The sequence below is a fragment of the Primulina huaijiensis genome, chromosome 2 (genome assembly GCF_012295235.1).
Source record: "Primulina huaijiensis isolate GDHJ02 chromosome 2, ASM1229523v2, whole genome shotgun sequence".
Lineage (NCBI taxonomy): Eukaryota > Viridiplantae > Streptophyta > Magnoliopsida > Lamiales > Gesneriaceae > Primulina > Primulina huaijiensis.
The window spans coordinates 4,658,532-4,718,975 of NC_133307.1; the positions used below are offsets into that span (position 1 = coordinate 4,658,532).

Sequence of the window (60,444 nt, forward strand, 5' to 3'; positions counted from 1 at the left end):
TACGCCGAAAACATATATGAGGTATCCTCTCCTCATTTCGCTAAAGTTCGATGTGCCTTTACAACAGACACTATTGGAATTGGAGTTCGAGCTCCCTCACCGTAGAAGAACCAATTATCGTCTCCTTCTGTATGAAACTGAACGAGACATTGTTAACAATCTATGGTTGTTATATACTTAGTCAATAGGTTGATTATCATTATACAATCGAAATTTTTCATGGTCAATATCATCAAATTGACATACGAGTATTTCTGAAACGACCTCGACATTTTTTTTTCTAACCATAAATCATAAACTCGAAAATACTAAATAAAATAACTTAACATTTTCATAAATCATAATTAATAAACCTTTGAAATCTCAAGTGCGTAAAATAAATATCTAAATTATTGACTAGCCAAAAATCATACGTCAACCTTTTAAAAAGATCAACTAACATAAAATTAAAGCATAAAAATATCTCTGATAAAACCATTAACATTAATCTTTAAATCTTTTATCTATCAAGCTAGTGCAAAAACATAAAAGTCCCTCAGGAGTGTACTGCTGCACTCGATCCACTCAATCGTCAGCGCCTCCCATCAAATCATCAAATCCTGAATCATACAAACCTAGTGAGTCTAATGACTCAGCACGTTCTAAACATTAGTAGCAAATAATACAAATACATTCACATGCATTTAAAAATCATATTTTTATTTTAAAATAGCTTTTAAACATAAATAAACCACTTAAAGTCACTTAAAAATCATTTAAGCATAATTAAATCATTTAAAAAGTTTTAAAGCAAAAATCATATATCATAAATCATTTTAATCGTAAAGCTTTCAATTTTATATCATTTGGGCGAAGTTTGATCCTTGAAAGTAATTAGCTTTTATCCTTTGGTTGACTGATCAATCTTCAGCTCCACATGATCCATGGGGGTGGGCACTAGACTTTACCTTGGAAATACGATCTTCGGGGCTCCCTCGGGAGCCTTCTCCCACAGACGGGCTCTCTCTGAGGTCTTTTCCCGTAAATGGGCTCCCTCTTGGGCCTTTTCTCCTCACGACATCCCCACAAAATCATATATCATTTGTCACAGTCAATTCACATCCCTCAAAATATTTTTCATTTTCTTTTAAAAACATAAAATATTATAACTTTCCAAAAATATCATTTTAGACAGTATAAATTGCACAGATTTACCATAAATCATAAAATATCATAATTTCATTAAAATCATCATTTTAAATCATAAATTATCATTTAACATGCGTAATGATTCTTCGGAACACTGCCAAACTTTTACGTATTTTGCTAAGTGTAAAATTACCGTTTTGCTCCTAGACGTAAAAATTCTCGATTTTATCTTTTTCTTATTTTTAATGACATGGGTTTATCCCAAATAATTAATTAAGCTTAAATATAATTTTTCATAATTTTATTTGGCTTAATTCGAGGCTTTTCGATTAATTCTTTAATTAATTACGCGAGAGGCGATTAAATCCCGGATAAATTTAAAACTCATTATTTTTATATCAAATTTTAAACATAACCCTTTTATTACCTAAACTACCCTTGTGATCCATGAACCACACCCGTGGACCCATGGTTCTAATTTTTCTTATTAAATTCGAAATAATGACCCTTCAAGGAACCCACCGAGCCATCTCTTTATTTACTCGAGCCACCTCGATCCAAACCCAAGCCAACCCACCTAGGCACCCTACTGATAAGTCCTAGCCCAGATAACCAGCCCTGGCCTGCTCGAAACCCTTCTGCCCCTCAACCCGATTGCATGCATGTGTGTATCCTAGTTGCACTAGGACTCCTAGTTAGCCTAGGAATATTCCAGCCGAGCCACCACTGATCCAACCTGACCCTAACCAACCCTGGACCATGCCCAGACCCGACCAAGCCCAGCCCAGACCCTTGGACCCCTGCAGCGAGCCACTAGTTCGAGAAACCAGCAGCTGCGTACACACCATGCTTCCTCACGTTTCCCACGAGCCCACAACACACCCACCTGCACCAACCCCTGCCCATCTCCCTTGGACCCTGATGTACCAGCCTGCCTCGCCCCCAGGTCAGCAGCACGTCTCTCTTTTCCCGAGCCACTCCCTTGACCCCTAGCTGCCCTAAGACCCAACCCAGCCCTAGACCAAGACTAACCCTGACCCTGACCCAGCCCTGGCCGAGCCCCAATAGCTCATGCACAACCGAGCCACCTAGTTCAAGCCAACAAGGAAGTTGCCCTTAGAAAACCCCTCGGTGCTCTCCTTGTCTCTCCTCGGTTTTCCAGCTTATTTTTCATTTAAAATTTTTCATGTTTTGTTCAAAAATCAACCTTAGTTGGCAGCGTGTCCGTTGGGTTCATAACGTTTTTCATATAAACGTAAGATCGTCGTATTTCCGTTAAATCGTAAAATTAATCAAAAACTCATATTTTTTCATGCATAAACAATTAAATCATTCATATTATGATTTGTATGATATTTAAAAGGGTTTAAAAAAACGTGTCTTTGCGTTTATAACGCTCGAATAGACGATCGTTGGCGAGGGTGAAACGTTGGATGATTGGACGATGAAAACTCCTATCTTTCCTTTCCTCCCTTATTTTTGAAAATTGTATGTGTGTGGGAGTGAATTTTCGGCTGATTGAAGGTGAGTTATGGTGTTTTAAAGACTTTGGTAGCATATTTATAATTTAATTCACAAGCTAATGGGCTTTATTTTTGGGCTTACAAGCTTAAGGGTAATTGGGCCTACTTTTAATAATTAAATTGAGCACAATAACACTTATTTAATTAAAACATAAAAGTTTATAAAATTAGTTTTCCAAAAATAATATTTTTGATCTTTTAAAAACTCCTCGTTTGCCCAAAACAGGCTTTCCGGGAAAAATCGAGCTCGATTCGTAAAATAATTCGAACTCTAACATTTTTAGAAAAATTAAATCATTTTTAATCATATTAGGAAGCTTGAAAATAAAAAAATATATTCTTGTCTTGGTCGTCCCCGGTCTCCTTTCTCATGCATATTATCGAATATTCAGGTAAAATCTTTTAATTTCATGAAATCATGTCATATAATTATTTAATCATGCAATCATATCTTTAATCATTTAATAAATATCATTCAAGAATTTAACAGCAATTAAATAAAACAATTAAGCAATTAAAATAATTTGCATACATGTGGTTTACGTAGGTTGGTTTTTCGGACGTTACAATTTCTTTTCAAACTCTAACAAACAATCTAATAGTACACTTAGCTAAAACATCTTCTCACATAGGTGTAGATTCTGACATTAAATATCTAATGATACGTAGGGTAGTTTATACTTCTTAACAAACAATGTTCCTAAGAATGAATGCGATGCCCCAATGTCATTTAATAAATTTAATGAATACCACATAAAAAGAAATTACCTTCAACGGCTCTCTCTTTTTCCTCCACAACTTGCTCTTGGTTTTGGGCAAACTCTTGCCCTTATAATTGTTGGCGTTGTTGAGATCTTTGTGATATCCATCCACGAAGGGAACCTTCGCACGGTGGTCTCAAACTATTTTCTACTGTAAGACCCTACCATAGAGCCTTCCGCTTCCACTCTTATCCTCTAAGATAGGACAATCCTTCTTCATGTGAACAAAACTATCACAATTGAAACAACTCACCCTTCAACATTTCTTCATCTGGTGGTTGCTTCCTCAATGACCCAAAATTCTGCACACCTCCAAAATTGGAGGAGGAAGAAGATGCAGACTTCTTGAAAGACTTATCCCTCGGTCCCAACAAACCAGAACTTTTGCTAACTTGCATAGCCTTTCTCCAAGCAATACTGATACCAGCTTGACGACAACGATTCACTAACCATTCGTACGAAGTCGGATCATCATAGACAGAAAATTGATTAAAAAATCTCTTGATTCAAACCATTCAGAAAATGGTAATATTTCGCTGCATAATTCTCAATTACGTGAGAAGCATACGATAACAGATCCGTAAAACGCTTTTGTTAATCCTCAATGCTTGAATCTCCTCGCTAAGTGGTCAACAGTTCCATCTCATTCGCCTGATAAAGGTAGGACGTGATGATTGATGAAGGCGTGACGGAAGTGTTCCCAATGAATCTGCTCATGCTGCTGAACTAGAATGACAGAAATAGATTTCCACCATTTCCGAGATTTTCCTCGGATCATGAAATCGGCTACTTTTATCTTCTCATCCTCCTCATAGTGCAGCACTCGAAAACATTGCTCCATGATATTAACCCAAGTTTCAGCAAAATTAGCATTATAATTTCCTGTCAAGGTGGAAATCCAATATTCATGAAATCCATACTGTTGACACGGGTACTACATCTCTTTTCATCATGGTCTCGGTGACGGCTTCCGGATCTCTATGACGATATTCTCGGCATGCCTCATCATCACCATAATGACCATGTCCTACACTTCAGTGAGTGTTTCCATCTTCTGACATCTGAAAGGAAACCAAAATCAACATCTAAATCATCAAAACAGAATTAGTACTGTCCCAAAAATCTTTGCATGCTTTGATACCACTAAATGTATCGCTCTTACAGGAGCCACTACTAAACAGACTAATTAACTTGATAACAATAATAAAACAACAAAAACCAAATACTAAATCATCTTACAACCTAAACAAAAACAAAACAATAATCACAGTCTTAGACATTGATACAACCAATATCGAAATCATAATTCTGAACGAGAATACGAGAAACCAAATAAAACCTCCACTGGATCACCAAAAAAATCCAACTGCTCTAGGCATCGTCCTGGCCGCTCGTACCGTCCAACCTAAGACCTTCCATGTGGAATGAGGTGTCTAAGATGAAAACAAGGACGTGAGCGACAATCATCGAATACGACAATGTAAGAGCATACAAATTGATATGATGCATATGAAATGCAATATGTTCGGATATCAAAGATCAACTCAAGAATCTCATGCTCAGTCTAGAGGCACCTGAGTATATAGTCTCTGATCTGTCATAGGCATGTTTTGACTTCCATACTCATCATCAAGACGTGGACCTACAATATCAAGGGTCATCAGAGCTCGCGGATCCCGTCAGACACTGTAGCTCTCGTTACACGCCCGTCCACAATACAAAACATGGCTGAGCACCCCCAACAAACGAGGTACATCTGAAAAGATATCAAGCGTGATATGTAATGCTTAATATGTCAAAACAATAAAACATGTATCATGCAACAGATAAATATGCAGCATATAAGTGTATATACTACGCTTGAATATCTCAGTCAGTACATCACATACCTCACTAAAACAATCTGAAAAAAAAGTATACTCTTCTAAACTTAGATAATACCAACATATTGAAATCAATATCAAGCAAGATCAAGAATTAATAAACATACTTCAAAGTTCTTCATAATTTTCCTTAAGTAACTATTTAAGACTTTATGATTATACTCGCATTTGTCGTCATCCCGCTGATGAAGTCTTGATTTGTGTGTCCCGGTGACCAACCTTTTCTCAAGTCTACACTGGCTTCGAAGCTTTCTGACACTAAATTGTCCTAGAAATTGGCTAAAAACCTAAGTTATATGGCTAAAACTCGAAAAAGAGAAACCGAGGGAAAGTGGTATATGAAACAAATGAAATCAACTTCCATATATAGGTTGTACCCGGACTAGGTCAGAATATCTGAATTCAATTTTATCTGCCATATGTCATAATTTCATTTGTTTAGTTGGATTTCCCGATATAATGTAATATGAAGTAGATTGAATAATCCATTTTAAATTCAGAGGTTCCCAACATGTTGATCCTCAATGAACCAATTTTTTAATGATGTTCCATTAATAACTCTTTAATCATATCTTAATTAGTAATCCATTCAAATAAATATTTTGGTCATTAAATTGATGATGGTGTGTCTTGAATTTAGAATGCGAGGTAAGTATTTATAGAATGGGGTGCATGGTTTTCATGCAGTTGTGTTAGTCTGAAAGTTTACCTAGCGTACGACTATAGGTTGATCATCATAAAAACAAGTTATATATTTGGCAAAAACTTGTGTGAGACGGTCTCACGGGTCATATTTTGTGAGACGGATCTCTTATTTATGTCATCTATGAAAAAATATTACTTTTTATGCTAAGGGTATTACTTTTTATTGTGAATATCGGTATGGTTGACCCGTCTCATAGATAAATATTCGTGAGACCGTCTCACAAGAGAATTACTCTATATATTTTATATATGTCTTCCAATTCAAAGAATAGATAGAAGCGTTAGTTATCTATACTATATTATTAAGGAAGTGACCTTTAGAGTAACTAAATTTTGGTGACGTGGTCTGTTTTACTAATTATATATATTAATAAAGTGTTATAAAATTAATGTAAGTCATATGTAGTTTTTTTGGATAAAACATTTGTTTCTTAACCATGAGGTTGTAAGTTCAATTATTACTTGGGTTTTTTTATTCTTTTTTTTTCTATTTATTTTTTAGTTCATATATCAAAATTACAGTATAGTCACTCACTATTTCTTATAATTATATTTTGATCTTCATTTAAATATAAACCAAATAAATTATAAAAAATATCGTACAAGTATGCAACGCGTGCGTCGATGTACTAGTATATATAAAAAATAATACAAGCGTTAGTTAGTTGTTTCTAGAGAATACCCATTTATTTGTTTATTTTCGTGCCGCGACATAAGGAGAGTAACTAATTAGCGGCCGATGACGAGATAGGGCGGAGAAATTGAAAATTGATAATATTATTTACTCTCACATATAATAAAACAACTCAAAAAAATCCGATATCTTATAATTTTTAATGAAAAATAACATATTATAATCCTTACTTACAATCGTTCGTCCGACAATTTTGGAAAATAATATTAATCGAACTTTGTTTCTAAAAAATACCCTTCTCAATTGAGTTGTTTTTTTCAAAACATGATTATTTTACAAAAATAAAGTTTTACCAACGTTACTTTATATATGTAAAAAAAATGTTAACATTGAATTACAATCGACTCTTACAGTCGCTTATGTTAATTGTTTTCATAAAAATAAGGATGATTTTGTTATAAAAACACATTGTAAAGTCGTGTTTGTACAACCTAGGCCTCGAGACGTGAAAAATTGTAAGCACACGACTATATTGGAATAGTTGAAATTTAATCACAAGTGGAATTTATTAATGAAACATACCAAAATATAAAAAATTGACTTTCACGTTTTAAAAATCATGTGATTATGTGTGAATGGAAACAAAACGTAAAATAATTACGTGACTTAGTTGATATGGGGGCTCCCCATTGATTGCTTACAATAAAAAATAGTTGATTAATATATGACCATATATGCAAATTATAATATTCAAAACAAAGAAAATATATGTCGATAAATTTTAATTTATCTGGCATCAAGATTACGTTCTCTAACTCGAAATAATATAAAAATAAATAAATAAATGTATGCAAATTATGCATCAAACCAAGAAGGTAAAAATTTGCGTGAGACAGTTTTACGGATCGTATTTTGTGAGACGGATCTCTTAATTGGCTCGTCCATGAAAAAATATTATTTTTTATGCTAAGAGTATTAATTTTTATTGTGAATATAGGTAGGGTTGACCCGTCTCACAGATAAAGATTCGTGAGACCGTCTCACAATAGACCTACTCAATCAATAAAACTTGAGAAAAAGATCTTATCCATATCGATATAAATGATCTTTTCCCACGTTGTGATATAGCAAGAGTCCTTAATCTAGAGTTGTTTGTCGTTTTACCATAGTTCTAAAAATGCAGTTCTCGGACCGAGTAAGCGGATTGTTTATCAATTCAAAGCTGCTCAAATTGAATACAAGGTGTGCCTTGAAACCTTGTTCAACACACAATATCAAATAATAGAACACCAAAAGATGAACCTAATTAGAACAAGTCCAATATGTACATTAGTCCTGATCAGGGGTAAAACAAGAATCTATGTCTATCTGCAAATGAAAAAAGAAAAAGAAAAGAAAAGAAAAAGCTTAATATTTTCATTTCCTCTCCTTCGAGATTGTTGGGTTGGTGGTTCCCAAGATTTGAGACAAAAAAAAAAAGAATAAAAAAATGTGATCAAAAGCTTCTTCTACGTCCAATATCTTGTTCTTGAGGTGACTTATCTGCATTTAGCCCATTAAGAACACTTGTCGGAGAAGATGATTCTTCGATGTTTACCATCTTTTTCTCACTAAATTTCCTAGCCAAATCTTTCTTACTCTTCAACTTCCTCGTACTCGACGATGATGCCGATGAATTGGCACCATTTACAATGGGAATCAGATACCAGCCAATAGAGGTGCACAGAATCGCAAAAGATCTCCCATGAACAACGAGAAACAAAAGAATCAGCACGAAAATCAGTGGGAAATAGTAATAAGGATGCCTCAGATTCTCCAGCTTGAAACCAGTCGTGAACATCCTTTTTGCCTCTAATTTATCAGGGATCCCCCCGCTTTCAATCTTGTCTCGCACTTGCACAACAGCAGGATTAATGTCCGGATCATTGCCTCTCTGATTCTTCACAAAGCCATGTGCGTTCTTTTCTTGACTTTTCTCCTTAGCCTTCACGACGATGGGCTTCACCTGGTTGGAATCATTCGGGTAAACGAAACGCACCAAGGATATCTCGTCGGAGCCAACTTCAGTGTAAATCTTCTGCTTCTTGTCGTCAAGTTCAGCTAAAAGTGCGTAGAATTTGTCCAGACCCCTGTCCGCATAAGGATTCTTGTTGCCGCTATCTTTGCCGATTCTCCATAAATTCGTGTTCTTCTTGGATCTCTTCGGGGTCGAACATGGACTGGTGTAGCGTTCGTTTTCGTCTTCATGGCCGAAGCTTCCGCTGCCACAGATAAACATTTGCAAACTGATGATGGGTTTTTGCTGGTATGATTGAATCAAAGAAAGTTATAGCACGAAGCAAATGTATGTATACGTGTATGTATATATTGAGGTGGAGCCATTTGAGGAGACTTCTTCAAAGGATTTGGTCAAGCAAACACAAAAGCATATATCATACATATATAATAATTGGAGTCAGTCTATTGTGAGACGATCTCACTAATTTTTATCTGTGAGACGAATCAACCCTACCGATATTCACAATTAAAAGTAATACTCTTAGCATAAAAATAATACTTTTTTATGGATGACCAAATAAAATATTCGTCTCACAAAATACGATTCGTGAGATCGTATCAAACAAATTTTTTCATCATAATTCCTGGAAGCTTCTGTTCAAGTTTATTGGCAAACAGAGGTTTTGAATTTTCGAATTTTTATAATATATGAATAAAGTTATTTTATATATATAAATCCATAGCTTGTGTCCTAAAATGCCCATCTTATAATATAATATTACCTTATTTAAATTTTATTTGTTTAGTTATATATTTTTTAATTGTTTTATTGATGCAATTTTTTTTAAATTTTTAGAAGCATTTCTATCTACATACTTTAATACCAATATAATATAGTGCATTAAAATTCGATATTTAAATATTAAAGTTTCCACACAACAACTCCACAGGCACAGGGGTGCAATATTACTAGCTACTAGCTAGTGATAATGATACTTAACTGGTAGTACCACATGGGTTTTGTGCATAAATGGCCTGTATTTTGGTATGTTTTGATTTTTAATTTTATAATTTATGAATGTTTGATTTTTCATTTATTGACTTGAATTTTTTTGTATGTTTCTTTTTTGACAAAAAAATCGGCTCATTTTCATTCATTGACTTGAATTTTTTAATATGATTCTTACAAAAAATCGGCTAAATCATTCGAATATTTTTTTATCTGATATCGATACTTTTTAACGTAGCTCATATGACGAGAATAAACTCATAATACACATATCAAAATAAATTTAAACAAAAAAAGAGAAATAAATAAATAAAACGACACCCAATATTTTAAAATGAAAGAAAAAGAGCTTGTCGTTTCTCTCTATTTTTTCTTAAATAAATTTTAATGTGTATAATTTAGGTTTTATTCTTGCTATTTGAGTCATGTAGAAGAATATCGATTTCAAATAATTAATATTTCATAGATTTAGTGGTTTCGAGTGAAAAAAGACCGGAAAAACATCACATGACTAAAACGAAAGAAAATACTGAAATTGCGATTGTATCTAAAATGATACATGCTAATTAAATTTACGTAGGAACATGTTGATTGATTGTGTAGGACCGAGTGTTTACCGCTTTACCAAAAGCTATAGCTGGTGGTAATAGTGCAACTCAAATATTTTAAACCGCACAGCAACTCAAGCATCACGGTTCGATCGCTCTACTAAGCATGGACAATTATTGCACCCAACAATCTCTCTCTCTATAATTGTACTTCTTGCAATCAATGAGAATCGAACCCGTGACCTTGGCTCTGATACCAATTGTAGGACCGAGTACTTACCGCTTTACCAAAAGCTATAACTGGTGTTAATGGTGCAACTCAAATCTTTTAAACCGCACAGCAACTCAAGCACCACAGTTCAATCGCTCTCTCAAGTAGGGACAATTATTGCACCCAACAGATTGCTATACATGGATATCGATAAAAATGTGCATTGAAAAGTTTATAAATTTATAATATTTTAAAGGCCAAAAATATACTTTATTCAGATGGATTAGGTTCCTAAATTGTATGATTAAAAAAAAAAACACACACACACATGGGCACATAGTTAAGATAAGATTTGAAGTGTCCTTCAAGTTTGTGAGATTTTTATTTGAATTGGTCCTAAGTCCATAAAAAACCAAGGCAAAAACTTGTGTGAGACAGTCTCACGAGTCGTATTTTGTGATACATATTTCTTATTTGGGTCATCCATGAAAAAATATTACTTTTTATGCTAAGAGTATTATTTTTTTATTGTGAATATCGATAGGGTTGACCCGTCTCACAGATAAAGATTTGTGAGACCATCTCACAAGAAACCTACTCAAAAACCAAACCATTATTTAATGGTTATTTAGGCTAAATATGATGCGACACGTCCAATAAACATTTACTAAAATTATCAATTAATATCAAGAAATACAACTTCACCAAAAATTATTTTTTTGCAACCTCCCTAGCTCGATACATGAATCTAACTCAAGTGCATGAGGTTTTCAAATTCCTACTTGCTAAAGAATTCGAATGTATAATAACAAATATATTCGACTAAATCGATTTGACGATGAATGATAAATCTTCGACTATTTATGTTTTTCAATCGTTGCAGCGAATTTCAAAACCGTCGAAATGAACCTTAGATTTTATGCTGATATAATGAATAGATAAATCTTAGACTCTCATGCCATCCTAGATCATTCTGAATTGAATTGCTTATGTCTGCCCTCTTTTAAAGAATCACGTATAACTACCAATACATATTCAAAAATATTTGAGATTATGTTATTTTTAAGTCTGACATATTTTTATGCCTAGAAGTTGCTAGAGCTCAATTCATTAACCCAGATAGTAATAATAAGTTTATTGTGAGACGAGTTAACAATGTCCCTATTTACAATAATAAGTGATATTTTGACATAAAAAATAACATTTTTTCTGGATGATCCAAATAGAATATCTGTATCACAAAATTGACTCGTGAGACCGTCTCACAAAAACTTTTGTGATATTCTAATTAGGTTACTTTTGATTGGGTTGATGATATTGAAGAAATATCATCAATTGGGAAGGAAAGAAACTTCATAAAATTAATCTTTACACTTTCTAAATTTTATCATAAACCATAGTTCACCTAATATGAAAAAATTTAATCACACATCATTAACAAGGGTGATGATATTAAGCATAAAATTCTTCGTATATTCCTTAATTCTTCGTATATTTGTCATATCAACTTTGTTTCGCCCCATTTTCTTCAGCCAAACAATCCCCAAATCGACACGATTATACATTTTTATATGAATAACTATATAAAAATCAAACTTGGAGTGCAAAAATTGAATTTTCTATCTAGAACGTTGACTATTATTTGTCACATGATTTATTATAATCTGAATCTGTGGGAGATTGTGTCCTCTTGCCAAAGGCGTCTAGAAGCACAATCTTATGTGCCGTTGAATCACGCTTTTCATGGAACTGATGAGTTGTTTTTTTTTTTTTTAAGTCGTGCTCACGACTACGCCTTTTCTTTCCTTTACACTTCCCAGTTGCCTGCCAATTCTAGAAAAATACTTTTGGAAATATAATCTGAGTGTGAGCTGCATTAAAGTCAAATGTTGGTTTTGGTTATTACCTTTCCATGAAACTTACCAGATATAACATGAAAGTCAATGGAATTTTACACTTTCTTTATGGCTAAAGATCCCAGACCCCAGAGATTTTCCTATTAGTAAGCAACTGATTTTCAATCTTATGAAAATAGTGCCTTTTCGTACAAACAAAAAATGTCAACTTTATACAAATGGCGTCACTTAGTCTTCATCTTTTAGCCTCGGAACAAATTTACTGTGGATAGACACTTTTCTAAAAAAAATACACTGGCTAGGCACAAAATCTTCTCCAAGATCATACTCAAGCATGTTGTGAACGACCAATTTAGCTGCATCTTAGTTCAGAAGTGAGAAATATACCGGTAAAGCGTAGAGGTATGCACCACGACGATTCTACCACAGCTGATTTTAATGATTCTCAGACTCCTCATTGTTAGGAAAAACCTCCTCATCCTTCATGTACTTCTCCTGTACGGCGGCAACTGTGAACCTCCATAAGTTAAGGAACATTAATAAAATCCATACAAGAGACGGGTCAAGTAAAAGAAGGCATTAATCAGGCGATCAGGCATGCACCATATACAGACAGCTTTAAAGATATTGTGTCAAAATGTCACACTATAACCACTTAGGCAGGGATGTGATCAAAATTTTGATATTTTCTTTTTTAAAGTGGGGGTGGGGAAAAACATTTCAATGGAAAGGAGAATTAGAGGGCAAATGTCAATTTCGCAATCGTAATATCAAATAAATGGCATTCAGTTATAGATAGTCATGACGACATAACTCAAATCTATTAAAATTTATGGCTTGATCATTGTGCCAAATGCACAGTGCGGCCTCACAAGATAGAGAGGTGATTGTTACTAAAGTATAACACACATTCAAGTAACTGGAGAGCGATTACTCTCGCCCAGTGGTCACTACTCTACTCATTTAACACTTCCACATATGAATCAACATCTAAGAACTAAAAAATTCAGTTCATGCCGGAGGAAAATTTCAATCTTGTGGGTACAAAGGATAGATATGCTAGTGAGTTGCAAGTAAAGAAAAAAGACATCAAGACAGCAATTCAGAAATCCATATAGCTAGATAAAACATCTAAGTAGAAAAAAGGATATCTGTAATAATCCCAATCAACGGGACCAACTGCGATTTTACTAAACTCGATCGCACTCGCTTCAATGCCAGCAAATATATACCCGTTGCTCTTGTCAATAAGTTTAACGAGATTTCCAACACTCACTTTATCCTGAAAAATCACGGTTGAAAGAATAAGGGCATGAATAATAAGTATGGATTAATGGAGATGTGAACACCGAGGTTCTAAAAAGTGCTAAGCGGTAGGCGGGCGGCCACCCACTGCCTAACGCCTAGGTGCCTAAGCGGCCACCTAGACGGCGTCTAGGCGGTTTTATTTATTTTTAAATATATTAATTAATTATAAAAATACATAAATATTTTATAATATAAAAAATTAGTTAAACTATGCATAAATGTGTTCAACATTTTCATTATTATTTTTCAACCACGCTTATTAATGTGCATAAATTTTTTATGTGCATATATTTCAACAAAATATGCATAAATTTGTTAAACCATTTTTTTTAAATTTTTAAAAAATTACATTTTAAAAAAAATTATATTTTAAAATGTACTTTTTTTTAAAAAAATCGAACCACCTAGACAGTTTGTTATACTTGCATAGGCGGTGCCTAGACTGCCTAGGTGGCCGATTTTTCCAGCACCACCTAGAGCCACCGACTTTCTAAAAATCGAGGTGGTAGGTGACCACCAACCTCCTAGGCGGTCATATGCACCACCTTTTAGAACAGTGGTGAATACACATACTTGAATGTCTAAAGTCGTGAAATTGACAAGACTGTAATCTTCTATCACCTCGCACAGCTCCTTCGTTAGCTTCCTGAGCCAGAAAATTAAACAAAATTGAGCATAAGCCAGCCATAGATTACTTAAATTCTACGCAAATTTGGAATCAGAAAATTGTCACCCACAACTAAAATGCAAATCAGAAAGGGAATGCCTGATTAGGAAAAAGGATGGTGGAATGATTATACACACCAATTACACAAAACAAAGTCATACAATTTTTTTATGTGTACCTTCAATAAAAATTATAACTAACTCCTAGATGTGTTACATATTATGCATTTTACAAGAAAATGGCATCCAGATTGAGAATTTGCAAAATAGGACAGACAAAAAATAAAAATATACGTGTTTACGATGTTAATCAAGACACCCAGAAATCAGTGCACCAAAAACATATTTCAATCATTAGCATAAGAAATTCACATCAACCAAATCTACTGAACTCTTGACTACCTGTGAGTTAAAGAAGGCCAAATCATATGAATTAAAATTTTCATAACAAGCATAAAGGTAGTAATTGACATGATTCAATACATCACTATATCAAATCAACAATACATGAAAAAAATAGCACGGTTGCAAAGTGAGCAAATATGTTCTCAAGGTGATAAATTGGTGCCAATTTACTCCGGTAAGATTAACAAAAAATGACTTAAATATACTAAATGGCAACCTATTGGAAAAACAGAACGAAGAAGAGGGACAAAATTAGTATTTTCTAAAACAAAAAAAAAAACCTAAACATGCATATATCACTTAAGACTTTGGAAATACTTGTACTTAGCCGATCGAGGATCCTGATCGAGGTAGTGCTGCAAGTAAGATAGATCTTGTACATCGGTATAAAAATCAAGGTTGAAAGCTGCAAAACAATCCAACAATGAAGTTAGAAAATCGTGTTCAGGATATGTACTAGAAGGGAAACAAATCTACATGTAACTGGTGTGGAAAGAAGATAGTTCTAACCAAGCTTTCCATAGCTTTCGATAAGATCAATCTTAGACAAAACATTGACATGCGGGAGTTCCAAGTGTAGCATAGTAGACAAAGACAAAAGCAATGCACTCACATACTTTCCAGGATCACTGCAAAGATGGGCATCGACTAAGTGCACTGCCGTTAACTGCAGGAGGTAGAGATCATATCAAAAGTTTAATACGATAATCATATCAACTAGCCGGTCAATTATTGGTTCAAGTGTCAACGCGTATTGAAAATCTAGATGGATTTAATGGATGTGTGTAAGCAATAATTAACTAGGAAAATAAGACACACCCTGAGATTTAAGTCCTTCATGAGTTTCATGATAACTCTCTTCGCATTTTCGTGAAGGAAAAAGAGTTCCACTTGGCCAGGGAAATCAAAGAGAAGATAGTGACCTGCGAAAATTGAGAAAGGAAACATTTTTTGATGGAAGTACTTGGCAGAAACACATTCAAGAATCTCAAATTAAATGAACATTGGATTCTGGAAATGCAAGCAAGGTTTGTTTTGTTGATAACAAAAACTTATTTTGTATTGCTAACATATTTTATCAAGTGTGTATTAGCGGATAATCATTTGAAGTTTAATGATTCACCAAAAGGTTGGTTAAAGTTTAAATTGATGTTTAGATGGAATATCTTTAAGAGAGAGCTCATGCGTTGAGAATCAAAAACAGCAAAGAAAGGTCATTTGCCACAAGGTGAGCAAAACAGATAGGTGGTGTAGCTTTTTGAATGACAGCACAGCTTACCATCCGGTAGGATAACATCCTGGAATGGCAGTAAAGCGGTCATCTCCAAGCACATTTGAGTATTTTGATTATAACTCGTTACTATGTGATCCAAATGATGTATATGTTAAAACAAACGTTTAGAAAGGCAACTCAAACTCCTAAAATTTATGTCTGAACCACTTGTCCTAATAACCATTGTATGCCGAATAAAAATCAACATAAATACGTGTTTGACATAGAAACGGAACAGCGGGCTTATTGACAGACATGCTGCAGTTGATTAAGCATATATCTCCTCATCCAAATAGAATGAGTCAGTATGAATATCGAGACAAGGTGGAGAGCTACAACTTTTTCACGCAACATTTCATAAACTTTGCCCACACATGGAAAAACAGCAGTGCTCCAACTTTTATGTTGACACTTTAAATTCGAAAAATAGAAATAAAAACAGATGGGCGATTCAAGACAGATTTCCAAGACATTTGACAGTTGGGGAAGTGCAGACATTTCAGAAAGTTTATCCAACTGCAAATTATTGCGTCTCTAACAGGAGTTAGTTCGTCATGTCTAATGACTAGTTTATCATTTAAACCTACAAATTCATGATCTGAAAGCCTAAATAAGAAGGTTGAACAAGCTAGCAAATATAGAAGATCAAATCAAAGAGTTCAACCAAATAAACACTCCCTTTACCATAAAGTTTAAAAAAGAAAAATTAACTTATTGGATTAAATGATGTGGTCTTATCATCTAGACTTTAAACAACATGAAAGCTGCTGTATCGAGAGAATATTTCGTGTAAAGCTCTAGAACACTTAATCGAGTTAGAGTTGAATGTAAAATTGCCTGAGTGATTGTCTAATCTTTTACAATAGTGAAGTAGTGATCATGCCAAATAAATCATGAAAGGTGTTAGCTGGAGTGCTGAACAAAGTATTTTCTAGGTGATGTCAATTGTAAGTAGTCAATCTAGTAGATTCTTCCCAAACGGAAGAAGAGAGTGGAAAGATCCAGCATTTGAACCACTATACACTTGTATATTTGTTTGCATTTTCTTCCATTATACTTGCACTTAATATTTAATATTTATGATGCGTATTGGAAGCATTTTATGTTTGATAAAATATTTCAACTTGCTAACTCAAGTTAACAAATATCACATGAAGTAAAGCTTAACCTTCGTATTTAAAGAATGAATTAAGGCAAGTAATAGGCATTTATTTTTTAACTATGCAAAGAATTAGAAACAAGAAGTCTTTCATTCAACCCCTTTCAGATTATCTATCATGAACTATCCATACACAATTATTAAGGAACTCTAATGATAAATCACTACTCAAGGTACAAGCTTTCAAGTGTTGGACTTTTCGTCCTCCACAAACAAAAGAACAAGAATATATCCTAGATTCGCCACAAGTTACAAAGCATGGTCAAGAATCCCTAATGGGTTGAGATCAGCAAACCTAATGTTCTTTTATTAGCGATCATTAGCAGCCTAAAAAACTAAAACAAATAATACTTGGAGATGCCTTTAATACTATGTCTTATTTTTCTTTGTCAATGTAAAGGTGATAGAGACCCAATGAAATGGTCGAGTTTTAATTCAAGTTTGATCCACATTGTAAACACTTGAACTGCATCAACTGAATGAAAAACAAACCAGAGAATATATTAAGATTATATGGTATGAAATTCCTTATTTCCCTGATTGCGATAATTAAGGGGCGATCCAAATAAATCAAACAATCATTCAGAATCAGCTGCAGACATGAAACTCCAAATATGGGTAAGTATGCAGAAAAACGAAAAATTAAATATCACGATAATTAAGGGGTAAGCCAAATATATCAAAGAATCATTCAGAAATCTGCTGCAGACAGGAAACTCCAAATATGGGTAAGAATGCATCAAAAAGAAAATTAAATATTATAGCAAGTAACCTTTGAGCAAGGGTTTCAGTTTGGATTCTAACCAATCAATGTTCTTCTCCAAATAGTCCATGCAATAAATAAGACCTATAAAACATAGTAAACTGTTTTTCAGATTCAGGATCCGAGGCATCAAAATGACTCGTAACACATATTTACAAGTCACATTATAATAAAATACAGAGAGAAAAATCATTTGCAATAAATATTCACTACACCAGAAAAGGTGGGAATTATTATGCAGATGAGGAGTATCCAGTTTTCAAACTTTTTTGAAACATTTGTTAGAGGCATCTACAAAAAAGCACAATGTAGCATGTAGGTTTTAAGCCTGAGCAATCTGGAAATATTATTAACAACCCCTGGAATGCATGTAAATAAAGCACGTTTGTTGTTTAAAACCATGAAAATTTGTCAGTCCGGATAAAATTTCTGCATCCGAAGTCATTTCTGCATGGCAGTTATCATAGTCATTTTCAGACAATGAAATGATCAAGGCATTATATTACAAATCATATTCCTAAATGCTGACTATATACAAATTCAAGAAAGAGTTTACAAACAAGCTTAGAACCAAAAATTTAACAGGAAAAACAAGTATAAGTCAATCAATAGAAGGAGCTGCGGTGTCCAAATCCATCTAAACAAAACATCGAAAGAGGAACTTGAAGCTGATGTTGCCCAACAAAAGTTTTACAGTGCACCTCGAAAGGCACCTAACTTGAATCACACGAAAATATTGGCAGTCAAGATAGTAAAAAACCGAAAATATTTCCAAACACATGAAGCTGAAACACAGCATAATGCACTCACTTCCGTTCGGACCAAGGGAATGCTCAGCCATGACATCAGAAAGTTTAATCAACTCCTCAATGTTTATAGCACAATCATATCTTTATTCGATAAGAATAAACTCATTGACTACAATTACAACGCATACAAACACACAGCCAGTGAGCAATTCTATTACAAGCTACTAAAATACCAAAGAATTGGATACGGTAAAGAATCATTCGCGGGATCCAAATTAATCACAGCGACCTTCCTGCAACCCATTAAAGAAAATATTTAATTAATCACAACTGCAAACATAAAAACCCAACTCATATTTTAAATTTTAATAATACATTTTTGAGATTCTAAATGCATCGGCACTTAAAAGAATAATGCTATCGTCCTTCAGAGAAACTCAAGTGTTACCTGCCGATGAGGGGCAGGAATTGGGACATGCCATTGCAATAAGTCGTCTTTCCGGAGCCCGGAGGCCCTATCACCACCTGACCAAACACCATCTTTCTCTTTCGTTATCTATTATTTACTTGCACAATTTCTTTGTGTAAAAATCGTAGTTTCGGCTGTTAGGTTTATGGATTGGAAGATTCCAGCTGCACAAAGAGGCTTAAACCCCTTTCGATTTCAATGAAAATTCGACATTTCATAAATAAAAGTAAACATGCCGTAAAAAGGGGCATTCCGAGAATCGAACTCGGGACCTCTCGCACCCAAAGCGAGAATCATACCACTAGACCAAATGCCCTCGATGCTTGATTTCTTAAAATAAATTATAAAATATAAACTATAACGATCTCCATAATATAATTTCGTACATAATTTATTGGAAGCTTGTGACATTCATAATTAGCTAGACTTTTATTTTTTGCTCTTGATCATATATGGAAAAATATTACATGATTCAAATAGCGATATTAGATAAGAAATTGACTTGAAATTGAAAGCAAGCCAAGCCAGCATACATATTCATGATCCAATACCGTGGAAGACATCCGTTTGGTGCAAATAATACGACATTAGTTAATTACACATTTTTGTTTTATACAATGTTTGACTTAATTCTTATAATACTTAAAGTTATAAATAATATATTATATATATTTTATAATCTCATCTCATAAATCAAGCGATCTCTCTATATATAAATATACGAGTAGATTCCTGAAAGATTATATGTCCTTATTTTTATGATAAACATAAAAATTGTATATTAATTAAATGTTTTATAATATAAATATATAGTTTTTGTTTTATTAAATGTTTAAATATTATATGTTTTATAATAAATTGTATAAAATATAAGTTGTTGTGTAATTACAAGTTTTTACTATTTTTTACAGGTTCGATAAAACAAGAATAAACTTGGCGTTGCAAATGAGATTAAGATGATTCTTGGATATGTAGAAAGTTGATTATAATATCTACAATATTGTTGACAAGCATGAGATAAAAATCCTCTCATAATTGGAATCAAATTAGGCAACAAATAAAGTTACCAAACCAAAGGAGTGGCAGTTTTACCATGCTCTAGTATTTTGACCATATCTCTCAAATTACTTGGTCAAATGGTTTGAAAAAAATACCACAACTAGACAACTCAATTATCCACATGTTTCTTTTTATGTGAAGAAGCAGATTCAGAGAAGAAGATTTTCAAAAGTGATGTGTAATATAATATAATATCTTGGAACACCAATGAAGACTTATGTGTAAAAAAATAATATTTTATTTGTGGTTGTCTCCCCAAATTTGGCTATAAATAGGGGTGCATTGTAATGTATTGAGATATCCCTCATTCTATGAACAAACCNTAAATTCTTGGAACCATTTAAATGTTAGTTTGGTTTTACCAACCATTTAACTTGGATTCCTTGATTTATTATATATGAATATATCATAGTATTAATTTATTGGTACCATTTAAATGTTTGTTTGGTTTTACCAACCATTTAAAGTGGGAACCTTGATTTAGTGTTTACAAATATATATAGCACAATAAATACTTGACCACATTTATAAGTTTTGGTATATATTATATACTTATAAGATAATAATTTATAACATAATATAAATATGATTATTTAATATATTGGAATCATTTTATTAAGTGGATTTCAATATTGTTCGTTAATGTTAACTTTATTAAAATACCAAGAGTGGATCCTTTAATCTCAACTACTTAAATTAAAATTTGAACAATTAAAATTTACCCATTAAAGATTCAAACAATTAAAATTAAAAAGAAACAAAAATAAAAACAAAACAAAAAGACATTGTAGTAGACTTGTAATTACCTTAGCTTCCCTGTGGATACGATATCGGACTCACCGAATTATACTACTTGTGGACAACTTGCTCTTGGGAGTGCAACAATCAAAGTGACAACATTTTACATGCATAAAAAAAATACTTTTCTATATATCTTTTGAAACTATAGACATCCATTCATAATTTATACAACTTTGTATGTGAAAAGAAATCATAAGACAGATCAGATCACCTCTGGTGTCATTGTGGTGAAAGCTAAGGCATATCTTTGCAAGTGGAAACAGAATATCACTCTCCTTTTGTTTGAATTTAAAAACCACAGATGGTCCTCCACCTCTTCAATGTGACAGCAATTTCAGATGTGGGGAAAATCTCATCTTTTAAGAAGTATATCTACATTACACAATTATCGAAAACATATATTGCATCATGTTCTAGTATAAAAAAAAATTTAAAATCAGCTGAAATAAAAATTAAGTTAATAAGTTATCATCAACTATAAATTTTAATAATGATATAAATATACTGATTCAGGATATCGAAGAAGATGGTTGATTCTAGTAGATTGTTCGCAACTCTGCTAATCTCATACTGATTTGGAGTCCAGCGTTAGTAAACAGAAATTTAAATCAAATCAAAACACTCTATGAATATGGTTTAAATCATACGACATCAAAGAACATTTGAAAGTAAAAAAAAATTGTTTTACATCTTGTGTGCGAGAAAACAACACACCAACATATTTACATGTTATAAGATGAAATCTAATGTAGTTGATGCATGCTACTTGAGAAGTAAAGCAAAATTAAATAGGAGAATGGATTTGAATTTAATTATATCCACCATCATATTATAATAAAAATGAATGTGAGATAGAAATAATCCAAAATGTGGGCCATTTCCATAATATTCAACGATAGCCCTTGGTGATGGATCTTGCATGATAAATAAAGGTAGAATAGACAACCAATGTGGGCTCCTACAAAGCATGTGGTTTCAATGAAATTGCGAGGAATAATTATTAGTACAATGAAATAAAACAAATAATAATAATACAAAAAAAAAAAAAACTTGCAAAAACCAACCAAGAAACCATTATTGCTAGTTGTTGCTCACGTCAGTATTCACATAAAGATTGCAATGTGATAATTGTAACACACGATTTCCAAATTGATGTCTCATCATTTTAGAAGATGCCCTTTTCTTTTCAGTGAAACAGTATTTAAGTGATTATAAATTTTTAGAATGGGTTTTTTTTTATGCAATAATTTAATATAGGAACATGATTTATTAATGGTGAAAATTTAAACTCAAACCAATATTGATAGTTTGAAAATGGAGTGGAAATTACTCTTGAGGCAAGAAAATGATTCTTGAAACCAAAGGAAAATAATTTTTACAGCACATGAGAGGGAGAAAAAAAGTAGAAAAAAGAATATAGTAAAGGTGGTTGGAACATGAAAAATAAGACAAATTGATTGCTTAATGGTCTCCACAATCTCCTTCATATTTCTCTGTCCCCTTCCCTCTTCTTATCTTCAGACTTCACCAGCAGGACACTCACAGTGCACCGCACCAAACAACACATCTTGCTGCGGCCATGGCATTTGCAGGAACTACACAAAAATGCATGGCATGTGACAAAACTGTGTATCTTGTGGATAAGTTAACTGCAGATAATAGAATCTATCATAAAGCTTGCTTCAGATGCCACCACTGTAAAGGGACTCTCAAGGTTTGTGTTTAGATTCTTGTTCTCTTTGATATGCTAATCTTGGATCTCTAGATGAGGTTTCACATATAGATCTTTGTGAGTAGGTTGATCTTGATTAGTGATGGAACTTAAAGATTTTGATTTGGAAGAAATCACAAGTTTTAACAAAGAACGATTCCCATGTAATGTTTTGAGTATAGTGTTTGGCTATAATTTGTTCGGATCAAGGAACCGAGTTTTTGATGATCTGAAAGTTGTGATATAAAAGTTGCTTCGATGGATCTGCTGCAGATCAAGTTCAGAGCACCTAATTCTTGAATTGATGAAGTAAAGATTCAGCTATATTGCTAACAATGATTCTTGTGGCAAACATGTAAAATTACAGCTAGCGAACTACAATTCTTTTGAGGGAGTTCTGTACTGTAGGCCACACTTTGATCAGCTCTTCAAGAGAACTGGCAGTCTAGACAAAAGCTTTGAAGGTAATGACAAACTTATATATTATATAACCAGTTATATTTTTTCTGATTTGCAGCGAAAGAATACTGATATTCTTTTACTTATGTTGATCAGGAACACCTAAGATTGCGAAACCGGAGAAGCCTGGTGACATCGAGGTAAGAGGGCTTATTGATGTGCTTCGAGGATAATCTTCAGGTTAGATAGGCGGAAACTAAGGAGATATGTATTGGGCCGTCAATAAACAATTGGAACCTGGTGTCTTTTGGGAATTCTTGGGATGCTTTCATTACGGCAATAAACATTTGGTGCTATGATTGGTACAAGAGGGAAGATCACATCTTCGACTTGTGCTAGTTATAAGTTGGAGCAATTGTGAGAAAAACATATCTTTTCCTCCTGTGTAGCGATCTATGTGACATAATGATTGGAAATGCTTTGAAATATTTGAATTGCTCCAGAACCATCACTTATAGATTTTGTTCTAACAAGTGCTTGCCACACGCGATGTTGCCCAAGAAGATAAGGGGGGGTTGGCTCTTCCTGGGATATTGTTAGATGCTTGGCACTCTCAATCTAAATAATGTGGTAAGAATCTTCATTTTTGTTGCAGAAACCAAACGCAAATAAGGTCTCAAGTATGTTTGCTGGAACAAGAGACAAATGTCTGGCCTGCCAGAAAACTGCCTACCCAACTGAGAAGGTAAATATAAGTCGTTTAGATGTATGTAAAAGAGTTGGGAAGAAATGTATTAATTCCTTATAAATCATATATTGAGATCATATCATAAATTTGTACAGGTGACTGTGAATGGAATAGCTTACCACAAGAGCTGTTTCAAGTGCAGCCATGGAGGATGCGTCATCAGTCCATCCAATTATATAGCACACGAGGGGCGCCTTTACTGCAAACACCACCATACTCAACTTATCAAGGAGAAAGGCAACTTGAGCCAGCTTGAAGGTGACCATGAGTAGCTCCTGACAACAATCCGATCCGAAAGTATCCCGTTTATTGTCGTGTGTCCTTTCTTCATCAGTATTGATTATAACTTCCTCGACGCGATTCAGTTTATCGCAATCAAGAATGAGTTATACGCTTGATAATACAGCGGGATTCTCATTGTTCTGATTTCTATGTGTGAAGCTTCTTGAATGATAATCTTTGTTCATTGCATGAGTTTATGGAATGTTCAAATGTTGTTTTGGTTTACGTGTTATTAAGATCAGGAATGATTCTTCCATTTGTATGTTGGCAAATGACAAACCACATACTTTTCATGCATTTTTTCATGTTAGAGATTACATTTTTCTAAAAGTTTGTGTGTGTTGGACAAGGGAGCAAATAATCACTCAAGATTAATTAAATGAAACATTTGACACAAAGGATTTTACATTTGTGATCTTTTGACTCTTGTACTATATCAAAATCCACTCCTAAAAACTCAAATTATCTAAGATAGTCCAACAAGTTTCTTTCACCATTGAAAAAAAAACGTCTAAAAAAATAACAAATTTGTAGGGAATGAAAGACAAACAAGTTTTGACACCGAATTGCAGAGTACATAAAAGAATCATGGTACTAATTTTGATTGATAAATGTTGCAATGAAGCACAACACAAGACATATATAAAGTACACAGGAAATCCTAAGGTAAGGATCCACAGGTTCTATTTACCCCAACAAGGGGGATAGATGAAATATCAACAATTTGAAGTATCTATTGTATCAAGAAGTCGGCCATTCTTTGCAACATGTTTCAGGTCTATAATGTAACTATCTCTAAGAAACCCGAAACCGAATGTCCCATTTTCGTACTGCCAAATTCTTCCCTCAACCTGCTGAGAATTTATTGAATTCGCTGCTAAATCGGGAATAACCAAGTCATAACTCGAGTTGATATGAAGCATGCGTGAGACGGCTTTATCATCTGAAGATCGCGAATAGTCATAACTTTGATCTTTCTCAACAGCTGGACGAAGATGCAAGCGACAATTGTATATATGATCCTCTTTTGGGGAAAATGGAGACTCAATAAAAGTAGTACTCGAAGTCCAAAATACTGGGGCGTGATGCGTAAGAGGTCTTGACGACTCCCCACCAACCTTACGGCAAGCAATGCCCCCAATGTCATCATACGTAACCAGATAAAAATCTAAGCTCAAGTCCTCACATATACCCTAAAACAAGAAACACAAAAAAAAAAACCATGAGCTTTAACTGCCACCATCTTAAAAATGTAAAAAATAAGATTCACGCATATGCACTTTTGATAATAATATAGGGAAATACAGATGATGAATATCTAAGCAATTTAGGTCTCTAGCAACAAAGAGAAAAACACATAGTTGATGGTAAGTCATCATTGAGTTGACTACAAGTCAAACGACTCAAAAATGAGGCTAAAAAATTAAGCCAGTGATGAATGTGTTCATATTTAGGGCTTAGTTCTGGGATTTGAGTCACATGATGTGTTTGCATAATCATTTGAAAAGCTTAAATGGCTGAAGTAAACGAAAAACCGAGATAATTATCAAATGCAACAAAGAAGAAACATTTTCATTTGATTTGAGAAAATAAAACGTAATCAAAAATTAAAATGGTACAGAACTGCATCAAAGTTAATAACTGAATGATAAATATGAAGGATTCATGATTCCAACTTGAGGTAAGAACACTGTCCAGACTTGTGCAAAAAGAAAGTGTAACAACAAACCAAGGCAAGGGTACACATCCAGGAAAGATCAAGCCTCTCTCTGGAAGAGTTAATACCTTCCATAGTCCTTGCAATGGTCGGGATGGCTTAGGTGAAAAATTAACTATTTTCACAAAATGTTCTGGCTCCCATTTCCTCGCCTTTCCCTGCTTCTTCTCCCTCCTCCTCTGCCTTCTTGACCCCCCATTCCCACTGGGACTCGTCCTGTTAGCAAAATATTGATAAATTTCATGCACCAATCGATCCGGTGGAGACCCGAACACATCCTCACACACCTCCCCTTTCACATTTTCCGAGCTAGAAAATCTGTTGAACCCCCACAACATTGAATTCTCCTCCACAACCAAATGGCATTTGTCCGTAAAACTTACACTCACCTGGATCAATTCATTCTCCAAAAGCCCCAACTCTTCAGAATTCACTATATTCCCCGGGGTCATAGGAAACTTCCCATTGAAATCGAGATAATTCAAGGGCTCCCCATCTGATGTAACACTCATCCATAAAAAGGGTTTCTTGATTACACCATATCCCCGATCTTTAGAAGGCAAAATCCTAGAACCGGTGAGATAAAACGGGCCCCACTCAAAGAACACAAGCAGTGGATATGATGTGGTGGCATCCCCGCAGCGGCGCCAGAATCCGATGAGATTCTCGTACTCTTCGAGAAACCTGTAGAGATGTTTGTAAGAGATTTTCCCACTTCCCCATTTCGTGATTTGGGTTTGGGATCCCCATCGGCGGTCACACATCGAGAACCAAAGGCGCTGGTCGTCCCGGCACAGGGTAACATACCGTTTGGACGTGGTGGCAAACGCCGCCAGCTCAGACGGGTGGAGGAATGAAAGAATACAGAGCTGCACATCGTCGGGGAAATCGCTGAATGATGACGGGGGAATTGCTTCCATTTCTAAATTCTCCGATTTTACTTTTTCTTGGGGGATAACTCCTGGTTTTAGCCTTGGGTAACTGAAGAATGGAGATTTACCGGTGAGAAATCCGCGCACACCACCGAAACTTGGACTTTATCCCCAAATCTCAAAATGGCATATTCCACCTTCAAATCATCGAATCTATAACTTGGCCCGCACACATTTGTGCCTCGCAGCCGCAGGTCTACAAAACTAGATTTCCGGTCCAAAATTGTGACTAAAATTTGTCTAACAGGATTTTTTTTAAAAAAAAAAATTGCCATTAAAAATAAAAATTTTCACATAAAAAATAAAAATTTTTATGGATTGAATCGAGTCGGATATCAATCATAAAAAATTGATTCAAAAGACGATCTCACAAATTTTTTGTGAAATTTAAAATATTACGCGAGGGAAGAAGTGTAGCCATACAATGCACACAAAATATGGATAAAAGTATTAACTAAAGCCTTAAGAAATAATTAATTTATGTATGTTAAAAGTAAAAATTTATGGTAAAAAATAAAAATCTCAAACTCACAAAATATATCAAACTACACACTTTATAAAATTTTATCTCTACTCAATTGTGATTTTCTTCACACATTGAGGGACCTATTTGTAGAATTTCTTTGAAAATAATCCAAAAATAAATACATCATTACATACATCATCACACACTAATTTCAATATTTACAACTCTTATTTTGAACATACGAATATTCCAACTCTTATTGTTGGATATGAGCTAAATCTTGCCAATAAATTTACAGCAAAAGATATATCAGGCCTTGTGCAATTTTCAAGATACATAAGGGCACCAATAGTACTTAGATATGATACTTTTTGCCCAAGAATTTCTTCATCTTTACATGGACGGAATTAATCTTATTCTATGTTTAATGATCTAACAACCATTAGATTACTTAAAAGATTAGATTTATCCATATTAAAATATTTAAGGACATTTTCTGTATAATTTGACTGGTGAACAAATATTTCACATTCTCTATGTTCAATTTGCAAACCCAGACAATAATTTGTTTTTCCAATGTCCTTTATTTAAAATTCTTCCTTCAAATACGACACAACTTCTTGAATTTTCTTATTCGTTCTAATGATTTTAAAATATCNCCCAACATCAGCATAACCAATTATATTTTGATTGGTATCTTTTGAATACAAAAGTTCCAAATCTGTCGTTCCTCGTAGATAACGGAATATATGTTTAATTCCGTTTCAGTGTCTTTTTGTTGGATATGAGCTAAATCTTGCCAATAAATTTACAGCAAAAGATATATCAGGCCTTGTGCAATTTGCAAGATACATAAGGGCACCAATAGCACTTAGATATGATACTTCTTGCCCAAGAATTTCTTCATCATCTTCACATGGACGGAATTGATCTTTTTCTATGTTTAATGATCTAACAACCATTAGATTACTTAAAAGATTAGATTTATCAATATTAAAATATTTAAGGACATTTTCTGTATAATTTGACTGGTGAACAAATATTCCACATTCTCTATGTTCAATTTGCAAACCCAGACAATACTTTGTTTTTCCAAGGTCCTTTATTTCAAATTCTTCCTTCAAATACGACACAACTTCTTGAATTTTCTTATTCGTTCTAATGATTTTAAAATCATCAACATATACATCAATAATTACACATCCGGATGTTATTTTCTTAATGAAAACGCAATGGCATATTGAATTGTTTACATATCCTTTTTTCATTAAGTGTTCACTTAGCCAATTATACCACATTCGACCCGATTGCTTTAACCCATATAATGATCTTTGCAATTTCACATAATAACATTCTCTGGGTTTTGAACTTTGTGCTTCAGGCATCTTAAATCCTTCAGGGATTTTCATAATGATTGCTTTAACCCATATAATGATCTTTGCAATTAAGCTGTGACAATATCCATAAGACGCATTTCTAAATTTTCAGATACCGCCAAACTAATCAAATACCGAAACGTAATTGCATCCATAACAGAAGAATAATTTCTTCATAATCAATTCCAGGCCTTTGAGAAAAACCTTAAGCAACAAGTCTAGCTTTATATCTTACTATTTCATTTCTCTCATTTCGTTTTCGAATAAAAACCCATTTGTATCCAACAGGTTTTACACATTCATGTGTAAGGACTATAGGCCCAAAAACGTTACGTTTATTTAGCGAATCCAATTCAACCTGGATGTCGTCTTTCCATTTTATCAAGTCCTGTCGATTTTTACATTCACCAAATGATTTTGGTTAATGATCTTCATTTTCATTTATAATGTCAAATGCCACATTGTAAGAAAATATATCATCAATTTTTTTTATATTTTTTCGGTTCCATATTTTTCCAATATTAATATAATTGATAGAGATTTCACGATTCTCATCTGTTTGTGGTTCTGATAGAACATTTTCATCATCATGTATTTCTGCCAGAATATCATTCTATATTTTGTGATCATCGTGTTTCTCTATGTTTTTTCTTTTTCGAGGATTTTTATCTTTGGAACCGATTGACCTTCCACGCTTCAAGTGTTTAATGACATAATGTCTTCAATTTGTTTCTTTGGAATTTCAATTCGAGCAGGGGCATTTACAGCATGTATATATAATTTAATTACCCCTTTTCTGTGTGCAAATGAATCTGGTATTTGATTTGCTATTCTTTGCAAATGCATAATTTGCTGTATATCTTTTCACATTGTTTAGTTCTTGGATTGAGATGTAACAATGATGATGTATACCATTTAATTTTCTTTTCGATATTTTTCTTTTCTCCCCCTAACATTGGGAAGATTTTCTCATTAAAATGACAATCAGCAAAATGTGCTGTAAACACGTCGCATGTCTGAGGTTCAAGATATCGAATTATTGATGGGCTATCATAACCAACATAAATTCCGATCTTTCTTTGAGGTCCTATTTTTGTTCGTTGAGACGGTGCAATAGGCACATACACCATACATCCAAAAATTTTCAGATGAGAAATATCTGGTTCTTTACCAAATGCAAGCTGCAATGGGGAGTATTTATGATATGTACTTGGTCTGATGCGAATTAATGCAACAGCATGTAAAATTGCATGTCCCCATATAGAAACAGAGAGTTTTGTTTTCATAATCATTGGTCTAGCAATGAGTTGTAGATGTTTAATCAATTATTCAGCTAATCCATTTTGTGTATGTACATGAGCAACACGATGCTCAACAGTGATTCTCATTAGGGGTGTCAATCGGGTCGGGTGGGTCGGGTTTCGGGTCAACCCGCGATTTTTTTTTCAACCCGAACCCGAAGCAACCCGAAAACTCCTAACCCGAACACGAACCCGTCTAACCCGAATCAACCCGTCTAACCCGCCTAACCCGAAATTTATTTATTTATTTTATTTTTAAAAAAAAATTCCAAAAAATAAAAAATTATAATAATATTTTAATTTAAACACATAATAAAAAAATTTCCGATTTAAGTTTGAAAGTTTAATTGTAGAAAATTAAAAGTATATTTACTAAATCAAATAAACAATTGTTAAAAAATTAAAAAAATATACAAAATAAATATTAAATTATGAAAATTTAACATATAAATATACAATAAATTTTGTTCAAACATACAATATATAAAAATATAGGTAATATTTTTTTTTAAAAAAAATTCGGGTCAACCCGCGACCCAACCCGAAATCCATCTAACCCAGCTCTAACCCAAACCCATCCAACTCGAACCCAACCCGAACCCAAAAACCCCAACCCGAACCTGATTTTTTTCGTGTTGGGTCGTGTTGCATTTTGACACCCCTAATTCCCATTGACGTAAAATAATCATTGAAAGTCTGAGAAGTAAATTCACCAGCATTATCAAGTCTAATTTTCTTGATTGTATAATCAGGAAATTGATTCCGTAATTTTATTATTTGAGTAAGTAATCTTGCAAATGCCACATTCCAGATTGATAATAAACATACATGTGACCATCTGCTGGAGACATCGATCAGTACCATAAAATATCTAAATGGTCCACATGGTGGATGAATTGGCCCACAAATATCACCCTGAATACGTTCAAGTAACATGGGTGATTCAGTTTGGATTTTAGCTGGTGATGGTCTTATAATAATTTTTCCAAGAGAACATGTTTCGCATTGAAACTTATTATTTTGAAAGATCTTCAGGTCTTTCAGCGGATGACCATGTGTTTTTTTATAATTTTTACCATCATTGTTGAACCAGGATGTCCTAATCGATCATGACAATTGATCAATATTGAAGAATTATCAACTACCATGTTTGATTCAATTGGACTTATATATGTATAATGCAATCCAGTATAGAACATTGATAGTTTTTTAACTACATATTTCTTTCCTGATTTATATGTGGTAAGACACATATATTTCTCATTTCTTTCATTTATTGTCTGAGTATCATACCTATGAGAATATATGTCATTAAAACTCAACAAATTTCTTTTCGATTGTGGTGAATACAAATCATCATTTATCAAAACTTTTGTACTATTAGGTAACAAAAAATGTGCTTTACCACAACTTTTTATCAAGTCTACAGGACTTGATATTGTATTCACAATTGTTTTTGTTGGTTTTAGTTCTAAGAAATATCTTTTATCTCGTAGGATAGTGTGCGTTGTACCACTATCAGGTATGCAAACTTCTATGAGATTAGTTCTTTGTTTACCTTTATTCATAGCAGTTTCCATATTTGAACTTCAAAAAATATGCAATGAAAAAAAATTACTGACAATACATATGTAATTTATTGAAAAATATAAGGCATATCATAACTATACAATAAAACATTATCATATGAGTACATAAAAAATAAATTATTTTATATTTATATTTCACCAATATATTGTTCATTTTCAGAGAAATCGTTGAGAAAATCTGCAACATCAATATTATTCCTTTATATTCCACCAGCATATTGATTATTTCCAGAGAAATCATTCAGAAAATCTGCATCATCAAAATGAGTTGAATCACTCATACGGTCGCTGTGTTTAGTGAATTTGGTCTTTTTTTCTTTCTTCTTTATCGATTCTTTATAGAGCTTACAAAGGTGTTCGGGGGCTCAACAAATACGAGACCAATGTCCTGGAGTGCCGCATCTAAAACAAGAACTTTTAAATCATTTTGAGTGAGTGTCGCATCTAAAACAAGAACTTTTAAATCGTTTTGAGTGATTTTCATTAACACTCATGTTCTCATGATGCCTTTTCAGTGGGTGATTCGTGACGCCTTTTTGAGATGAGTTATTGAAGTAACTATCTCGATTGTTTCAAAACTACGGCCGCGACCAAGACCACGACCACGACCACTTCCACGTCCACGTCCACGACCACGACCTCGACCTCGACCAAAATCTTGTCTCTGAATTTGATTTTGATTTCCAGGTTTAAATTCATTTTTACTTACAACATTTACTTATGGAAATGCTGTTGATCCAGTGGGTCGGGACTATGATTTCTCATTAGTAGCTCGTTGTTCTTTTCCACCACAAGAAGACATGCGATAAATTCAGAATATCTCGCAAATCCACACACTCTATATTGTTGATGTAGAGTTATATTCGATGCGTGAAATGTGAAAAATCTTTTTTCAAGCATTTCTGATTACGTAACCTCATGTCCACAAAATTTTAATTGCGAGATTATTCGATACATCGCCGAATTGTAATCACTGACTTTCTTAAAATCTTGGAATCTTAACATATTTCATTCATCACGGGTGGTCGTAAATATAACTTCTCTTATATGTTCAAATCTTTCTTTTAATCCTTTCTATAGAGCCATGAGATCTTTTTCGATGAGATATTCACATTTTAAACATTCATAAAGATGTCGACGCAAAAATATTATAGCTTTTGCTTTTTCTTGTGATGAAGAGATACTATTTTTTTAATGGTCTTGCTTAGACCCAATGACTCAAGATGCATTTCTACATCAAGAATCCATGACATATAACTTTTTCCTGTAATGTCGAGTGCAACAAATTCGAGCTTTGTCAAATTTGACATGGTGGTACAAGAAAAATAACAATGCATTTTATTAGTTAAGATCTAAATTTATTAATATGGCAATACAAAGTAACAGATAAATTATAAATACAAGCATGCTTAAAAATAAAGAAAAAACGCATGGCGGATATTCTCCGATAAATACAAGACTAGTGAGTATAATGACCATAATAATTATACAAAATAACCTTGAAAGAGTCATCTTCTTCTTCTTCGAAAATTTTGATGAAGAAAATTTTTTAGGGGAGGAAGAGTAAATTTGGAGTGATTGAATGTATTTGTGAAATCATATTTATAGTGTAAAAACTAGCCTTTTATGACCGTTACAAAATATAAAAAAAATAAATATATGTGTATGTAAATTTTAGGGTAATAATATGATGTATATAATGTTAAAGATGTATATAATGCTAATAATGTTTAACTAATTATGTATATCATATCACAATATTATAATGAGGTGTCAGGGACTCTTTTTATATAATACTGTGACATTATACAAATATATATCTATATATATATATATAATTATTATATAACACAATAAAAATATATAAACATTGAAATAACAACATCACGTTATTATAATGAGTTGTCATAGACTCCTTTTATATAATAACATGATATTATTCAAATATATATATACAATAAATAAATAGCAACACAATAAAATTATATAAGCAGTGTAATAATATAATCACATCACGTTATTATAATGAGGTGTCGTAGACTCTTTTTATATAATAACATGATGTTATATATTAAATATATATACAATAAAAATAAATAAACAATAAAATAAATATTCTTACTTTTGAATATTGTTACCTTTTTCTTGTGTTTTGGAGCTTGGAAAAATATGGATAACCGAACCTTCGAGTATCGTGCTGATTACGTGTTAAAAGTAAAAATTTACGGTAAAAAGTAAAAATCTCAAATTCACAAAATATATCAAACTACACACTTTATAAAATTTTCTCTCTACTCAATTGTGATTTTCTTCACACATTGAAAGACCTATTTATGAATTTCTTTGGAAATAATCCAAAAATAAATACATGATCACACACTAATTTCAATATTTACAACTCTTATTTTCAACATTCAAATATTCCAACTCTTATTTTTCAACAATGTATATAATAATTTTATTTTTCTAATATTCCATTTTTTTTAAAATATTGAAAAAATATAGATTATGATGAAAATAAATTCTTTAGGAAAAAAACTAAAACATTAAGGATATTATTTTTTAAATAGTGTCAGTTAGACGTTCATATTAAATATGTCACTTTGGTTAGGTTTGTCAGGTTGACCCAACTTGTAATTATAAAAGTCGAGTTGAGTTACGATTTTAGCGATCCATTTAAAGACTGGTCAAAACAGGTTAGACGATATGGACTTACAGGTTAAGACGGAGTGATCAGCCCACCATTAATTTTGTTAGGATCAGTGATATGTTTAGAGAAGGTGTATAAACACTTTAATTTTTTTTCAAAAAACACTAACAAATAATGCGGCCGGTCTTGATAGGGTCAGTTATACAAAACTTGATTTTCTCAACTTTTAATAAACGGTCAGATCACAAATAGTATGAAAATAGTAAGATGATTCTTATGAATATTATATACTCAAATATGACAAATAAGCAGGACAAATAAGCAAGATAAGTAAATGCAGTAAAGAAAATGACACAAGAATTTTATGGATGTTCAGATACTCAAACTCACATGTCACCCCTTCTTTTACTTAAGAAGAGTTTTACGAGAAGACTTTGGTTTTATTGCTATTTGTAAAAACCCGATTCAATATTAGAACTTATTCACTGTCTAAGTCGAAACTTCTAGTTAACTCAAATCGGTTGAGAAACACAGTCTACCAACCAATACAAAAAAAATGAAGTAAAGAAGTGAATCCTCATATTCAAAAAATGAAAAAAATCTTCAAAAATTCTAGATAGAAATGGTTGAGATGTATGCCAGAATTCTTATAGGATCCTCGATGATTTGATAAATGATCTTTGGTGTGAGAGCTAATGAGTAGTTGTTGATATCAGAGTGATGAGTGCTCAAAAATCTTTTAAGAGAATGCTACGAGTGTGGAATATATCGTAGTTGTTAAAGTTGTTGAAACAATTCTTGAAATTCTCCATTTATAATACTCATTGCATCTTCTCGTTCAATATTCGTCTGTAGCTCATTAAATGAGCATTAATGCAAAAGCACTATTGTCACCATCTTTTCTCGATAAACGTACATTTCAATTAATGAGAAATTTGACATTTATCAACTGTGATAGAAAATGACAACTGACAACAAAAATTAACTAGCTTTGTGCGTAAACTTTTAGGAAAATAATATGATCTTCTGATATCTTTTTGCCGTGCATAATCAGTATACCAAATTTTTTAATAAAGTAGGTGAGATAACTTGTAATACATGTGACTTGTGTTTGAAAATGACTTTACTCAGCCGTTTATAGATATATTTCGATGTGGTGACCGGTCGGATAATCTTTATGCTACAGACTTGAATGCTTGAGCGGTCGAATAGATCACGTACGCTGCTAATGATAAAGTGTTGGAAACTTAATTTCGGCTGTTTGACAAATCATTTATCTACGGAACGAACTGATCAAGTATTCGTATAAAGCAACTGAAGTATCACGTGAACTATCAAGGCAACCGAATCCAGCTGAACTGAACTTTCGAAGTTAACTGACTGATCAGTTAGAATTCCTGAAGACAGCTGACTGATCAGTTGGAAACTGATCAGTTGATTCACTCATCGCAAGCTTATCAGCTACTTTCACTCAGCATCGCTCAGCCTTAACACGTCATCAAATGAAAGGGATGTTCAACCGACATCAGTACAAGCAGACTGCAACTTGTAGTGGAACGCCGCATTTCAGAGTCTACAGTGTACGATTATCAAAAGAATATCGACGTGGCAAATCAACGGATATAAAATTCAAATATTATATCAAGTTACCGTTGGAAGAGAAGCCTATAAATAGGCGAACAGAGCAGCTGAAGAAAATACACAAGAACTACCATTTTACTCAAGCTGTTACTCTGCTGAAATCAAAAGCTCACTCTCTTACTAAGTTTTATCTGTAGCATTCAAGGCTACCATCTTTGAGCTTGTTAGCACACTGTAATCTTTGCTATATTATTAAGTTGTGCTAAGATCAGTCACGAACTGAAATAGCCTGTTGTAACTAAGAGTTTCAGTTGTGGCATTGATAAGACCAAACTGAAGTGGGTCAGTACAAACATTGTATTCGATCAAAGTCTTTTAGTAGAAATCCTATCTTCGTGATAGAAGGGGTGACGTATGAGTTATTCCATTCTCTGAACATCCAGAAACAAATCGCGTGCTTTTTACTTCATTTACCTTCTATTTTAGTTATTCTATCTTTTATTCGATTTACTTCCGCAACTGTTTTCTCAGTTAAACTGATTGTCATTGACTTACGAGATATTTAGTTTCAGTTTGTCATTAAACTAAACTCAACCTTCGAAAAATGAACATAATCTGTGAGTGTTTATTCAAACCCCCTTCTAAACACATATCACTTATTAATCGATCCTTTCATAAAGCACTTGGATAGCTAAGAATATTGAGACCGGTTGAATGAATTCTTCTGAATCTTCAGTGGCAGTGAGTACTTGAAATACATTGTAAATGCAGTTTGATATAATACAATAATTATTGTTTGTTATCACTAAAAGTAAGAGATCTAACAAAATTTTTTTTTGTGACGACAAAACCTCAGCCTCATAAACAACAAATGATATAAGAAAAATGAACTTCATCGAGATAATGAATTTCATTGATTCAAAGTAAGAGAAAATTAGTAAATCATAATACAACTTTGTGCATAAAAATATAGACACTTATACTACCTCATAAACCACCTATACTGCCTCCAAAACCAGGAACTTCACCACCTCCTGGTCCACCACCTCTCTTCTTCTTTTTCTATTCAATTGATGCTCTTCTTCTAGCCTTATCTTGCCTCTGTCTGGCCTTGTCCTGCCTTCGCTGTTCTTCTTCCCCTTTTTTGGTATCACTTTAATGGAACTATTCTAGCATTTCTTGAATATAGTTGCCTGAAGACTGTCAATACGAGCTCTGAGTCTCTATTCAGTTTGAGTTAAATATCAGGACAAAAGATTTGAACTCATTCATGTAGAGTTTGATTTCTTTGGAAATATCATATATATTCTGCATTACATCTTGGCGAGGATTGGAGATATCAACATAAAAGGTTAACAGACGAGTATCAAAGTCGACCATGAGGCGACGAACCTTCTCAAGATGGAAACTTACCTTTGCAAAGTGTGCATCGGCTGCAATCTGATCAATTGTGCATGAAGGTTCAGCCTCAATGTCATTAGGTTTCGATTGGTCATCTTCATTATCAGTACCCATCTCAACATTCTCCATCATATCATGTCCAGTGGTGCCTTTGCGATTGGGAAGAATGAGAGAGGTATCTTTTGGTATGTCTGACGTGACTGATGGAGGAGAAAGAGTAGAAGATTCACCTTGATCAATGATATTATGAGAAAGTGGGGACTCTGGAGCTTCTTCTTCAAATATAGCCTCAGGAGATACACTCTTGGGACCAGTATCTTCCTCAATGTCCATGGGAATGGACCGATCACCGGAGAGATTAAAATATATCATAGACTTCAACACGTCATCCACTGAGGCCAAAGGGAACTCGGGTAGTGATGTCTCCATATCAGCATTGGTACAAGTACCTGTTTCAGGGCTATTAAGAGGGGGAAAGAGAAATGTACCGATGGTTGGAGCTACACGCCGGTTGTATTGGTGTCAGAGGTCGTAATGGGGTCAACGGTGAATGAAGGCTAGCTCTTCGACCACTGAGTGCTCATCCATGAGAACAATGATTGTATCCACAAAATTAGTTGAGGAAGAACCACCGTCATATTTCGACCGGTTAAACACAGAGGGGTCTGGGACAATCGTTTCATCTCTTTTTTCTTTCTCTTCTTTCTCAGTCTCTTCTTCTTCCTCTCATTCTTCTACACCCAATTCATTTAGTATGGCAAAGTCTTTGTTGGCGTAGATTTCAATTTTCTAGTGGAGCAATTGAAGGGGAATTTTAAACTCCTTCCGCTTATTCTGAACCTTGGGGTCGATGGAAAAAACATCAAAATCGAGCTTTGAGATGATGACAGTATCATCAGGAGCTGTACAGCTGGTGGTATCAAAATTTGTCTATTGCTGGATGATTATTAGCTGTAGAAGACTTTCCCTCAATTAGAAGTAAATAAACGTTCGTTGGCAGAGAGCCATTTCAATTTTATCAGTCTTGGTCAATCCAACATCCTGCCTTCCAGAATGGCCAACTTCTCCAATATATACTCCTCCAAGATGATCTTGAACAATACAAATGTGCGATGTTCAAACCATCTATCGAACATTTTCATTTCCTTGACCACCTCCTTCAATACTTAAGACAATATCAGAGCAACATATGTATGAACAGTAGACAAACAGCTGTGGATTTCATAAACATAAATATGGACACTGAAGTGAACCAAAACAATTAAACAAGGGCAATGTAATTTTTTAAGAATCTGAAATAGATTGGTTCTGATAGCAATTGATGAAAAAAATTGGGTAGAAAGATCTCAACACATAAAATCCATAAATTCTCCAATTCTTAATAAACTACGTACATAATTATCATAATTGTGAAAGTGTGCCATAATCCATGAATTGGAGTCAATTTTGAGTGATGATATTCATTATGCTGATTTCCTTCAGATCAGAGAATTTTTTTTGATGGGGTACAAAACTGAAGTCGTCGTTCTGCAAGATTTGGACCATAATCGTGTTTTTATAATTAGAAGATACTGATTATTTCTAATTTGAGCCCTCAACAAAACAGAAATTGTATAAGTGATATCCACACAATAATATCAATGACAATTAAGCCCTTAAAGTCAAATCTTTAATTATAAACTGTACCACATAAATAGATCAAATACTTCTTTTCCTCCTTTTTTTTTTTGCTTGATAGATCAACTTCTTTCAATACATAATATATATTAGCGGATCATTACATACATGATATGTTTGTTTCATAAAAAAAATTAGAAAATAAAGTATTTTTTTAATTTAAATGTTAAGAGATAAAATAAAATGTAGAGAAAATCTTAAAGATTGTAATAATTGCGGTATAATAATTGTAATAATTGTGGTAACAGAGCCATTTGGTGAAGATATTCTTCAATAATTAATAAGATTTATTCTTTGTAAACGATCGTATTATTTTATCCATTTGGGAATTAAGTAGATACTGTCAAGGATTTAAACTTGCCTTACTCTTTGGCTTTACAGGCTTTACGGTACCTGACTTAAGGATTTCTCCTGGGTAGAGCTACCTTCTTCCTTTTGAAGTAAATAATAAGATCGTATTAAAAGAATAATTCTTATTAATTATTTCTGAAAATTTCGAAAAGAATATTCAAAACTGGAAATTACCAGTATCTTCCAATATGAAGATATATAGATCTAATGGATTCAATTTTAAATCTGATTATATAATTAAAACTATTGAGGAAGCTATTCCTTTAAAAGGAGGATATGATTCATTTAGCTTATTATCTGAAAGACTTGTTGATATTCACAAGCAATCTTACAAATTTATGCATCTGGGTATGATTCAAGTAGGTTTAAAACATCTTATTAGATTAGGTTTAAATACTTCAGCCTTAATTATTGTACGAGATCAAAGGCATAATAAATTTGAAGATTCTTTATTAGGAATAATAGAGTCATCATTATGCGAAGGACCTATACATTTCAGTTGTTTTCCTAATTTTCCAATCTCACTTTCTGATCCAAATATAATGAAAGCACTAACGTTAAACATAAAAACTGAAGGCTTTGACATGATAGATGGAACAGAAAATGTTGTTCTATTATATAGAATTTGCTATAAAGTTATGAATTCAACTATATCTAATTTTAGAATCAATACTAATCAAATTAGTTCAAAAAGAGGAGAAACTATTCTTTTTATTACTGACATCAATAAGAGTAATATCATGATTCCTAAAAAAATTAATTGGTGTCAAGTTACTTTGCCAGAAATCTGAAAAATGGAGAATATAGCTCCTTCACTTAAAGAAGAGTCCAGAAACTAGAATGTATAGTTTAATATGTTGATGGTGATGTTAAAATAAAATTCTCATCCCAAAGACATTTACGTATTAAACTTTTCTGAAGAAAGTAGAAATTCTACTTCTTCTATATCCGATTTTGAAAAAATAAGTATATCTGGAATTCAAAAAACCAATGATAATATATCTCAACCTCAATACAAGGTTGATATTCCTGAATCAAGTACTTCTCGATTTCAAAAAAGTTATTCTGTTAAGAATAAAAATTCAAACTCCTCTACTTTCTCTGATATGGGTTATAATGTTATGGTTATTAATAATACTAATCTCATTCAGAAAAGTTTAAATAAGATTTAAATCTAAATAAGAAAAAATAGTTTTTAAGTTGTTTAAATTCAAAACAACAAACTTTATATTTTTCAAGATATTTAGAGTGGGTTGAAAAAACTAGATTAAATTTAGATTTTTTTCAAATGGATGGAAAATTTATATTTTCTAGCAAGAAATATAATATTTTCAAATTTTACTGATGAGTCTTTTATAAATATTCTTGAATCAACCTATAAATTATATGTTCATGAAACTGGAGAAGAATCTTTTGAGATTCATCCTCCTTTCACTACTTTACAAATTAAGAAGGGTAATAAAGAAATATATGCTGATCCTATAAAATCTGAGCTAGGAAATGGTAATTTTGATCATATAATTCAACAAAATAATTTTACCAATCTTACTTTACATTCTTTAAGAAATCAAACTACTAGAATAGAAGAAATTTTATCAAAATCTAAAAAAGAAACTTTTGGTGGTGAAAGTTCAAGAACTTTAATGATAAAACCTCCTCCTGATTTTAAAAAAGAAAATTTTCTTTCAAGTTTTAAAAAAGACGAAGATTTTATGGAAGGTCTAATAGATGAATTGCAAAAAATTAATATAAAAGAAAAGGGGTTTATTTCGGTAATTACTAAAGACGAAAAACTTGAAAATTTTTCAAACTCTTCAGAAGATTAAATGCAAATTAATAAAATACATAAGGTGTCAATTGTAAAACATTTTTATAAAAAGACAACACCTTTTGTTTTTTATTTAAAACAAAAAGATTTTTATATTAACATTATTGATGAAGAAATGTCTGAATATTCTAATTGTAGTTCAGATAATGATTCTGAAATATCAGAAAATAAAATTTGTGATCCAGATTGTGATTGCGATACTTGTCTCATAAATTTTATGGGATTAGAAATAAATGTTATATCTAATGAAGAAAGTTTCATTTTAGATCTTATAGATCAAATAAATGATCCTCTAGAAAAAAGAAAAGCTATAGAACATTATCTAAATATGGCAAATAAGAAGCCTACTAAATTAGTATAAAATGCTGCACAAGAATATGAATTATATTCTTACAACAAAATATTAGAAAAAGCTAAACAAAAAGAAAGAGAACCTACTATCTTCGAATTAAAAGGAGAAATAGATCAGATAAAATCTGAAATAAAATATTTAAAAGAAAGAATAAATACTCTTAGTATTAATAATAATCATACTTGAGAAAAAGATTCTACTTCTGATGAAGAATAAGATGATGAAAAAGATATTTTATCTAAAGAAGATAATGAAATAAATCAAATGGTATGGGTCAATAAAATTGATCAAATTATTTCTCAAAAGTAGTACTCAAAAGTAACCCTTATTATTAATAAAAAATTTAAAATTATTATTGAAGCTTTGTTAGATACAGGAACTGACGTAAATTGCATCAGTGAAGAAATTGTTCCTTCTAAATATTACAAAAAGACTACTCAATTTATAACAACTGCTATTAAGCAACCTCTTATAGTAAATTACAAATTGTCTGATGTGGCAATATGTAATTCAGGAGTTTGTCTTAATACAACTTTTATTCTTATTAAAAATATTTTTACTCCTGCTATATTAGGAACACTTTTTTTCCAAATGTTATTTTCAATTAATAAAATTAATGACAAATGATTATATACCAACATTAAAGGAAATGATATATTTTTCCTATTCACAACAATACTTGTATCGAAATCCATAAATATTTTACAAAAAATAATAACTAATAAAGAAAATTTTGTTACTTCATTAAAAGATGAAATTATTTTCAAAAATATTAAGGAAAAAATAAATTCTGAGAACGTTCAAGAAAAAATAAAAATTATTTCAGATACCATATCTAAAGAGATTTGTGCTGATGTTCCTAATGCATTCTGGAATAGGAAAAAACATCAGGTAAGTTTACGTTATACTGATGATTTTACCGAAGATAAAATTCCTACAAAAGCTAGACCCATTGCTATGGGACCTAGACTTTTAAATTACTGTAAAGAAGAAATAGACACTCTTCTTAAAAAAGAATTGATTAGACCAAATAATAGTTCTTGGAGTTGTCCAGTATTTTATGTTGAAAATGCAGCATAAATAGAAAGAGGAGCTCCTAGACTTGTTATTAATTATAAACCGCTTAATAAAACATTAAAGTGGATAAAACATCCATTACCAAATAAAAGAGATTTAATAAATAGATTATTTAAAGGAAAAGTATTTTCCTCTTTTGATTTAAAATCAGGATTTTATCAAATTCTTCTAAAAGAAGAAGATAAATATAAAACTGCTTTTACTGTACCATTTAGACATTACGAATGGAATGTAATGCCATTTGGACTAAAAAATGCGCCAATGGAATTTCAAAATATAATGAATGAAATTTATAATTCATATATAGATTATATCATTGTTTATATTGATGATGTTCTTATTTATTCTGATAATATTGATAAACATTTAAACATCTTAATATATTTATTCAAGCTACTAAAAGAGCTGGTTTAGCAGTAAATCAGAAAAAGGTAAAACTTTTTCAAACTAAGATAAAATTCTTAGGACATTATATTGAAAATGGAATAATAATTCCTATTGAAAGAGCAATTGTTTTTGCTGACAAATTTCCTGATAAAATCACTGATATAAATCAATTACAAAGATTTCTCGGCAGTCTTAATTATATAGGAGATTTTTATAAAGATCTCGCTCAAGACTGTAAATTATTGTTTCAAAGGTTGAAGAAAAATCCTCAACTATGGACTAATAGTCATACTTTAGCAATACAAAAATTAAAAAAAGAGTTAAAGAACTCCCTTGTTTATCTATTGCTTATCCTGAAGCATTCAAAATAGTTGAAACAGACGCCTCTGATATTGGATATGGAAGAATACTTAAACAAAAAATAGATAATACATCTAAAGAAATTCTTGTTCGATACACTTCTGGAACTTGGAATAATACACAGAAGAATTATTCTACAATAAAGAAAGAAATCCTTTCAATTGTTAAATGTATTACAAAATTCAAGAGTGATCTTTTAAATAAGAAATTTTTATTAAGAGTTGATTGCAAATCTGCTAAAGATATTCCTTTAAAAGATGTTAAAGTAATAACATCTAAACAAATATTTGCTAGATGGCAAGCCATATTAGCTTGTTTTAATTTTGATATTGAACATATCTCTGGAAAATCTAATTCTTTACCAGATTTTATGACTAGAGAATTCTTGCAGTTATCAACCTTGGAAGACAGTCTTAAAGAGGCCGGCAATGGGAAAAAAGCCCATGAATAAACCGCCCTTTAAAAGAGGTTCACCTATTCCTCAACCTAATATGGCTACTGAAGAAGAGAAATTTGATCCGATTAAAGAATTTGCTGAGGATCCTACTGCTTATGATATACATTATTATAATAATGCAATGTTTGCCTTAAAAGGATTAAAAGAAGAATTAAAATATCCCTATTTATTTTCAGGATATCTAAATTGTTGTCCTGTAGATAAAGATCTAAAATGTCTATATCCAATTCATATAGCTCAAAGCTATTTAATTAAAGATCTACAACACATATTGGGAAGAAAAACAAGAGATTATTTCGAAACAATTTTAGTCGAAACTGGCTCAGTTGAAATCCAACATATGGATCGCAATCGCGATTTTGTCTTTCCTAAAATGATCATAAAGAAAATTATCCCAGCAGCTAATTGGGGTTTACCCCTTGGTCAAGCTCGTCAATTAAACACTTTTCAGGCAATGCCGAATATGTTTAATTATCATAATTATATCATGGCTTGGGATACTATTTTAATATATGAAAAATCTCAAAGAAAATATTCTTTGTGGTTAAAATTCAAATTAGATGATATTCATCAATTTATACTAACTTGGTTTAAAACATTCTTCTTTTCTTGGGGGGTAATGCCCTCTATTCTTCCACGAAATGTTAAATCCATCTGGACTAAATTCCAAGAGGCTAATCTACACTTAGATGGATTAACAGCTATGATCCAATTTGCCATTAATTATAATGTGTCCTGGATAATCCGATGGGAATATGGACTGCAAGAACAAGCCAAAGAAAAATTAAAAATAAAATTTACTCCTACTATTCTGATTAGGAAAATTTTAATAAAATGGTGGGGTAAAGATGACTTCTTTGCCGAAGGACGAGTTTATGATCGACATGGAATTATTGCTCTTGGACCAGCAAAAGAGACCATGAAAAATTTAAACAAAGATACGCCTACTCAGGCCACATTACTCAAAAAATTATTTCAACATTTGGATAAAGACACTATTACTTCTATGTTCACAGAAGTATTTGGTGAAAAATTCAATCTATCTACTCAAGCTTCAACTTCCTCAAAAGGAAAAGAAAAAACCGAAGATGACACACCTATGACAGACCAAGATGATCAAGATCAAGATGCACAGGACCCTTATGATGGGGATGCTGATATTTTTGCATTATTGAGAGCATAATCAGTGGGAAATGACATGTATGGCACGAATAAAAAGTCTAAATGAATTATTGTTGTAAATTATTGAGTATGTAATCTTATCTTTTATAGTGTACGTGTCAAAATTGTATTCGTCCAAGTACTGTTGTTAGTGGGTGTACTATTTATATTGTTGTTCTATTTAAGGAGTGGATACCCTTTGTGATCCACACACCGAAAATTCATCAGTTGTCCTTGATTATCTTCGCATTACTCTTCAGTTAAGGCAACTGTCAGTTCGCATATTTTGATCAGTTACCGCCAGTCTTCTCAATCAATTAGTTCGATCTAATAAACGTTCAGTTTGTCAAATCACCGAAATTTAGTTTCCAACAGTAATATCCGCAGCATGCATTTATGTGTGCTGTTAATAAATTATATAAACGACAGCGTGCAGTTATATGTGAGCTGTTAATAACCTATGAAATTTTCACAGCGCACACTAAAGGCATTCCGTTAATAGTATTATTAACAACGTGCATATTTATGTGCGCTGTTAATATTAAATCATTTTTTAAAAAAATCGTGTCTAGACATTAACGGCGAACATTAATCGCACGCTGTCAATATTATTATTCACGGCATGCGTATTATCACGCTGTGAAAAATTGGCGCCCAATTATTTAGCAACGGTTTTAATAAAACTATCGCAATTTTTAAATTAACGACGATTTTAAAAAAACCGTCGCTATATTTAGCGACAATTTTGTTTAAACCGTCGCACATTTTAAATTAGCAACAATTTACTTAAAAAAAACTGTCGCTAATTTTAAATTAGTGTCGGTTTTTGACAATAGCGACGATTTTAACTCAATCGTCGCTAATATCCGTATTAATAATTGTCGCTAATAGCGACGGTTTTTGATAATCGTCGCTAATAGCGACTGTATAATAAACAACCGTCGCTACGCGCGAGGTTTAATAAAAAACCGTCGATATAAAAAACTGTCACAAATTGTCTATAAATATCTGCATTTTCGACCCATTTTCCTCCGCATCACTTCACAATACTTAACATTTTTCTCTCTTAGACGATTTCAGTTTCGATTGAGAGTACCTTTTTTCGTGTCAATTATTGGTTAATTTTCAAGTGTTAATTAAGATCATGAGTATTGTTACCATAGTCGAATTGTAAGTTTTTTTAAAAAAATTTATTAAATCATAAAAGTAATTTTTTTTATTTTAACGAAAAAATTAACGACGGATTATGATATACCGTCGCTAAATCAGCGATGGTTTATTAACTGTCGCTAAAATTAGCGACGGTTTTTTAAACGTCGCCGTCGCTAATTTTAGAAATATTATGAATATTAACGGCGTACATTACACGCTGCGGATAATTGTATTACCGGCGTTCATAATAGTATTAACAGCGTGCACATGTACGCCGCAGATAATCTTGAACTTTCAACAGCTTGCAGTTGTGCATCGTGCAATGTTTTATCTAAAACTTGGATCGAACTAATTTTCTCGATTTGGTTGATTTTAAAACTAATACAAACCGTGATAGACAGACTGTAAATTGATCCAAATCAAGAAGTTTGGTTCAGTTTAGTTTCACAAATTGGTTCATTTTTGAACAACCTTTGCATGCTCATGAAAAACATCTCTGACATTTTCGACCTTTAAAATATAATAATATAATATGAAACTTGGTCATTTAATTGTGTCTACAAGGATGTACATCGTGAGTCTTGAATAAAAAAATAATTAAATTCAATGTTTACTTTTTTGGAAATATAAAAAAATATTCAAAATTTGTATTCCAAGATTTCCATCCACGGAGTGACAAACTCTGAAAAACAAGGTATGATGATGATGAATACAATGAGACGCTCACCACAAACATTAATGAAAAATTATTAATAGACCAAATATTTTAGATTTATAATAATTGAAAAAAAATTAGAACCCGGCCACATTAAATTTTGCACCTTTCATCAAAAGTATAATCGTAAATTTAGTCAATCAACTTAAATTATTATAAACTAAAAGGCAAAAACTTGTGTGAGACGGTCTCACGGGTCGTATTTTGTGAGACATATATCTTATTTGGGTCATTCATGAAAAAGTACTATTAATTTTTATGCTAAGAGTATTACTTTTTATTGTGAATATCGATAGGGTTGACCCGTCTCACAGATAAAGATTCGTAAGACCGTCTCACAAGAAACCTACTCAAACTAAAATATAATTGACGGGCATAGAACAATTTTTAATATAATATACATGTTTATATCATAATATCTCGATTATATTATGTTTCAATAATGGAATAACAGATAATTCGAGACTAAAATATTTGTAAGTTCTTGCTGTACACGTTTCTTGGGGACTAGGTTTTGATTCCGTGGAACAGTTCGTTCTTTAGGCATTAAATATTATTACAAATATTTCAACTTGCATCAATCGAATTTTGTAGTAAAAAAAATCAAAGCTGGTGAAAAAAAAGGTTCTGTTAACAATAATGGAATCAATTCTATTTTCATTCAGAGTGAACTTCGCCTCGTAAACCATCGATTGAATGAATTATACATGAAAAAAACGTTAAATTGATGGTTTCTCAATGAGTCCTCAAATACTCGACGTCTACGTTCTTTTTTAGTTATGGTAAATTCCAAATAGAGGGACATTTAATTTGTGAACCTTTAATTTAACATAATAACAAATAGATAATATATATTAATTCAAAATATTTTCAGTCATCTATTTGAGGAATTTTCAAATAAAACCATTTTTATGCAAAATAAACGAACATTGTATAAAAAAAATTATGCAAGTTGAATGTATTTCATGGTAAGAAAATGTCAACCAGGAAGTGGGTAAGTCTCAAATTAAACCAGCTGTATTTGAATATTATATATATATAAATAGATCTAAACTCTGTGGTTGAAAATCAAAGCTAGCAGAAAAAGAAGAAGTTTGTCTGAAAAATGGAATTAATTCTTCCATTTTCATTCAACGATTTCCCGGAGGATGTGCAGATTCGAATCCTCTCATTTCTCAACCCATGGGAGCTAGAGTTGTTTGCACGCACCTCCACAAGATTCCTAGCTCTCTGCCGTGACGACGAGCGGCTTTGGTTTCTCAAGTGCAGACGCCGGTGGGGCTCCCAAACCCAAATCCAGAATTGGGGTGGCCGAAAGATCTCATACAGACACCTCTACCACTTGCTTGAAAAGTACGAGAACCTTATAGGATTTTGGCACTCGGATGATTACATGAAAATATCCCAATCGTTATCTCCATCTCTAGTATGCTTCGAATGGGATTCTTTTTATATCACCGGATACATGATTTCGCCGTCCAAATGTGGAGGATACGACGTGACAAAGAAACCCTTCTTGTGGATCACCGCTACGTCTAACGGGAAAGGGCTAAATTATCTAGACACCAGTGGGAATGTTTCGTTAACAGAGAAGGATATGTTGAGGCTAGATTCTGAGAAACTGCGCAGTGAACTGATTCTCGTGGATATTCAATTGTCTGTCGGTAGCTATTATTTCTTGTCCGTGTGGGAGAATCCTCAATTTTTCGAGTTCAGGAAGCGATTGAGCACTCGGAATGGACGGGAGGAGTACGAGAGTGTTTACAAATCTCCTCCTGATGGATTGATGACACAGATTTACGAGACACTAGGAAGCAAGCTTAGTGTCACTGGTGGCAAGAAATCGAAAAGGGAAAGGACGGGGGAAAGGCATAGGGAGACAGAGAAGTGGAGGCGAGTGCGCCGATGGGACTCTAAACAATTTCAGAAAATAATAGAATTCTCTCCCGCTCCTTCTCGACCGTTACAAGGACTTTGGAAGGTAACTTTGACACTGATCAATAGTCTCCTCCTCTTATACATTTCCCATCAGTATCAAAACTTGATTTGAGCTCCATTTTGGTGGAGGTTAATGTTTTAATGCTTTGTATTTGCTTTTTTGTTGTAGGGTATATGCCCTGACAGAAGCTTGAATTTGTATCTAGTGTCCTATCGCGAGGAGTGGGGCTTGTTTTATTGCGAAAAGGTTGACGGCTCCTGCACACTCGATACTTACCGTGACACAGTATTCACAGCTTCATGTTCAGCTTACGTCCAATCTCCGTATTCTACGGAGGAGGAATCGACGTACAATACTCGTGTTCATGTTCGACCTCGTGTGGAAGCTAATCAAGCTGGACAGAATCATGCGACAACATCTTCCGACCACCACAATGTGTTGCGAATATTTTACGCGCATTCAGGTTATAACCCATATCCCTCATCTNAAAAAAAAAAAAAAAAAAAAAAAAAAAAAAAAAAAAAAAAAGATTCAAAACGAAGTGAAAATAATTCGACTTTAAGAATTCTTGGGTAGCAATCGAGTACTCGAATTTTTGGGTATAAGATTTGAAATAGCTGATTTTACAATGTCCATTTACAGATTTAGCGAATCCGGTCGATAATAAATTTCAGATTTCAAATAGTCATTCTTAAGTCATTGTGATAGATTTCAAATTCATTAAATGTTAAATATTCTCTCAAATCCAAATCCTCGGATCCATTTCGTATCAAATTATGCAATTTCAATAGTAATTGTGATAAATTTCAAAGACAAATTAACAAGATGTATTTCATATCCTCAAATCACTCCATTGAAATTAAATACACCAGTTCAAACAAAACCTAAATCTATTACATGAAGTAGAATTAACATGAAAAGACCATCAAACTTAAGATTCTCAAACTTTATTTGTCCATATGTTTCAACCACAGGTCGATAGGACATTTTACAGACACTTTAGATGCATTATTCATTCGAACCTTACCTCATATAAAATCAAGAAGGCGCCCATATTTAACTAAAGATTTCAGATCAACGATGTAATCATCTTGTAGAAAACCGAAGACAAACCTATCGGGATTGTCAAATGAACACGGATGATATGGGTAATGAGGTGAAAAGGAGTAGCAAATGTGCAATAAAACTAAATCTTCACCCTCGAATGTTGTCTCACGATCTCTTTCAGCTTGATTACATTTAGCAACGGGCCGGTGCCATAGATGAAGGCGAGTCTTGTATGCATGCTCCTCTTCAAAAAGACAAGGAAAATTCAACGAAAGCTGTAGTTCTTAAAAGAAAAAATTATTTTAGTCCTATAAATTAGTCAGTTTTGGGTTTAAGTCTTCTAATTTGTCAGAGTTTAGTTTTCATTCAATAAATTAATTTTTTTTATTCTTTTTTTAAGAAAACACTAAATTCACATAATATTGCTTATGTGACACTCATACTCTTCTACACGGCTCATGTGACAAGAATAAAGCTTACCTACATTAAAATATACATAAACAAAAATAAAAAGAAACGACTAAATTTTTCAGTTCCATTTTGAAGAATTGAGGGTCATACTACTTTATTTTTTTGTTAAAATTGGGAGTTAGACCTAACTCAAACTGAAAAACTAGCTCAAGAAGAGAGGATTGTCCAAGTCCATATATGCAACTCCTAGGAACTCTATCCAACCAATATGAGACATCTTAATACACCCTCTCAAGTTCATAAATGAAAAACTGGAGCGTGAAGACATTAACGGGTGACCCAACTATGGGTAGTCTAACACATAACGGTAGACATGAGCTTTGATATCATGTTAAGATTATGACTTGGATCTAACTCAACCCCTAAAGCTAACTCAAGGGGGGAGGATTGTCCAAGTCCATATATGCAACTCTCATGAACTCTATCCAACTGATATGAGACATCTAATTAACACACTCCTCTCACACCAAGAAATGAACAACTGGAGCGTGGAGACATTAACGCATTACCCAATTGTGGGCAGTCCAATACATATCTTTTGTTTTTTGTTTTGTTTTGTTTTTATTTCAACAAACACTTTTATTTTTATTTTATTTTTATTTTCAACAATTCAAATAGCACTTTAATCTCTCAATAATTTGTCAAATTTCACTTTAGTCAATCGGTAATTATAAAAAAAATTGTACACACATGCACCACGTGTGCAGAATAACTAGTATAAATTAAGATATATGTATCTAGGGCCATACCATACCGAAAATTATGGTATAAGAAAATTCATACCGATACCGTACCGAAAATTTCGGTACATATAACTAGCATACCGATTATACCGAAATTGTACGGTATACCGAGACTTCGGTACGGTATCGGTATATACCGTTTTATACCGAAAAAACCTTACATTTTAAAATTTTTATAAATTTATTGTTTTAAAATATTGTAATTTTAAAATTTTTGTATAATTTTTCAGTATTTTGGTATATACCGAAATTTTCAAATTGCATACCGTTACCGTACCGAAAAATTCGGTATTGTTACCTTACCGTACCGAAAATTCGGTAAATTCAGCATTTTTTCGGTACGGTAATCTCGGTATAAAATAAACTCAAATGTTACATTATTTAAACTCATAGTGTATAAAAATTTAGTCTGATGACTAAAATTCCTAAAATACATAAATATATGTACACTTTAAATTCAAAACTAGGCTGGCCAAAGCTTACCCTAACACCTAGTGAAGCTAGGCCCCTTATCTTGATCAACCATTTGTTAGCTTATTACCTCTTTTACTAATCATATTTCTTGTTAAAAAAACTCTCTTTCGTAAAAACACTTATATTTGTTGAATTTTCTGAAACTGAGTGAAAAATTTGTAATTATTTACAGGGTCATCTTATTTGTATAATGAGGTTACATATTGAGTTACAAAATATATTTAAAATGACAAAACTACCATAAATATATTTTTGAAAGAGTTTTTCAAATAAAATACAAAAATAATTTTATCATTTCAAATACATTTTGTAACTCTATTTATAACTTTTATTATACGTATAATATTTTCTTTATTTCAAAAATCTTCCAAGAGTCCAATATATTAGGGAGAAACTATAAAGAAATCCTATTTTCACTTACACATTGATCCTATGTTAGAAAATCTTTGACTACACACCTCAGATAACACTCCCTAATGTCATAAAAAGACATCATCAATACCATTGTTTTTTATACATGCCTTGCACATTATCCTTTTCCTCTTCATGTATAAAACATTTTCCCCCCAAATTTCATTAATAAAAAACTCAATAATTTAAAATTTTGGAATATCAATTATAACTCTTCATCGAATTTTTCTTGTATTTTTTTAGTACTCCCAATTCAACATTCCAAAAAAAAAAATAACTAAATTAATTACCAGAAAAATCATAAAAACATGAGTTTAGACACGTGCATAATTTTAAATTACAAAAAATTTTGTGAGACAGTCTCAAGGGTCAATTTTATGATATGAATATTCTATTTAGATCATCCATGAAAATATTACTTTTTTTATGCAAAAAAGATTACTTACGCACCACACCCATCAATCATCTCATACCAAAACATCAAAAAAAAACTTTAGATTTCATTTTAAAGCAAAACCCCATAGCCTCAATTATTTTCTAAAATGTGGAACATGTTGTACATACTCTTTTTAAAAGCTTCTGTCATTCGTGCATAAGCTATATGATGAGAAAAATACTCGAAGAAAAAATGATTTCAGAATGAGGGGAGGGAGCTCTATAAATAGAGCTCCCCCGTAGGTGTGAAACCAATTGTAGGAAATTTCCTTCCATTTGCAAATTTTCAAAACGCTAATTCCATCTTTTTATGTTTTCAACAAATGTGTGCTCATTAATTGCACCTCTATTATTGCCGACATTTCTCCCACTTGAAGATTTGATTGAGAATCAAACACATCTCAACACATTCTTTCAATCTTGCCATCACCTGCTGCTTATGTTTCTGTTAGGCCATTTGAGGATCTACATCACTCGAACTTATCAGTGTTCATTGGCTTGGTCAGAAAATCAGCTATGTTATCTTTTGTATTGATCTTCTGCATATCCATATTTCCTTCTTCTACTACTTCTCGCACAAAGTGAAATTAGACTCCAATTTGTTTCATTATGGAATGAAAGGCTGGATTCCTTGCGGTATGCAAGGCACTTTGACTGTCACAAAACAAAGAAACGATATCTTGTTTTTGCCCAATCTCCTCCAATAACCTTATAATTCATATTGCCTCCTTGCAAGCTTGAGTAGCTGCCATGTATTCTGCCTCCGTTGTAGATAATGTCACAACTGTTTGTAGTTTTGAAACCCAGCTTACTGCTCTCCTTGCAAGTGTAAACACATAACCAATAGTAGATTTTCTCTTATCAGGATCACCTGCATAATCTGAATCAACATAGTCCCTGAGTGTAAAATCTGATCCTTCATAACATAATGCAGCATTTGAGGTACATTAAATGTATCTAATGATCATCTTAACAGTACTCCAATGCTCTCGTCTAGGATTCGTCATATACCGACTAACTGCTCTCACTTCTTGAACAATGTCCGGTCTTGTACAGATCATGCCGAACATCAAACTTCCCACTACTGATGCATATGGCACTCGAGACATCTTCATCCTCTCTGCTTCACTGCTAGCACACATCTCAAAAGATAACTTGAAGTTAATAAGAAGATGGGTCAAAATTGGCTTACTATCTTGCATGTTGAAGCGTTGCAAGATTTTCTTTAAATAATTTTTCTGGGAAGCCAAATCTTTCTCTTTCTTCTCTCTCGGTGCACTTGCTCCTAGAATCTGGTTTTGCTGGTCTCAAGTCCTTCATATCAAATTTCCTGGCCAACTGTGCCTTCAATCATTGGACCTGATCTTTGTTGGGGTCTGCTACCAACATGTCGTTCACATACAACAGCAAAATCATATAATCATCACCGGACCTCTTGAAATACGTACAAGGGTATGCACTCAATATGTTGTATCCAAGGCTCATCATATAGAAATCAAATATCTTGTACCAACACATCAGTGCTTGTTTGAAACCGTACATAGATTTGTTCAACCTGCAAACCAAGTTCTCTTTGTCTTTTTCCGCAAAACTGTAATAACCGATCGTTAATTTCATTTATTATGAATTACGGTATTTTATGGTGATGGTTTATGGCTTTACATTATGATAAGAATAGTAATGAATGTTATAAAATGAAATAGATAATGGATGGGTAGAATAGAAAGTTGATCTTGAGCCAAATAGGTAATGGAAGTGCTGAAACGGTATGAAACTGTGGCAGTAGTTGTGGTTTTTAGCATAATGTTTTGTATTTTGATCCAAATTATGTGAGGCCACTTCCATTAGAAAGATAAGATATAAGGCTATAACTTTCATGTTTTGAGTTTTGTTCAAATCATTAGGGAAGACGTGCCAAAAGTGGCCCGAATGTTGTCGTGTGTATCGTCGTTCCTGTACTGACACATGTTGGGAGATTGAGCATAACTTTTTACTCAGACCTTCAAATGACATGAGGCCAATTGGAGATGCAAGCCAAGACATAGGGCTACAACTTTCATGTTTACTACTTTTCCTAATTCTGAAGGGAAGAGGCGTTTCGGAAGCGATCTTTGATGTGGCTGTGCGCAGAGCGGCGCCCGAGCGGTAAGATTTGACCGCCCGAGCGCGCCCCGTTCTGAATTTTTGAGTTTTGGGCAGTAAGTTCGGCGCTAGGGCGGTAATATGTGACCGCCCGAGCGCCCAGCAAGTTAAAAAGCGTGTTTTGAGGTTTGGGATGGCATAAAATCGAATGGGATCACTTTTTACTCACTTTTCCTCATTTCTTCTCTTCTCTCCATCGGTTTGGAAGCTAGGGTTCCTCATTTCTCTTCAATCCAACTTCTTCCAAGAAATTAATCTTTGGTTGAAACCTTAATCTTTGCTTGGAGATTAGAAGTTCTTCTCCTCAAGAGTTTAGGAGCAAGATAAGAAAGCTTGTTTCCTTGGGTTAGTGATTGAAAGGAAAATATTGGGTTGTTTGGTTTGAATGTTGAGGTAAGGTTGTTATTTTAATGATTGATGGTATTATTATTATTATTGTATTGTAGGAATCCCTCAAGAGCTTAGCAACCACTTGTGTATTGGGTTGTAAGTAGACTTTTCCTTTGAATGCATCTCATGAGCTATGTATATGACAAATGAAGTTTCTATTGATTTTAGCTCCTTTAATTCATTGATTATGTATATTGTATGTATTGATATATTGAAAAGAAATGGAATTGATGCCAATGGCAAAGTAAAGGAGCTAAGGTTTTAGCACGCACACCACGTGTTTGATAAAATGTTTCAATGAATGTTTTTATGGCTAGATGGTTATATGGTATAGTGGTGTTACCTTTGGTAATTCTAAACCCACACGACGGAAGTTGATCAACATAATGACATGTACTGTGACTGATTTTGACTGAGACGTACATGTATACCATCGACGGATGACCTATCAATGCCATACAAATGAAAAGAAATGAATTGTTCTATAGATGCCATCTTATAATTGTTATTTATGGATTTTATTGATTGATGGCATATTGTGGTTAAGAAATGATATGGATTCCTTCTTTACACTATGGTATATGTACTTGTTATTTAAAGGTCTACTTGCTGAGTTTTTATAACTCATTTCAGTTATGTTCATGAGATGCAGATGCAGGTAACAAAGAATAGATACGACGGAGTGTCAAAACAGAAGAAGAAGAACCAGTGCCAATCTTGGAGGAAATGATAATGAAGTATATTTTGTATTAAAAATAGAAAAGTTATTTTGGAGTGCAAACTTGATTTGTAATGGTTTTTGATAACGTCATTTGCTACTTTTGATTATTAATGTAAGTATTTTGATTGTTATATGGAATGTGGTCTTATTGACATTATTTGAAATATTTTGCTTGAGACAGGTGGCAAGTTCTTTTTATGGGGAAACTCTGCCAAAATTTTTAAAGCTCATACTTTCCTCCAAGTCTATATTTTAAAGCTTCCGCATTATAGAGTTTATTTTTTTGAAATGGATAAGGGTGTTACATTTAGTGGTATCAGAGCAAATGTTTTTGGGACCAATGATTTGGCACACGACTTCTTCTGTTTGCGACACTTCGGTATGTATATTTCTGCATCTCATTGATGTACTGATATGATGATATGTATCTTTAATTGTATAAAGATGATTTAAAATGATTTTAAACTGAGATGCAATGTAGGAGATGCCACCTAAGAGGAAAGCTGTAGAGGGAGAAGATAGTTCCTCATCACGAGTCGTTGATGAGTTTAGTAAGTTGCTCAAGGAGCAAGCCAAAGTTCATGGAGAACAGATCCAACAGTTATTGAGATTGCAGAACGCAGTGCATGGGAGAGGTAGAGGCCTTGTGAGACAGGAGCCTAGTTCAGATGGAGCGTATGACAGGTTTAAAAGAATGAATCCACCCGAGTTCGTGGGAAGTGTGGATCCTCTTGCAGCTATGGAATGGGTTAAAGCTATTGAAGCAATCTTTGACTACCTGCACTTTGAAGATAATGATCGAGTTAGTTGTGCAGTGTTTCTTTTGACCAAGACTGCACGCATTTGGTGGGAGGCCACGAAGGTAACTGTTAATGTTCAAACCCTCCAATGGAATGAGTTCAAGGAGCTATTTTATGACAAATATTTCTCTACGGAAGTCAAGACACAGAAAGTGAAGGAGTTCTTGGAACTAAAGCAGGGCAACTTGAATGTGAATGATTATATATTGAAGTTCGAAGAAGGATGTCTGTTCGTTCCTTTTATTGCTTCGAATGACAAAGATCGAGGGGAACACTTCATGAGAGGCTTGAGAGCCGAGATCAGGAGGGATGTCAGAATGTCTAAAGCTGCAACGTATAAAGAGATCGTGGAGAAAGCTCTTCTAGCGGAACAGGACGAGAAAGAGATTGAGAAGGAAAGGCAATTGAGAAGACATAGCTTTAATCAAAAGAGCCAAACTTCGAATCAAAATTGGAAAGGGGGATATAAAGGAAAAAGAAGAGAAGAACATCGAGGTAAAGCTCCTGTGGTTCAGTCTGAGACGAATAGGCCTTTATGTCCCAAATGCAGCAAGCCGCACAAGGGTGAATGCTTTGTAGGGACCAACAAATGTTATAGATGTGGAGGTGCAGGTCACATTGCCATCAATTGCACCCAATCTTCAAGCCGAGGAAGAGTCCAAGGACGCATTTTCTCTTTGACCAAAGAGGGTGTTAATCCTGATACGTCGGTTATATCAGGTAATATTATAATTTCAGGCAAAGTAGCTCTTACTTTAATTGATACTGGAGCTACGCATTCCTTTATGTCTGAAATTTTCATGAGATCGTTGGATATTGCACCTTTATGTGAACATCTCCAGTATAATATTATGCTTCCTTCGGGTGATGTGATTTGTCCAACAAGTGTGGTTAGAGCTTGTCCTATTCAAGTGAACGAGGAAACATTATTTGCTGATTTGATTGTGATTCCTATGATAGAGTTTGACGTGATTTTGGGTATGGATTGGCTATCATCGTATCGTGCAGTAATAGATTGTGTTGAAAAGACGGTGCGATTTCCGAAAGAAGAAGGTGACATCAGGGTCTTCAAGCTTTCAGGTACTTCGCTTGACACTTCTTTTATTTCTTGCTTGAAGGTGAATAAGATGTTGGTTAAGGGGTGTCAGGGGTTTCTGGCGTCAGTCACGGATGTGAGTAAGGAATATAATGTGGATGTGAATGATATTGAAATTGTTCGAGAATATTCGGATGTCTTTGCCGATGATGTGCCGGGGTTGCCACCCGATAGAGAAGTCGAGTTTGTCATTGATGTTGTACCTGGTACTGCTCCTATTTCTAAAGCCCCTTATCGAATGGCACCGACTGAAATGAAAGAATTAAAGAACCAATTGCAAGAGCTGTTAGATAAGGGTTTTATTAGACCGAGTTCTTCACCATGGGGGGCACCAGTATTGTTTGTGAAAAAGAAAGATGGGTCACTACGTTTGTGTATTGACTACAGAGAGATCAACAAAGTTACAATTAAGAACAGGTACCCTTTGCCACGAATTGATGATCTTTTTGAACAATTACAAGGGGCAACGGTTTTTTCCAAGATTGATCTGCGATCGGGATATCACCAATTGAAAGTGAAAGAAGATGACATACCTAAGACTGCTTTTCGAACTAGGTATGGTCATTATGAATTTCTGGTAATGTCTTTTGGATTAACGAATGCGCCGTCAGTTTTAATGGATCTTATGAATCGAGTCTTCAAGCCTTATTTGGACAGTTTCGTCATTGTATTTATTGATGATATTTTGGTTTATTCAAAGATTCGAGAACTTCATCGAGAACATTTGAGAACTGTGTTGCAGCAATTGAGAGATAACCAGTTATATGCCAAGTTAAAGAAGTGCGAGTTCTGGTTGGACCAAGTGACTTTCCTAGGCCATATTGTTTCTAAAGATGGAATTACCGTGGATCCAACAAAGATAGAAGCAGTGAGGAAATGGCTTATTCCTATGACAGTTGCAGAGGTACGAAGTTTTCTTGGTTTAGCAGGTTACTATCGTCGTTTCATCGCTGATTTCTCAAAGATAGCCCTGCCATTAACCACATTGACAAGAAAGACAGTTAAATTTGAATGGACAAATGAGTGTCAACAAAGTTTTCAGGAGTTGAAGGATAAATTGACATCGGCTCCAGTGTTGTCACTTCCTGAAGGAGTTGAAGACTTTGTAGTGTTCACTGATGCTTCTAAGAAAGGACTTGGTGCTGTATTGATGCAGCGTGGTAAGGTAATTGCTTATGCTTCCCGTCAGCTGAAGGATTATGAAAAGAATTATCCGACTCACGATCTTGAGTTGGCAGCTGTGGTTTTCGCTTTGAAGATCTGGCGACATTATTTATAGGGAGTGAAGTGTGAGATTTTCTCGGATCATAAAAGCCTTAAATATCTGTTTACTCAGAAGGAATTGAACATGCGTCAGAGGAGATGGTTGGAACTTGTTAAAGATTATGATTGTACTATTAGTTACCACCCTGTGAAGGCGAATGTAGTTGCAGACGCATTGAGTCGGAAGTCATGAGTTGTGTTGAGTTCTATGATTCAAAAACCTTTATTGTTGGACTTACAAAGGAATGAGATCGCTTTGGTCGAGAAAGGTACGATAGCTCGAATTTCTGCTTTGGTGATTCGACCTACTATGAATGACAGGATTAAAGATGGACAACAGAATGATAAGCAATTGCTGGAAATGAAATATAAGGCTGAGTTGAAAGGAAATTCTGAGTTTGGTTTAAACAGTGATGGGTTGATGACCATCAGAGGTCAAATTTGTGTTCCTATTGGCGATACCTCAGTGGAAATGAGAACACATCACAATGGATTTTGTTGTTGGACTTCCAAGGACGTAGAAAGGTTATAATTCGATTTGGGTTATTGTTGATCGTTTGACTAAGTCATCACATTTCCTTCCTGTCAAAACAAGTTATTTGATGAATCAGTATGCTGAGGCTTATGTTCAAGAGATTGTTAGACTTCATGGGATACCAGTGTCAATTGTTTCTGATCGTGATCCAAGGTTTACATCTGAGTTCTGGAAGAGTTTGCAAAGATCTTTGGGTACAAAGTTGGCATTCAGCACAGCTTATCATCCTCAGAGTGACGGACAATCAGAACGAGTTATTCAGATTCTTGAGGACATGTTAAGGGCATGCATTATTGATTTTCCTGGAAGTTGGGATTTGAAGTTGCCTCTTGTGGAATTCACATATAATAACAGCTATCAATCCTCGATTGGCATGGCACCCTATGAAGCTTTGTCTGGGAGAAAGTGTCGATCACCTTTGTTTTGGGATGAAGTAGGTGAAAGAAAGATGTTAGGACCAGAGTTGGTTCAACAAATGGTTGATGTTGTAGCATTGATTCGAGAGAGAATGAAAACGGCTCAGTCTCGACAGAAAAGCTATGCAGATGTTCGAAGAAGGCCTTTGACTTTCGAAATAGGTGATCATGTGTTTGTTAAGATAGCTCCTCTAAAGGGAGTTATGAGATTTGGAAAGAAGGGAAAGTTGAGTCCTCGTTTTATTGGACCTTTCGAGATTCTTGACAGAATTGGCCAGCGAGCTTATCGAATGGCTTTGCCTCCGGATTTGGATAGGGTGCATAATGTATTTCATGTGTCAATGCTTCGTAAATATGTATCGAATCCAACTCATGTGCTTCATCACGAACCAATAGACTTAATGTCAAATTTGAGTTATCGTGAGAGGCCGGTACAAATACTGGATCGAAAGGTTAAAGTGCTTAGAAACAAAGAGATTAGGATCGTGAAGGTGTTATGGAGTAACCATGTCATCGAAGAAGCAACATGGGAACCCGAGGAAGAGATGAAGCAACCTTATCCTGACTTGTTTACGTCTTGAGGTAAATTTCGAGGACGAAATTTTTATAAGGGGAGGAGAATTGTAATAACCGATCGTTAATTTCATTTATTATGAATTACGGTATTTTATGGTGATGGTTTATGGTTTTACATTATGATATGAATAGTAATGAATGTTATAAAATGAAATAGATAATGGATGGGTAGAATAGAAAGTTGATCTTGAGCCAAATAGGTAATGGAATTGCTGAAACGGTATGAAACTGTGGCAGTAGTTGTGGTTTTTAGCATAATATTTTGTATTTTGATCCAAATTATGTGAGGCCACTTCCATTAGAAAGATAAGATATAAGGCTATAACTTTCATGTTTTGAGTTTTGTTCAAATCATTAGGGAAGACGTGCCAAAAGTGGCCCGAATGTTGTCGTGTGTATCGTCGTTC

The 60,444-nt window shown here is 33.4% G+C and overlaps 6 protein-coding genes and 1 non-coding gene across 11 annotated transcripts; 2 read left to right on the plus strand and 5 right to left on the minus strand.

Moving 5' to 3' along the window:
• Nucleotides 1–7,956: 7,956 nt before the first annotated feature.
• Nucleotides 7,957–9,044, minus strand: LOC140959041 (uncharacterized). The gene has a single exon (XM_073416757.1). It carries the CDS (start codon nt 8,910–8,912, stop codon nt 8,130–8,132), a length of 783 nt encoding a protein of 260 aa, XP_073272858.1. The 5' UTR covers nt 8,913–9,044; the 3' UTR covers nt 7,957–8,129.
• Nucleotides 9,045–12,329: 3,285 nt separating this feature from the next.
• On the minus strand, nt 12,330–19,317 carry LOC140965317 (GPN-loop GTPase QQT1-like). Of its 5 annotated transcripts, none has more exons than XM_073425481.1 (10): nt 19,028–19,317; nt 18,828–18,872; nt 18,641–18,720; nt 17,840–17,914; nt 15,915–15,995; nt 15,455–15,558; nt 15,146–15,302; nt 14,954–15,041; nt 14,186–14,210; nt 12,330–13,538 (listed from the first exon to the last, which is right to left on the minus strand). In XM_073425481.1, exons 1-10 carry the CDS (start codon nt 19,117–19,119, stop codon nt 13,359–13,361), a joined length of 927 nt encoding a protein of 308 aa, XP_073281582.1. In that variant the 5' UTR covers nt 19,120–19,317; the 3' UTR covers nt 12,330–13,358. The 5 variants fall into 5 exon arrangements, with proteins under 5 accessions (XP_073281582.1, XP_073281586.1, XP_073281581.1 ...); XM_073425485.1 differs by having other exon boundaries at nt 14,138–14,210; nt 17,872–17,914; nt 19,028–19,315; XM_073425480.1 differs by having other exon boundaries at nt 14,138–14,210; nt 19,028–19,313.
• Nucleotides 19,293–19,364, minus strand: TRNAP-UGG (transfer RNA proline (anticodon UGG)). The gene has a single exon. It is a non-coding gene; the product is annotated as a tRNA-Pro (tRNA).
• A 2,989-nt stretch (nt 19,365–22,353) lies between these two features.
• Nucleotides 22,354–24,273, plus strand: LOC140965373 (LIM domain-containing protein WLIM1-like). Its single transcript, XM_073425486.1, has 5 exons — nt 22,354–22,622; nt 22,987–23,083; nt 23,175–23,218; nt 23,674–23,763; nt 23,862–24,273. The coding sequence occupies exons 1-5, from the start codon at nt 22,488–22,490 to the stop codon at nt 24,036–24,038; spliced, it is 543 nt and encodes a 180-aa protein (XP_073281587.1). The 5' UTR covers nt 22,354–22,487; the 3' UTR covers nt 24,039–24,273.
• Nucleotides 24,274–24,619: 346 nt separating this feature from the next.
• Nucleotides 24,620–26,886, minus strand: LOC140965388 (F-box protein At3g12350-like). Its single transcript, XM_073425488.1, has 2 exons — nt 25,834–26,886; nt 24,620–25,241 (listed from the first exon to the last, which is right to left on the minus strand). The coding sequence occupies exons 1-2, from the start codon at nt 26,683–26,685 to the stop codon at nt 24,765–24,767; spliced, it is 1,329 nt and encodes a 442-aa protein (XP_073281589.1). The 5' UTR covers nt 26,686–26,886; the 3' UTR covers nt 24,620–24,764.
• A 9,825-nt stretch (nt 26,887–36,711) lies between these two features.
• On the minus strand, nt 36,712–37,930 carry LOC140959045 (uncharacterized). The gene is made up of 2 exons (XM_073416766.1): nt 37,074–37,930; nt 36,712–36,883 (listed from the first exon to the last, which is right to left on the minus strand). The coding sequence occupies exons 1-2, from the start codon at nt 37,488–37,490 to the stop codon at nt 36,830–36,832; spliced, it is 471 nt and encodes a 156-aa protein (XP_073272867.1). The 5' UTR covers nt 37,491–37,930; the 3' UTR covers nt 36,712–36,829.
• Nucleotides 37,931–47,635: 9,705 nt separating this feature from the next.
• Nucleotides 47,636–49,093, plus strand: LOC140971904 (F-box protein At3g12350-like). The gene is made up of 2 exons (XM_073434434.1): nt 47,636–48,559; nt 48,686–49,093. The coding sequence occupies exons 1-2, from the start codon at nt 47,684–47,686 to the stop codon at nt 49,091–49,093; spliced, it is 1,284 nt and encodes a 427-aa protein (XP_073290535.1). The 5' UTR covers nt 47,636–47,683.
• Nucleotides 49,094–60,444: the final 11,351 nt, after the last annotated feature.

What these genes read in the sequence shown, in the direction of transcription:
- LOC140959041 (XM_073416757.1), bottom strand. Translation starts at nt 8,912, where the DNA reads ATGTTTATCTGTGGCAGCGGAAGCTTCGGCCATGAAGACGAAAACGAA.
- LOC140965317 (XM_073425480.1), bottom strand. Translation starts at nt 19,119, where the DNA reads ATGGTGTTTGGTCAGGTGGTGATAGGGCCTCCGGGCTCCGGAAAGACG. An exon ending in TTCCTGCCCCTCATCGGCAG is followed by an intron (nt 18,873 to 19,027) that starts GTAACACTTGAG and finishes AATGGGTTGCAG; the next exon opens with GAAGGTCGCTGTGATTAATT. An exon ending in GGATGTTATCCTACCGGATG is followed by an intron (nt 15,559 to 15,914) that starts GTAAGCTGTGCT and finishes CAATTTTCGCAG; the next exon opens with GTCACTATCTTCTCTTTGAT.
- LOC140965373 (XM_073425486.1), top strand. Translation starts at nt 22,488, where the DNA reads ATGGCATTTGCAGGAACTACACAAAAATGCATGGCATGTGACAAAACT. An exon ending in ACTGTAAAGGGACTCTCAAG is followed by an intron (nt 22,623 to 22,986) that starts GTTTGTGTTTAG and finishes GTAAAATTACAG; the next exon opens with CTAGCGAACTACAATTCTTT. An exon ending in TCTAGACAAAAGCTTTGAAG is followed by an intron (nt 23,084 to 23,174) that starts GTAATGACAAAC and finishes TATGTTGATCAG; the next exon opens with GAACACCTAAGATTGCGAAA.
- LOC140965388 (XM_073425488.1), bottom strand. Translation starts at nt 26,685, where the DNA reads ATGGAAGCAATTCCCCCGTCATCATTCAGCGATTTCCCCGACGATGTG. An exon ending in CATTGCAAGGACTATGGAAG is followed by an intron (nt 25,242 to 25,833) that starts GTATTAACTCTT and finishes TTCTTGTTTTAG; the next exon opens with GGTATATGTGAGGACTTGAG.
- LOC140959045 (XM_073416766.1), bottom strand. Translation starts at nt 37,490, where the DNA reads ATGGAGACATCACTACCCGAGTTCCCTTTGGCCTCAGTGGATGACGTG. An exon ending in CCGATGCACACTTTGCAAAG is followed by an intron (nt 36,884 to 37,073) that starts GTAAGTTTCCAT and finishes CAAACTGAATAG; the next exon opens with AGACTCAGAGCTCGTATTGA.